General features: G+C 38.9%; 2 protein-coding genes, 1 long non-coding RNA gene and 2 pseudogenes across 3 annotated transcripts; 1 reads left to right on the forward strand and 4 right to left on the reverse strand.

The window, feature by feature from the left end:
• Positions 1 to 3541: 3541 nt before the first annotated feature.
• On the reverse strand, positions 3542 to 4325 carry LOC147368260 (olfactory receptor 7A10-like; annotated as a pseudogene).
• Positions 4326 to 17996: 13671 nt separating this feature from the next.
• LOC147368261 (olfactory receptor 7C2-like) lies at positions 17997 to 18947 on the reverse strand (annotated as a pseudogene).
• Positions 18948 to 28416: 9469 nt separating this feature from the next.
• On the forward strand, positions 28417 to 46947 carry LOC147368262 (uncharacterized). Its single transcript, XR_015166599.1, has 3 exons — positions 28417 to 28514; positions 29204 to 29288; positions 46799 to 46947. It is a non-coding gene; the product is annotated as an uncharacterized LOC147368262 (long non-coding RNA).
• LOC147368263 (olfactory receptor 7A17-like) lies at positions 29706 to 30635 on the reverse strand. Its single transcript, XM_086413439.1, has one exon. It carries the CDS (start codon positions 30633 to 30635, stop codon positions 29706 to 29708), a length of 930 nt encoding a protein of 309 aa, XP_086269565.1.
• A 17994-nt stretch (positions 46948 to 64941) lies between the features above and the next one.
• On the reverse strand, positions 64942 to 65913 carry LOC147368264 (olfactory receptor 7A17-like). The gene has a single exon (XM_086413440.1). The coding sequence runs from the start codon at positions 65908 to 65910 to the stop codon at positions 64942 to 64944; it is 969 nt and encodes a 322-aa protein (XP_086269566.1). The 5' UTR covers positions 65911 to 65913.
• Positions 65914 to 72089: the final 6176 nt, after the last annotated feature.

Raw genomic sequence — 72089 nt, forward strand, 5'->3', positions numbered from 1 at the left:
CAGTCGCTAAGTTGTGTCTGACTCTTTGAGACCCCATGAATCGCAGCACGCCAGGCCTCCCTGTCCATCACCAATTCCCGGAGTCTACCCAAACTCATGTCTGTTGAGTTGGTGATGCCATCCAGCCACCTCATCCTCTGTCGTCCCCTTCTCCTCCTGCCCCCAATCCCTCCCAGGATCAGGGTCTTTTCCAATGAGTCAACTCTTTGGATGAGGTGGCCAAAGTATTAGAGTTTCAGCCTTAGCATCAGTCCTTCGAATGAACACCCAGGAGTGGTCTGCTTTAGAATGGACTGGTTGGAACTCCTTGCAGTCCAAGGGACTCTCAAGAGTCTTCTCTAACACCGCAGTTCAAAACATCAATTCTTCAGTGCTCAGCTTTCTTCACAGTCCAACTCTCACATCCACTGGAAAAACCATAGCCTTGACTTGGTGGGCCTCTGTTGGCAAAGTAATGTCTCTGCTTTTGAATATGCTATCTAGGTTGGTCATAGCTTTCCTTCCAAGGAATAAGCATCTCTAAATTTCATGGCTGTAATCACCATCTGCAGGCATTTTGGAGCCCCCAAAATAAAGTCTGACACTGTTTCCATTGTTTCCCCATCTATTTGCCATGAAGTGATGAGACCAGATGCCATGAACTTTGTTTTCTGAATGTTGAGCTTTAAGCCACCTTTTTCACTCTCTTCTTTCACTTTCATCAAGAGGTTTTTTTGTTCCTCTTCACTTTCAGTCATAAGGGTGGAGTCATCTGCATATCTGAGGTTATTGATATTTCTCCAGGCAATCTTGATTCCAGCTTGTGCTTCTTCCAGCCCAGCATTTCTCATGATGTACTCTGCATATAAGTTAAATAAGCATAGTGACAATATACAGTCTTGTTGCTGCTGCTAAGTCACTTCAGTCGTGTCCAACTCTGTGTGACCACAGAAACGGCAGCTCACCAGGCTCCCCCATCCCTGGGATTCTCCAGGCAAGAACACTGGAGTGGGTTGTCATTTCATTTTCCAGTGTATGAAAGTGAAAAGTGAAAGTGAAGTCGCTCAGTCGTGTCCAACTCTTCGCCACCCCGTGGACTGCAGCCCACCAGGCATGTACCCCTTTTCCTATTTGGAAGCAGTCTGTTGTTCCATGTTCAGTTCTAACTGTTGCTTCCTGACCTGCATATAGGTTTCTCAAGAGGCAGATCAGGTGCTCTGGTATTCCCATCTCTTTCAGAATTTTACACAGTTTACTGTGATCCACACAGTCAAAAGCTTTGGTATAATCAACAAAGCAGAAATAGATGTTTTTCTGGAACTCTCCTGCTTTTTTGATGATCCAGCGGATGTTGGCAATTTGATCTCTGGTTCCTCTGCCTTTCCTAAAACCAGCTTGAACATCTGGAAGTTCACGGTTCATGTATTGCTGAAGCCTAGCTTGGAGAATTTTGAGCGTTACTTTACTAGCATGTGAGATGAGTGCAGTTGTGTGGTAGTTTGAGTATTCTTTGGCAGTACCTTTCTTTGGGATTGGAATGAAAACTGACCTTTTCCAGTCCTGTGGCCACTCCTGAGTTTTCCAAATTTGCTGGCATATTGAGTGCAGCACTTTCACAGCATCATCTTTCAGGATTTGAAATAGGTCAACTGGAATTCTATCACCTGCACTAGCTTTGTTCGTAGTGATGCTTTCTAAGGCCCACTTGACTTCACATTCTAGGATGTCTGGCTCTAGGTCAGTGATCACACCATCGTGATTATCTTGGTCGTGAAGATCTTTTTTGTACAGTTCTTCTGTGTATTCTTGCCACCTCTTCTTAATATCTTTTGCTTCTGTTAGGCCCGTACCATTTCTGTCCTTTATCCAGCCCATCTTTGCATGAAATTTTCCCTTGGTATCTCTAGTTTTCTTAAAGAGATCTCTAGTCTTTCCCATTCTGTTGTTTTCCTCTCTTTCTTTGCATTGATCACTGAGGAAGGCTTTCTTATCGCTCCTTGCTATTCTTTGGAATTCTGCATTCAAATGAGAATATCTATCATTTTCTCCTTTGCTTTTCACTTCTCTTCTTTTCACAGTTATTTGTTAGTCCTCCCCAGACAGCCATTTTGCTTTTTTGCATTTCTTTTCCATGGGGATGGTCTTGGTCCCTGTCTCCTGTAGAATGTCACGAACCTATGTCCATAGTTCATCTATCAGATCTAGTCCCTTAAATCTATTTCTCACTTCCACTGCATAAGGCTTTAATAAATAGATGTACAGCATGAAAAAGAAACATTGTGTACAGTCACCAAATGTATGACTTGACATTTTTCCTCCTAATGGGTCATCTTGATCATACCAGTCCAATTTATTCCAATTTGTCTTTCCATGTAGATTTCAACTGGAAGACACATATTTTTTTTTTTTGGCCAGTGACTGTGATAAGCATTTGGACATCAAGGTGAATAACTGAATAAAACCAGGAGAGCAATTATAAAACACATATTTGTAATGTGAGTGCTAGAAACTTAGCTTTTGATTTCTGAGGCATTCACTTCAAAGACAATTATGGCAAAATATATATTGCCAGCAGCTATGTAACACAGCTACTAGACTTGTATCAGTGACACCCCCCCCCCCACCCCGCCACCCCAACAATGAAGAATCTTTTAGATTTACCCCCTGGATAAAGAGAACTTGTTCATCGCAGCACTGTTTATAATAGCCAAGACATGGAAGCAACCTAGATGTCCATCAGCAGATGAATGGATAAGAAAGCTGTGGTACATATACACAATGGAGTATTACTCAGCCATTAAAAAGAATACATTTGAATCAGTTCTAATGAGGTGGATGAAACTGCAGCCTATTATACAGAGTGAAGTAAGCCAGAAGGAAAAACATAAATACAGTATACTAACGCATATATATGGAATTTAGAACTTGTGAACTTGTTTCCCTTCTGTTCAGTCACTCAATCATGTCCAACTCTTTGTGACCCCATGGACTGTAGCCCACCAGGCTCCTCTGTCCATGGGATTCTCCAGGCAAGAATACTGAAGTGGGTTGCCACTCCCTTTTCCAGGGGATCTTCTTGACCCAGGGGTCAAACCTGGGTCTCCTGCATTGTAGGCAGATTCTTTGCCATCTGAGCCACCAGGGAAGGGTGGATGCTGCTAAGTCACTTCAGTCGTGTCTGACTCTGTGCGATCCCATAGATGGCCTCCTACCAGGCTCCTCTGTCCCTGGGATTCTCCAAGCAAAAACATTGGAGTGGGTTGCCATTTCCTTCTCCAAAGCCTGAAAATGAAAAGTAAAAGTGAAGTCGCTCAGTCGTGTCCGACTCTTAGCGACCTCATGGACTGCAGCCTATCAGGTTCTTCCGTCCATGGGATTTTCCAGGCAAGAGTACTGGAGTGGGGTGCCACTGCCTTCTCCAAAGGGTGGATGAGCACACTTTAACTGTCTGGAAGAGTTGAATTCATATAAATGGAAATTCTAGAAAATAAATAGAAGGAGCAAGTCCTGCTCTTCAACAATCTGATCAAAGAATTTGGCTCTAAGGCTTTGAACCCTACAGTTATGGGCACTTCTTGGGCCCAAGGACAATTGCCCCTTTTATAGCAGCCATCCCAATGCTTCTTTTCAGAGCCCTGTTTATGTCTTTGTTCCTCAGGCTGTAGATGAAGGGATTCAGTATGGATGTAACCACAGTGTACAATTGTACTTGAGTGTGAGCTGTTTGTAGCAGCAGAGCTAAGGTACGCTCCTAAGGCTGTACAATAAAATAAGGAGGCCACTGAGAGATGAGATGCACAGGTGGAAAATGCCTTATACTTCCCCTGAGCTGATGAGATTCCATGTATGGCAGAAACTATCTTAGAGTAAGAGTACAGGATACCAGTGAGGGAAACACCATCAAAAATGGCAGCTGCAAAATACATCACTATGTCATTGAGATACACGTCAGAACAGACAAGTAGGACCACCTGATTGAGTTCACAGAAAAAACGGGGGGTCTCCAGGATTCTACAGAAGGACAGCCACAACATCAGTAAGCTTAGTAGCAAGGAATTCAGTACACTCATCATCCAGGACACCAGGACCAGCAATCCACAGAGCTGAGGGTTCATGATGACTGTGTAGTTCAGGGGGTGACAGATGGCCATGAAGCAGTCATAGGCCATCACTGTCAGGAGAAAGATGTCCAACCCTGCAAAGAGCATGAAAAAATACATCTGGGTGATGCAGCCTTCATAGGCTATAAGTTTGCTCTGGTTCTGGATGTTCTACAGCATCTTTGGGGTGGTGGTGGAAGTGACACAGATGTCTACAAAAGACAGGTTGGAGGGGAAGAAGTACATGAGGGTGTGGAGGTGGAAGTCTGGGCTGACAGCTAGGACGATGAGCAGGTTTCCAAATACAGTGATCAGATCCATGGAGAGGAAATGTCCAAAATAAGAGAGGCTGCCATTCTGGTTCCTTTGAAATTCCCAGAAGAAGAAATTTTGAAATTCGTGTAGCATTCCCTGGTTCCATGTGGAAGAGGTGACTGCCAGGAGACAAAAAGTAACACGATCAGTTTGTCAACTATGTGGTTTGTAAGAATAAGATAAAATAGAATATATAAAACACAAAAGAAAATATCAGTGTGCATCATACATAGCAAGGGTTTTTTGTTGTTGTTGTTGTTGTTCTTTTTGTTCAGATATGTCTGTACGTGTGTGTTCGAATGTGCATGCAATGTGCATGTGTGCGAATTTCTTGCTTGCCTGTGTACATATGCTGGATCACATGTAAAAAGCATGTTGTGCTCTGGGACACAATCTGAAATTTTTTTAATCCCTTGAATTAAATGGAAGAATTGTTTTTGAAGAAGATAAGTTTCTGCTGATGGAAGAAGAATGTGAATAAAGAGTTCAACGAAAGAGGCAAGTTGCAGAGAGAACAGGCAACAGTGTGTTCAGACTCAAGGGACCACACACTGACTGCACTTTTTTCCTCCACTTTCTTAATTATTGTATCTACATCAGACCACTGACTCAATTTTTATGAGTGACTAAGACTGGAGCTTTTCTTACTTTTCTTATGTGGCATCTTTCTTTGTTATTCTTGGCCTTTCAGTTTTGATCTCCTTTTGACAAATCCAGTGGGTCCACACTACTCCTGTTTCAGATTCTCTTCCCACATGCAAAGACCTCCCCATAATATGCTCTATAAAGTCCTACATGCCACAAAACCTACCTTTTCCTTCATTTAATTTATATCTGAGGACACTTGGTCATACATGAATTTATTTTACTGTAATCTTTCTCCACTAAAATATTAGCTCTAAATGGACAGGGACTTCATGCTTTGTTCACTATTAATGGGCTTGTCAGGTAGCACAGTGATAATCTGCCTGCCATGCAGGAGATGCAGGTTTGTTCCCTCAGTCAAGAAGGTCCCCTGGAGTAGGATAGGATATGGCAACCTGATCAAGTATTCTTGCCCGGGAAATGCCATGAACAGAGGAACCTTGTGGGCTATAGTCCATGGGGCTGCAAAGAGTCAAAAATGACTAACTTGCCGGGGTCCAGCTCCGGTGGATCCAGGGAATTCGAAGCGGGGACGGCGTCGGCGAGGATCAGGAAACAACTGCTTAATTAAACTTTAATTAAGGATATAAAGAGTAATAGAATAAGGATAGCTCAGTGAGGAAATTCAGTGGAGAAAAGAGGCTGAATAATTCAGCCAGAAGGTGAGAGAAAGAACGACATGGGGAGACCATGTTTCGGTGAACAAGGTCCGCAGTTTATTTTCCAAAGTAGTTTTTATACCTTAAGTTATGCATAGAGGATAATGGGGGAAGGGGTAGAGTCATGCAGTAAGCCAGGCTTTCTTCCTGCAAACTTATCATATGCAAAAGTTTAGGTGATTTGCATCATCTTCTGGCCCGGAGGCCTGTTAACATTTTAAGAAACTTATTTTTCTCTAAAGGTGATTATTCTAAAGTCAGGCGCCAGCCTCCAAAAAGCATTAGATAAAGTTGCATTCCTACAGAGCAAAGGTGTGGTGGGCTATAACAAGAAAAAGAATTAACTCAAGGGTCCCAGGATACAAACATTAAAGCTACTACTTACACCAATTATATTAATCAATACACTGCCAGGGACACAGCAGGTAAGGGATATGGAAACTTAGCAGCAAACATTGGCCCAACAAGTGAAAATCCCTTCATCAAAACAATTTCTAATCAATCTTTTAACTACTCAAAGGAATCTGTGTTTAGACAGTTTAGAACATCTCCTGCCTCTCACAGTTGGGAGGCTCTGAACAATCACATGTGGCCGGAAAAACCTATTCAGGCAGGCTAGAGGATTTTCAAAGGAGTTTGTAGGTTGAAACACTGTCACACCCAGGAATTATTAACTGGAGCTGTAAGCTAACTCTTTTTTCAGAGAGAGGTAGTGGGGGCCAGCCCCCCATAAAGTCAGAGGTGTAGGTGAAAGCACAAAGCAGAAAGTAGGCAGACTCTGGTTTTGGGGGTAGATGCTCGAGAATTTCCAGGGAGACTCCTGAGGCTTGATCCCGCCTTTGCATATGCCAAGCCTCCTTCCTCAAGACCTTTGCCAGGGGCGGAGCTCGCTCCCCGCACTAACTGACTTTCACTTTTCTTTTTTTTAAAGCATAAATAGATTCAACCATCCTTATGAAAAAGATAGAAGAAATATTTGAGTGCAGAAACACATGTTCCACAAGAGGGCAGAAAATGTTATTTACAAAATTGATCTAGTCACAAAAGGCAATTGTAGTACTAGGTGAAAATGGGAAATAAGATGGCAATTTATAGAAAAGGTGGTTTCTTATTTCTAAGGATGTTGAAGAACTTTGTGTGTGTGAAAAGCAATGAGAGGGAGGACAAAATGTGACCGACTGATAACTTTGATCACTCACAGTTTTTAAACTCTCACATAACACAGCAAACACATTATACACTACACACATATAAGATTTAAATGGCAAATATTAATAGGAAGCTTCTGTAAAAATTGTAATTCTTTGTTTAGAAGAATGCAAACCGTTCCCCCCTCCCGCCCCGCCATGAATATAGAGACTGGAATAGGGAATCCAGATTAGTTGAACTAGTTATAGCTAAGAGCAGTTTGGGTGAAATAGTGCCACAGAAATGGTGGCTGACACACTTGTGTAGGGGAGGGGGAAAATAGGGAGAAAAAAGCTACATATTTCTCTGTTTTCAGCAAGAAGAATTGACAAAGTATTAAAAATACACCTCATTCTCCTGGTCTTCCACATGCTGTAGTGCAATTCCTTTCCTTTCTGAGCTGGAGATGAAATAAATTGTAAAGAAAATGATATAGCAGAACAAAAAAGAATAAAAACATCCAGACACCAGTAGGTAAAGCAAAACATGCATAGACAATTAGCAACAGAGATAGCAAATGGCTAATAAAAACTGCAAATAAATTTAGCTTTTCAGGTAATGAAATAATTGCAAAGATAAACGGTTTATCATATGTCTGTTTGTATTTTAAAAGCATATTTCCCTAATGAATACTCAGTATGAAAGAAGATTCGGTAATATATGTGTCTCAAGAAGTGTAGTTTTCAGGTAGTAGATACTTCTATTGATCTGGATCCTCCTAATGAATACAGAACAAGCTCAAATACACCTCATCTTAAAAATTTCAGAAAAAACAATTACTTCACTGCAAACCTCTCCTGACCAAATAGTTTATTTTCCTACTCCCCTAAACTGCAATAAACTTCTTGGAAATGTTCAAATTTTAATGATACCACTGGGCTCCCCATTTTTTCCTGAGTCTCATCCAACTAGATTTTCATTCCCATTACTTAGTTGTCAACAGCAATCCTTGAATTGCTGAATCCAACAGATATCTGTCATTTAAAAATATTTAATAAATTGATTATGAATTAATAAATCAAACAAGAAAACAAACATGGAGTTTTCTTGGCTCTGGGTCAGCTGTTTGTGTTCTCAGGTGACCTCAGGTACATCTTGGGTTTCATTCTCTCCAGCTTTCTCCTCCAGTGTCTATGGGGCTCTTGGACTCACCTGGATGAAAAGGCAGATTGGAAGGTCTCTGTGTGGAAGTTCAAAGTTCCTCCCTGGATGGTTGATGGTGGAGGCCGAAGCTCTGTCTCCTCACAAGAAAGAAGGAAAGAGTGATGCATTGGTCCCTGAGCCAGACTTAGGAGTCCAAATGCAAAAAGCATCCCTGCTGCAGCTCAAGATTTAACATGCTTAGATCTTGCAGTAGTGGAGATATTTATAGCTCTGTATATGTTCTGTATCTGTTCATTATACCTCTTTATCACATTTTCCATTATTGCTTGAATGTTGACTACATCATTTCCTCAGGTGAACCTGTTTGGAAACAATGGATTCCCCCCCACCCCCCCCCCTCCAACCTCCTGCCCCCTCCACCTGCTGATTCGCTGTTCCCAAGAGTCCAGGTTAAACATCAGGTGTATTCAATACTTGTTACTTCTCTACTAACTCTCCTATCTCCCAGAATTCTAAAATTGAAAGTTTTTACAACCCTCAATATTTCTTCCAAATCTAAGCCTGAGGAATTTGTCTTGACTAGATCCTTTGAGTCTCAAGAGCCATAACATAACTGCCATGCTATGAGAATACAGCACCTGATATATCCAGTAAATTACTATTTCTTCTTCAATAAGGGAGAAAACTGTGTTCTTTTGCTAGAACACCATTGTGGGGAGGGGGACTTTTCCAGGTGGCTTAGTGGTAACAAATCTACCTGCCAAGCAGGAGATGCAAGTTCTATCCCTGGGTTGGGAAGATTCCCTGTAGAAGGAAATGGCAACCTACTTCAGTATTCTTGACTGGGAAATACCATGGACAGAGGAGCATGGTTGGTCACAGTCCATGAGACTGCAAAGAGTTGGGCATGCCTGAGCAACTAACACTTTCACTTTCACCCAAACATCTACAATGTACAGGATAGCACCAAATACAAATAATTATCATGCCACAAATGCCAATAGTGAGAAGATGAGAAAGCCTATTCTAGGCCAACACTTCTACACATTGTACATAAGAATCCCCTAGGATTCTAGTACTAAATCAGATCCTGATTCAACAGGTCCTGGTTGTCCTGAGGTTCTGAATTTTCAACAAGGTTCTGGGTAACATTGCTAATGCATGCATGTCTTGGTCTGTGGATTATTCTTTGACTAGCAAGGCTGTGGTCCTGTATTAGAGTCTGGAGTAGGTAGTTGTAGGTTCCTTTGCACCAAAAATTGTCTTGGCATGTAATTTCAAAAGAATGTTTTTCATCATTAAGAGGCTATAATACATTTTGTGTTTCTTTTATTTACAATCCTTTATTGTTTAGTTGCTAAGTCATGTCTGACTCTTTTGGGACCCTATCGACTGTAGCCTGCCAGGCTCCTCTGTCCATGGGATACTGAAGTGGATTGCCATTTCCTTCTCCAGGGCATCTTTCTGGCCCAGAAATGGCACCCACATCTATTATCTCCTGCATCATAGGTGGATTATTTCCCACTTAGCCACCTGGGAAACACCTTATGGTCCTTAAGTAAATAAGTAAGTAACTGTTACTTGCTCAGTTGTGTCCAGCATTTTGCGACCCCATGGACTGCAGCACGCCAGGCCTCCCTGTCCATAATCAACTCCTGGAGTTTACTCAAACTCATGTTCATTGAGTCAGTGATGCCGTCCAACTATCTTATCCTCTGTCGTCCCCTTCGCCTCCTGCCTTCAATCTTCCTAGCATCAGGGTCTTTTCCAGTGAGTCAACTCTTCACATCAGGTGGCCAAAGTATTGGAGTTGCAGCTTCAACATCAGTTCTTACAATGAATATTCAGGACTGATTTCCTTTAGGATGGACTGGTTGGATTTCCTTGCAGTCCAAGGGACTTGCAAGAGTCTTCTCCAACACCACAGTTCAAAAGCATCAATTCTTCAGTGCTTAGCTTTCTTATAGTCCAACTCTCACATCCATACATGACCACTGGAAAAACCATAGCCTTGACTAGACAGACCTTTGTTGGTAAAGTAATGTCTCTGCTTTTTAATATGCTATATAGGTTGTTCATAACTTTCCTTCCTAGGAGTAAGCGTCTTTTAATTTCATGGCTGCAGTCACCATTTGCTTTGATTTTGGAGCCCAGAAACATAAAGTCTGACACTGTTTCCACTGTTTTCCCATCTATTTGCTATGAAGTGATGGGACCAGATGCCATGATCATAGTTTTCTGAATGTTGAGCTTTAAGCCAACTTTTTCACTCTCCTCTTTCACTTTCATCAAGAGGTTCTTTAGGGCTTCTTCACTTTCTGTCATAAGGGTGGTGTCATCTGCATATCTGAGGTTATTGATAGTTCTCCCGGAAATCTTGATTCCAGCTTGTGCTTTTTCCACCCCAGCGTTTCTCATGATGTATTCTGCATATAAGTTAAATAAGCAGGGTGACAATATACAGACTTGACATACTCCTTTTCCTGTTTGGAACCAGTCTGTTGTTCCATGTCCAGTTCTAACTGTTGCTTCCTGACCTGCATACGGATTTCTCAAGAGGCAGGTCAGGTGGTCTGGTATCCCCATCTCTTTCAGATTTTTCCAGTTTATTGTGATCCACATAGTCAAAGGTTTTGGCATAGTCAATAAAGCAGAAATAGATGTTTTTCTGGAATGCTTTTGCTTTTTCGATGATCCAGCGTATGTTGGTAATTGGATCTCTGGTTCCTCTGCTTTTTCTAAAACCAGCTTGGACCTTAAGTGACAGCAAACAATAGGCCTATGAAAATTACGTTTGATGATCAGAGTAATGGCCTCCAAATGATGACTACATCCTAATCCCCAGAACCTTTGATTATATTATTTTACATAGGAAGAGGGGATTATGGTAGCAGATGGAGGAAGGTTGCTAATCAGTGACTTTAAGATAAGAAGATTGACTATGATTATCTGGAAGAGACTAATGTAATCACAATGAACCTGTTTCTGTAGAAGAAGAAGACAAACAGATTGAAATCAGAGAAAGATTTGAAAATGTTACATTGCTGACTTTGCAGAGAAGGCAATGGCAACCCACTCCAGTATTCTTGTCTGGAGAATCCCAGGGACAGGGGAGCCTGGTGGCTGCCATGCATGGGGTTGCACAGAGTCAGACATGACTGAAGTGACTTAGCAGCAGCAGCTGTCTTTGAAGCTGGAGAAAGGCCTATGAGTCAAGAAATTCTTGTGGCCACTAGAAACTAGAAAAGGAAATGAATCAGATTCTCCTCAGAGACCATGAAGGCATGTTGACTTTAGCTCACTGAGATATTTACTTTCTGATCTTCAATTGTAAGAGCAAAATATTTTTTATTTCAATCCCTATTGTGATAATTTGTTACCATAGCTATGAACGTATTAATATATGTAATACGGACAATTATTCAATATTTTTTTTAGAAATTGAATTTAAGTTTCTCAATTCATTTTTTTGTGATGTCTTATGTTTTGATAGTTTCATTTAATTCATAACATATATAATTACTCCCCCACCCTCTTTTTGGCTGTGCTGGGTCTTCCTGGGGGCACACTGGCTTTTCTGTAGTCACAGTGTGCAGAGATTTCCCTTGTTGCAGAGCATGGGCTCTAGAACACATGGGCTCAGTAGTTGTGGTGTATAGCTCTCTAGTTGTGGTGCATAGGATCTTAGCTTTCAGATCAGGGACTGAATCTGTGTCCCCTGTATTGGAAGGCTGATTCTCAACCACTGAATCACCAGGGAAGTCCCTATATTGTTAATCTGATAGCAAAAAGTAAACATGCTTTAATAGAATTTTTTAAAGTATTAAAAAAAAAAGACAAAATCATTCATCATACCACTACCAATCAGATAATTACTGTGACAAATTATTTCACTGTATTTTTATTTGCATGTTTAAAATTTTTTATTGAACTATAGTTAACTTACAATATCATATTAGCTTCTGGCATATAAACAATGATTCAAAATTTTATAGATTATGCTCCCTTTAAAGTTATTTGATAAAATTGGTTGTGAATTTCCATGACTACTTCACTGTGTACCCCAACCCAAGCTGTGTGAATGCTCTGGCCCCAACTGCTCCATGCTACAGCCTAGCACAGATCTGGGGTGGCTGAAGCAGAGGATGTGACTGTGGCTTGCATCTGAGAGGATCCAAAGATGCCTACACAGGCAGAGTATTGGACCTCCATAAGCACACAAACCCTTATTGTTTCAGCATTCCCCTTTATTGAGACAAAGGCCCCAGTGTGTGAAGAAGGAAAACTTACACTTAAAGAGAACAGAGCCAGCCCTAGCCTGATGAACAGGCCTTCTGCTCCATCAACTTGGGAGCAATGTGACACTAACAGGATGGTGATGGCCACTAAGCAGAGAGGAAGACCCATGTCACACTCTACACCAGGATCTAGCTCTCCCATCACCAAGGTTATAACAGCCAGCACCGCCTATGGAAAGATATGACTGTCATCCATGTCAAATCCAGCCATCCCACCAAAGGTATTGGACGTAAGCAATCTACATAGAGACACTGCTAAATACGAAAAGCCCTTTAAGATTACAATAGGTAACTGTTTCACCGAAATTCATTACAGACAGAGAGAAAGTTAAGTAAAATTAAAATAAGTAGGAACTATTCTCATGAGGGGTTCCCTGGTGCTGCTGCTGCTGCTAAGTCACTTCGGTCATGTCCGACTCTGTGCGACCCCATAGATGGCAGCCCACTGGGCTCCCCCATCTCTGGGATTCTCCAGGCAAGAATACTGGAGTGGGTTGCCATTTCCTTCTCCAATGCATGAAAGTGGAAAGTGAAGTCGCTCTGTCATGTCTGACTCTTAGCGATCCCGTGGACTGCAGTCTACCAGGCTCCTCCGTCCACGGGATTTTCCAGGCAAGAGTACTGGAATGGGGTGCCATTGCCTTCTCCACTTCCCTGGTGGGTCAGTGGTAAAGAATCTGCCTGCAACGCAGGAGATCTGAGTTTGATCCTTGGGTTGGGAAGATCCCCTGGAGAAGGGAATGGAAACCCGTTCTGGTACTCTTTCCTGGAGAATTCCACAGAAAGTCGAGCCTTGTGGGCTACAGTCCATAGGGTCGCACAGAGTTACATGTGACTGAAGCTACTAAATAGCAGCGTTCTCATTTGAAAGAGCAAGAAAAAGCCTCTATATAAATTTAAAAAAATATAAGTGAAACAGAAATAAATATACCAAAGAATTCAAAACATTTGTGATAAAAATATATTGATAGTAAACATGAATGAGGGAAAAGAATTAACCTAAACACAGATCAATTGAATAAGGAACTAAAAGTCCCCAGGTGGCACTAGTGGTAAAGAACCCACCAGCCAATGCAGAAGACATAAGAGATGTGGGTTCAATCCCTTGGAAGATCCTCTAGAGGAGGAAATGGCAACCCACTTCAGTATTCTTATCTGGAGAATGCCATGGCAGAGGAACCTGGTGAGCTACAGTCTGTAGGGTCTCAAAGAGTCAGACATGAATGAAATGACTTAGCATAGACCCAAAGATATAAAGCTCAGTATAGCCAAAGCTATGGTTTTTCCAGTAGTCAGGTACAGATGTGGGAGTGGGACTGTAAAAAGGGCTGAGCACCAAAGAACTGATGCTTTTGAACTGTGGTGCTGGAGAAGAATCTTGAGAGTCCCTTGGACAGCAAGGAGATAAAACCAGTCAATCCTAAAGGAAATCAACCCTAAGTAGTCAATGGAAGGGCAGATACTAAAGCTGAAGCTCCAATACTTTGGCCACTTGATGCAAAGAGCAGCCTTATTGGAAAATACCCTAATGCTGGGAAAGATTTAGGGCAGGAGGGAAAAGGGGCAACAGGGGATGAAATGGTTGGATGGCATCATCAACTCAATGAACATGAGCTTGAGCAAACTCCAGAAGACAGTGAAGGACAGGGAAGTCCGGCATGCTGCAGTCCATGGGGTCACAAAGAGTTGGACATGACTGAGTGATCGAACAACAGCAAAAGTATAAAGAAGACCCGATAAAAACTAGATAATTTAATATCTAAAATAAAAAGCACTCTAGAAGAAATGAAGGGCATACTCAATGACACAGAAGAATGCATAAGTGATTTGGAAGATAAAATAGTGGAGATTATCTAATCATAAGAGCAAACAAAAAGAAATAAAAGAACAGTGCAACATATGAGATCTCTGGGATGATATCAATTGTGTCAACATTTGCATTATAGGGATTGAAAATGAAGAGGGAGAGAAGTGTATTGAAAAGGTATTTGAAGAAATTATGACTAAAACCTTCCCAAACTTCAGAAACAGGTATCCAAGTATAGGAAGCACAGTGGGTATCAAAGCAAGATGAGGCCAAACAGACCTACACTAAGATATATTATAATCAAACTGGGAAAAGATAGATAAAGAGAGAATTTTAAAGGCAGCAAGAGAAAAACAGAGTCATATATAAGGGAATCCCCATATCAACTGATATATCTGTAGAAACTTTGCAGGCCAGAAGAGAGTGACCTGATACATTCAAAATACTGAAAGGCAAAATCCTGCAACCGAGGATATCCTACCCTGGAAGATCATCATTTAAAATAGAAGCAGAGACAAAGAAGTTCTCAGACAAGCAAAAATGGAAATATTTCATCAATAGGAAACCTACCCTAAAAGAAAAGGTGTAGTCTTCTCTAAATATAAAAGAAATATCTATAGGAAAGGGAAAATTCCACTAGGAAAGGCAAATATATAGTAAGGATTAAATATTACTTAAACAATCAGTACATAGATTAAAAGACAAAGATATTTAAAAGTAATTATGATGGCATTGTACAGGAGACAGGGATCAAGACCATCCCCATGGAAAAGAAATGTGAAAAAGTAAAATGGCTGTCTGAGGAGGCCTTACAAATAGGTGTGAAAAGAAGAGAAGTGAAAAGCAAAGGAGAAAAGGAAAGATATAAGCATCTGAATGCAGAGTTCCAAAGAATATCAAGAAGAGATAAGAAAGCCTTCCTCAATGATCAATACAAAGAAATAGAGGAAAACAACAAAAAAGAGCTTCACGACCCAGATAATCATGATGGTGTGATCACTCACCTAGAGCCAGACATCCTGGAATGTGAAGTCAAGTGGGCCTTAGAAAGCATCACTATGAACAGAGCTAGTGGCAGTAATGGCATTCCAGTTGAGCTATTTTAAATCCTGAAAGATGATGCTCTGAAAGTGCTGCACTCAATATGCCAGCAAATTTGGAAAACTCAGCAGTGGCCACAGGACTGGAAAAGGTCAGTTTTCATTCCAATCCCAAAGAAAGGCAATGCCAAAGAATGCTCAAACTACCACACAGTTGCACTCATCTCACATGCTAGTAAAGTAATGCTCAAAATTTTCCAAGCCAGGCTTCAGCAGTACGTGAACTGTGAACTTACAGTTCAAGCTGGTTTTAGAAAAGGCAGCGGAACCAGAGATCAAATTGCCAACATCTGCTGGATCATTGAAAAAGCAAAAGCATTCCAGAAAAACATCTATTTCTGTTTTATTGATTATGACAAAGCCTTTGACTGTGTGGATCACAATAAACTGTGGAAAATTTTGAAAGAGATGGGAATACCAGACCACCTGACCTGCCTCTTGAGAAACCTATATGCAGGTCAGGAAGCAACAGTTAGAACTGGACATGGAACAATAGACTGGTTCCATATAGGAAAAGGAGTACGTCAAGGCTGTATATTGTCACCCTGCTTATTTAACTTATATGCAAAGTACATCATGAGAAATGCTTGGCTGGAACAAGCACAAGCTGGAATCTCGATTGTGAGGAGAAATATCAATAACCTCAGATATGCAGATGACACCACCCTTATGGCAGAAAGTGAAGAGGAACTGAAAAGCCTCTTGATGAAAGTGAAAGAGAAGAGTGAGAAAGTTGGCTTAAAGCTCAACATTCAGAAAATGAAGATCATGGCATCTGATCCCATCACTTCATGGCAGATAGATGGGGAAACATTGGAAACAGTGTCAGACTTTATTTTTTTGGGGGGGCTCCAAAATCACTGCAGATGGTGATTGTAGCCATGAAATTAAAAGACACTTACTCTCTGAAGGAAAGTTATGACCAACCTAGATAGCATATTGAAAGGCATAGACATTACTTTGTCCAAAAAGGTCTGTGTAGTCAAGGTTATGGTTTTTCCATTGGTCATGTATGGATGTGAAAGTTGGACTGTGAAGAAAGCTGAGTGCTGAAGAATTAATGCTTTTGAACTGTGGTGTTGGAGAAGACTCTTGAGAGTCCCTTGGACTGCAAGGAGATCCAACCAGTCCATCCTAAAGGAGATCAGTCCTGGGTGTTCATTGGAAGGACTGATGCTGAAGTTGAAACTCCAATACTTTGGCCACCTCATGCGAAGAGTTGACTCATTGGAAAAGACTCTGATGCTTGGAGGGATTGTGGGCAGGAGGAGAAGGGGATGACAGAGGATGAGATGGCTGGATGGCATCACCAGCTCGATAAACATGAGTTTGAGTGAACTCTTGGAGTTGGTGATGGACAGGGAGGCCTGGCGTGCTGCAATTCATGGGGTCGCAAAGAGTCAGGTACAACTGCATGACTGAACTGAACTGAACTGATGACTATAATAGACAGTAAAGAGATAAGCATGTATATGTAAAATATGACATAAAAACACAACATGTGGGGCATAAAAATGTAAATATTTAAAATATGTTTGAACTTAAATGACTATCAGCTTATTCAAGTAGATATAATTATGAGTGAAGAAATATGAACTCATGGTAAACACAAATCCAAAAACCTGTAGGAGAGAAACAAAAATAAAAAAGGAATATTGTAAAGTAATTAGCCTCTAATTAAAATAAATAAATTTAAATTAAAAAAAAAAGGAAGGAACCCAAGTATACTATTAAATAAACTCATCAAGTCACCACAGGAGAAACAAATAGAAGAAATGAAGAGATAACAAGTATGAAAACAACTTGAAAACAAGGAACAAAATAGCAATAAGTACATAGCTATCAATATTTACATATCAATGGACTAAATGTTCCAATAAAAAACTTAGGGTGGCTGGTTGGAAAAAAATGTCCTTCAGTAAGTTGCCTGCAAAAACTCACTTCAGGGCTAAAGACACAAACAGACTGAAAGTGAGGGGATGGAAAAGATAGTTAATGCAAATGCAAAAAACAAGAATGCAGGGTAGCTCTCCTCATGTGAGACATAATAGAGTTTAAAACAAAGGCTATAACAAAAGACAAAGAAGGGCATTCTATAATGATGAAGGGATTGTTACAAGATGAGGATATTACAGTTTTAGCATACACATACCTAATACAGGAGCACCTATATATTTAAAGCAAACACTAACATACATGAAGGGAGAAACTGGCAATAATACAATAATAGCAGATAATTTTAACACCCTAGTTCCACCAATGGAAAGATCATCCAGATAGAAAATCAGTAAGGTATCAGTGGGCCTAAATGACACAATAGGCCAATTGAACTAAATTGCTGTCTAGAGGAAATTACATCCAATGGAGATGAAATGATCTCCAGGATAGATCACATACAAGGTCACAAAACACCCTCAATCAATTTAAGAGAACAGAAATTACATCAAGCATTTTCCTTGACCACAATTGTATGAAACTAGAAAACTACAGAAAGCAAACTAAAAAAAGCTAGGTATGCAACAGGTTTTTGATCACAGCTTCAGGATGAACGGACCCTGCTTACCCCTTGTTTTCAGAATTTTAGTCTCTAGAACTGTGAGACAATAAATTTCTGTTATTTAAGCCAATTGATTTATGGTACTTTGTCATAAGAGCCCCAGAAAAATAATACACCATCTTTAAATATAGTCAAAGTTAAGGCACAGTAAGATATAGTGATTACAGAACTAGAAAAATTAAACTAATGTTTAGATATTTCCAAGACTGTGAAAAATGCCTACCAATGGTTTGATCCTTGCTACTTATGAGAGTCCTACAACAATCCCATCATTGAGAGATGGTGCCCTGCTGAGGAGTCTCCCTAGGGTCCCCTTCAGTCTCTGTTCCTCAGACTGTAGATGAAGGTGTTCATCATGGGGGTGACCACAGTGTACATCACTGAGGCCACCAGAATTGTCCTAGAGGATGAAGTGACTGCAGAACTGAGGTAGACCCCTAGGCCTGTGCTATAAAACAAAGAAATCACAAAAAGGTGAGATCCACAGGTGGAAAAAGCTTTATACTTGCCCCTGGCTGATGAAATTCTAAGGATGGAGGAGAAAATCTGAGAGTAAGAAAAGAGGATTCAAAAGAGAGGAAAAACACCTAGAATAATAGCCACAAAACACACCACTACGTTATTGATGAGGGTGTCAGAACATGTGAACTTCAGGACTTTAAGAAGATTGCAAAAAAAGTGTGGGATCTTCATGTTCATGCAGAAGGACAGCCTCAAAACAGTCAGTCTCAAGCAGGGAGCTTGTGACACTGAGGCACCAGGAACCCACAGTCAGTGTCCCACAGACCCAAGGGTTAATGATGACCATATAGTGCAGAGGGTGACAGATGGCCACAAAGCGGTCATAGGCCATCACACTCAGGATTAAAATGTCCAAGCATCCAAATACAAAGAACAAAAATATCTGGATGATGCAGCCTTCATAAGTGATAACTTTGCTCTATGTCTGGATGTTCCACAGCATCTTTGGGATGGTGGTGGAGGTGAAATTGATATTTGCAAATGACAGGTTGGAGAGAAAGAAGTACATGGGGGTGTGGAGGTGGGGGTCTGAGATGATGGCCAGGATGATGGCCAGGTTCCCAGCAAATGTGACCAGGTACAAGAACAGAAACAGCCCAAAGAAGAGAGGCTGCAGGTCTGGGTCCTCTGTGAATCCCAGGAGGAGAAAGCTTCTTGTTTGGTTTATTTCCATGTGGCTGCTGGGTTTGTCAGAATCAGCTGAAAAGAAACACAGAATTCACTCCAGATAATAATTACTTTGAATGACAGAAATATCCTTAATCCAAACCCAGGGAGATGTCATTCATTTGGGGCTAAAAATTTGATCTATTTGGTAACAAATTGTGGTTGCCATTGCTACTTGGAAAATCTGTTCCTAGGTTCAATAGCTCTCTCTGAATAAAAAGTATTTGGTAGAAATAAGGGGAGAAAAGATCAATAATTGTACCATAAGTTGAAAAATTATAAATAAGAATATACTATGGAAAGAATTAGGATATAAAAAATAATCTTTTTGACTGATAAAAATTAATGTATTTAATCTATAAAGTCCTAAGTGTAAATCATAGAAAGATTAATGCATGAATTTAGAAAAAGACATAGGATATTAAAGGTTCATAAAAGAAAGTGTAAAAAGGCAATAAATGTTAGACAAAAATTCTTTCCACTATTGCTTTATGAGGGATACCGTCTTCATTGCTAGAATTTATGCCTCTTCAAAAAAGATTAAGAAGGAAAAATTCCATCATGTGGAAAGAAAAATAAAATTTCAAACACTTGCTATGAGAGGATAGTTGACTTGCTTTTCTGGCCTTGAGAAATTAAATCAGCATACAGATCTTTATAATTAGACACATACTTGTACAAACCCAAGGGGAAATGACCTGTAACAAGATACACTAAATTGTGGACAGGAATCACCTTTGATTGGCAACAAAAGTCTAGATTCATTTTATCCTACTATTTCTTTCAAAAATAAACAAACAGGTACTCTATCTCAAGAGTGAAAAACATTTTAAAATTTGAAGATGCAGTTAAGTTTTACAAAACAAAACTAAATAAAGCAGAAAATTAAGTTAAAAGCAGAGCTAATAAATGAAGAAGAAGAAAAATGTTACAACCAAGAAATAAATTCCAGTGCTAATTCTTTGACAAAAGTCAAATAGAGAAAATCAGATGCTTAATGAAAGCAATAAAAAGAAAGAGAAAGAACAGAAATCCCTAAAATTAGGAAAGAGAAAAACGGACACATATAGAAGAAAATACCTAACTTTGCAAGATGATATTACTTGTAAATCCTCATTAAAAATGGAAAATCTCTAAGAAATAAATTTATTGATTGGTAAATTCAGCATGTAGGATAACAGATCAATAATTAGAACATCAAAACTTACCTTCAAAATTACCATGGAAATGTGTGAGAGAAACATTAAAAGAATTCCCCTTTAAGTATTGAAGAAAAAAAGAAAGTTTACAATCACAAATACTATTTACTAACACCCTTGAGATCTGAAATTGTTGTTTGAAGATTATAGATTGGTTTCTGATAATGAATTGAAAGCTGAAAACCTCTTTCACTGAATATAATTTTAACAAGGTAGTGGATATAACACAAATTTGTAAATACCAATAGCTATGTTAAGGTGACATTCAATTGCAGATGCTGATATATTGTAATGTTTTACAAAAATCATTTCTATCTAGTTCCAAAACATTATCATCATTATGGAAATCTCTGTACTTCCTACCTGTGTAACTTTTCTGTAAATCTCAAATTATTCAAAAATGAAAATAGGCAGAAAAAATGAGTATGAGAGAAAAAAATAGCATTCATAATTATAGTTAAATCTCTTAAAAACAGATTACAATCATTTCAAATAGTAACAAAAATAGAAATCTGGAACAGGAACTGGAAACCACAAATATAAAATAAATGAGAATGATAAATTTATTATATAAGCTAAAAATTGAGGATTACCAAATGTCGAGCACCTGTGCTATGTTTAATAGCCTTAGCCCTTTTTATTATCATGACAATTCCTGTGTGTCTGCTAAGTCACTTCCGTCATGTCTGATTCTTTGTGACCCTATGGACTGTAGGCCGCCAGGCTTCTCAGTCCATGGGATTATCCCTGTAGGAATAATGGAACTGGTTGGCTTTTCCTCCCCTAGTGGATCTTCTCAACCCAGGGATTAAAACCACCGACTCCTGTGGCTCCTGCACTGCTAGCGGATTCTTTACTGCTGAGTCACCGGGGATGCCCTGTATTGAGGTATGCTGCTGCTAAGTCACTTCAGTCATGTCCGACTCTGTGCAACCCCATAGGCGGCAGCCCACCAGGCTCTGCCATCCCTGGGATTCTCCAGGCAAGAACACTTGAGTGGCTTGCCATTCCCTTCTCCAATGCATGAAAGTGAAAAGTGAAAGTGAAGTTACTCAGCCCTGTCCGACTCTTAGCGACCCAATGGACTGCAGCCTACCAGGCTCCTCCGCCCATGGGGTTCTCCAGGCAAGAGTACTGGAGTGGGTGCCATTGCCTTCTCCGGTATTGAGGTATAGTTAGCAAATAACATTATATTAGTTTCAGGTGTATGGCATAATGATTGATATGTGTATATACTGCAAACTGATGACCATAATAGGTATAATTAACAACTATTTCCATACATAATTATGACATTTTTTTCTTGTGATAAGAACTTCTAAGATCTAGTCTCATCAGATCAGATCAGTTGCTCAGTCGTGTCCGACTCTTTTGCGACCCCATGAATCGCCAGCACGCCAGGCCTCCCTGTCCATCACCATCTCCTGGAGTTCACTGAGACTCACGTCCATCGAGTCAGTGATGCCATTCAGCCATCTCATCCTCTGTCATCCCCTTCTCCTCTTGCCCACAATCCCTCCCAGCATCAGAGTCTTTTCCAATGAGTCAACTCCTCGCATGAGGTAGCCAAAGTACTGGAGTTTCAGCTTTAGCATCATTCCTTCCAAAGAAATCCCAGGGCTGATCTCCTTCAGAATGGACTAGTTGGATCTCCTTGCAGTCCAAGGGACTCTCAAGAGTCTTCTCCAACACCACAGTTCAAAGGCATCAATTCTTCGGCGCTCAGCCTTCTTCACAGTCCAACTCTCACATCCAATCATGACCACAGGAAAAACCATAGCCTTGAGTAGACGAACCTTTGTTGGCAAAGTAATGTCTGTGGTTTTGAATATGCTATCTAGGTTGGTCATAACTTTCCTTCCAAGGAGTAAGCGTCTTTTAATTTCATGGCTGCAGTCACCATCTGTAGTGATTTTGGAGCCCAGAAAAATAAAGTCTGACACTGTTCCACTGTTTCCCCATCATTTCCCATGAAGTGGTGGGACCGGATGCCATGATCTTTGTTTTCTGAATGTTGAGCTTTAAGCCAACTTTTTCACTCTCCACTTTCACTTTCATCAAGAGGCTTTTTAGTTCCTCTTCACTTTCTGCCATAAGGGTGGTGTCATCTGCATATATGAGGTTATTGATATTTCTCCCGACAATCTTGATTCCAGCTTGTGTTTCTTCCAGTCCAGCGTTTCTCATGATGTACTCTGCATATAAATTAAATAAACAGGGTGACAATATACAGCCTTGACCAACTCCTTTTCCTATTTGGAACCAGTCTGTTGTTCCACGTCCAGTTCTAACTGTTGCTTCCTGATCTGCATACAAATTTCTCAAGAGGCAGATCAGGTGTTCTGGTATTCCCATCTCTTTCAGAATTTTCCACAGTTTATTGTGATCCACACAGTCAAAGACTTTGGCATAGTCAATAAAGCAGAAATAGACGCTTTTCTGGAACTCTTGCTTTTTCCATGATCCAGCAGATGTTGGCAATTGGATCTCTGGTTCCTCTGCCTTTTCTAAAACCAGCTTGAACATCAGGAAGTTCACGGTTCACATATTGCTGAAGCCTGGCTTGGAGAATTTTGAGCATTACTTTACTAGCATAGGAACTTCCAAATATACTATTCAGTGTTATTAACTATAGTCACCATGCTGTACATTATATTCCCATGATTTATTTTACAACTGGAAATCTGTATCTTTTGACCTCCTTAACCCATTCTACCCACTGTCTCAGGCAGACACTGAACTTCACTACTTTTTTAAAAGGATGAATATGTGTTTACAGTAATGCAGTGATAACGATTAATATGTATAGATGATCACAGAGTGTTAGGGACAATTTAGGAACTTAAAAGGCATTATCTCCTGGGCTTTCCTGGTGGCTCTGTAGTAAAGAATCTGCCTGCCAGTGGAGCAGACATGTGTTCGATCTCTGATTGGGGAAGATCCCACATGCTAAGGAGCAATTAAGCCCCTGTGCCACAATTCCTGAGCCTGTGCTCTAGAGCCCTGGAGCCACAGGCACTGAAGCCAGAGTGCCCTAAAGCCTGTGCTCCATAACAAGAGAAGTCACAGCAGTGAGAAGCTGTGCACCATGCCTAGACAGTAGCCCACACAAGCTGTAGCTAGAGAAAAGCCCTTGCAGCAGTGGACCTAACACAGCCAAAAATAAATACAAATTAAAAAAATACATTTTATCCTTGAACTTAATCATCTTAATGTTATGAAGTGGATAGTACCATGATCCCCATTTTACAAAATTTAAAACTGAGAGCCAGAATCATTAACTAACTTAATGTGAGAAGATGTATAAACTGATTTGCAAGTGTTAACTATATGGAACCCAAGGGAATGTTTCTTTTTTGAATGAATTAATGAAATTTGATAGATGAAAGAATAAAGGTGCATCTTTGATAGAGGAGAATATAGGAACCTGTAACGGCTCCTTAAAAATGTCTAAGATAGTTGGATAAGAACCTCTGGAGACATTTTGGCAGCCAAAGCATCAGTTCCCATTAGAATGGTGAGATGTTCTCAGAATTGGGTTTCAAAAGAGAGGAGGAAGCTGAAAGAGATTGAAAGAGACTCAGGATGTGAATTGTGTAGAATGTTTTAGCAAATGGACTCTTACCATTGTGTTATCCTCATTTGTGCCACCCATGTTAATACTCTGAGAATTCTGCCTGTCTCCGTACCTGTTTCCCATGGCACACCCTCAGTGGGTCTCTAGTTTCCTTGGTCCTTTCTTTCCTGGGTGATGGATGGTCAACTCAGCTCCAAGGAAGTGCAGGGAGGTGACATCAGGCATACATTCTCTGAAAGGGCACTGCTGAACTTCCTCCTTCCTGGGACTGTGGAGCTGTAGTGAGAGGAGAAAGGGACATATTTACCATTTCTGGGGCTTCAGAGGTTGAATTCTCACAACTTCTCATTAAGTTAATTGTTCCATGTCACTCTATTCTAGGAGAAATTTGGTTCCCATGAGTGAGGAAGCTAAAATAGAAAGGAGCTTTTTTTCTGCTAGGGTTGTACCCATGGGAGCACATTGGCTTTGAGATATGCATACTCCTTCCCATCACCTTAGTCATGATGCTCTTTTCTCCATATGTCTTGTCTCTAGTGTCCTTTCTCATGAGTATTTCCTCAACATTTTAGTTGAAATCTGTTTGACTATCAAAGACATGGTGGCAAATGGTTCAGGACCACATGAGTCCCAAGCATCTGGACTTGGAGTTGTCAACAAAGAACTGGCACATACCCAACTCCCAACAAAACCATTTCTAATGACTTCTATTCACACTATTCAAGGTGCGATCTACAGAAGTTTCCAGGCATGCAATGAGAGAAATTTGGTAAGGTAAGAGGTGGATGTCTGGCTATATAGGCAGGACTCTGCAGATATCCATAGCTTTACAAGGTCAAAACAAGTCCATTAGACCCTCGTTGATATTACAATCCAGAGGATAACACCATCTTTATTAATTCATAAGGTACTGTTTTTAAAGTCATAACAATATCAAAACATTTTCAGAAAATAGGAACAGGCCATCACTTAGGGTGCTTAGATATGATCTTGCATGTCTGTTAGATTTTACTTCCTTTTCTCCATTCATGAGGGAAGTGCTGTTTTCTATTCTGCTCATGGTGGATCTGAATTCCCAAGTTTTAGAACCATTGGGTACTTCCTATAGTTGAAACATTTTTTTCATCTATTTTCTCCCATAATCTGGCTTCCCATTTTAATATCAACTAACTTGTGCCTGTTAATATCACTAATAATCTACTAGCAGCCTCATCTGATGATCATCCATTTAATTATCTTCTGATGTTTGACATGTCAACATTTCTTCCTTGAAACTCGTTATACTTTTGATTTCAATTCCTATTCTCTCTGTCCTCTCCTTTCCAAACTTTTCTGCTTTTACAGGAAACTCTAATGTCTTAACACTCCACAAAAACACGTAAAATACTGGGGAAAATGGTCAGTATCAACTTCATGAATATGAAAAACTACTGACGGTTCAGAGCAAAGAAGTGAACACTTAAGAAAAAGGCAACTGGAATCAGATTAGAAAACTTTTTGATAATTGAACTTATTATTTCCCCAACATCCCCTTCTTGGGTCAGTAGCAGTGTTACAGATGGCACCACAGTCCCTGTGTGGATTCTTAGTGATGGAAAACCAAAAGATGTGGCTTTCTGTTTCGACCTTTCTTTTGACTTCTCAAAGGATTCGCAGAATTTACTTCGAAGAGAGATTCCAAGTTACTTTGCCTCCTGGTGTCTGGGGCAGAAGATATAAAATGGGGCAAATAGTAGGCACGCTGAAATTTCTGGGAGGAAAGACTGGAGAGGGAGATGCTTTGGAAGTATGACTATGAAAGTATTCACATATCATTTAGAATTTAAAAGACTAGGCAGAAAGCCTGATCAGGAAAAAAAAAAAAAACAACCCTAATTTCTCACCTCTGACTAATAGTCAAGGCTCTGGGCAAGTAGCATGTGAAGACAAAGGTAAATAATTATTAAATGTTCAGCAGAGGATTAAAAGAAGTCCAATTGTACACAGGCATGTGCATGTGCTTGCGTGCACACACACACACACACACACACACACAGCCAAACAATAAAGTTTGAGAAAGTTTATTTGGATCCAGAGTTTAGGAAATCTATCATTAGTTGATCATTAAGATAACAGAACAGAGACTTTAGTGATCCCATATAGTAAAAAATATAGTCTATAAAATTTAGTTTATAAAAATCATTAAGCAAACAAACAAATACAGTCTACAATACAACAGCAATATATCTCAATTTCTGAAATTGTGACAATTTAATATTCACAATATTTAATTTTCAACAATAAGGAGGATAAATATGATACATGCATAGAAATGAGAAAGTTTGACTCTTTCACAAGAACAAATCAAATAGTAGAATCTGAATTTGAGACTCTGGGCTTGTCAGAAAAAGACTTAAATATAAACTGTCTTAAATATACTCTGAGAGCTAAAGAGAGCCATGTACAAAGAATTAAAAGAAACCAGGAGGATGCAACAATTTATGTATAAAGGGAGTCCCAGAAGAGTAGTTGAGGGAAAGTGGCAGAACAAATGTTTAAAAAAATAATGACTGAAAAGTTCCCAAAGTTGATGAAAGAAATGAATCTGTGTGTTCAGGAAGATCAAAATATTCTAAGCAGGATAAACTTAAAGAGATCTATCCTGAGACATATTGTAATCAAACTGACAAAAGAGAAAGACAGAGAGGACCTTGAAAGCAGCAAAAGAGAAGTGACTTCTCACAGAAGAAGTATATTAGTAAGATTAAGAGTTGATTTCTAGTGGGAAGTGTGAGACTTAGAAGGTAATGGGATGCTATATTTAAAGTTCTAGGGGAAAAGCTCTTAATCAGCAAAACTATATCCAGCAAAACTATCCTTCAAAAATGAAGGATATTATCTATTAACAAATTAAGCCATGATACAACTTGCATGAAAAGGCAAAATATTATGAAAGTGAAGGATAATCAACACAAAGACTGTGTATTGTATGATTCCTTGTATATAAACTGCATATAATTTGTAGAAACATAGAGCCATACATGGGGCACTTTTTCAGGGGTTAGAAAAGGAAGTAATGGGGAGCAACAGTTCTTATAATGTATAAATGATTTTATGTTGATGAAATGATGAAAATGTTTTAGAATTAGATTGAGACGGTAGTTGTACAATACTCTGAATGCTCTAAATGATACTGAACTGTTTGTCTTAAAATGGTTAATTTTATGTTATGTGAATTTCAACTCAAATTACTTTTTAAAGAAGGAGGAATTAACACATTCTCAGATAAACAAGTTGAAGTTTGTTTTTGGTAGATATACCCTCTACATAATGCTTTGTGATCAACACAGTCAAAGGCTTTAGCATAGTCAATGAAGCAGAAGTAGATGTTTTTCTGGAATTCCATTGATTTTTCTATGATCTAACAGATGTTGGTAATTTCATCTCTGGTTCCTCTGCCTTTTCTAAATCCAGCTTGTATATCTGGAAGTTCTTGGTTCAGGTACTGTTGAAGCCTAGCTTGAAGGATTTTGAGCATTACCTTGCTAACATGTGAAATGAGTTTAACTGTGCCATAGTTTGAACATTGGAGAAGGCAATGGCAACCCACTCCATTACTCTTGCCTGGCAAATCCCATGAACAGAGGAGCCTGGTAGGCTGCAGCCCATGGGGTCACTAGGAGTCAGACACGACTGAGTGACTTCACTTTCACTTTTCACTTTCATGCGTTGGACAAGGTAATGGAAACCCACTCCATTGTTCTTGCCTGGAGAATCCCAGGGACGGGGGAGCCTGGTGGGGGGCCGTCTATGGGGTCGCACAGAGTCAGACACGACTGAAGCAATTTAGCAGCAGCAGTTTGAACATTCTTTGGCATTGCCCTTCTTTGGGATCAGAATGCAAACTGACCTTTTCCAATCCTGTGGACACTGCTGCGTTTTCCAAATTTGCTGGCATATTTAGTGCAGTACTTTGACAGCATCATATGTTAGGATTGAATCAGATATACAGTGCTTAGCTGCTCAGTTGTGTCTGACTCTTTCTGACCCCATCATCTGTAGCCCACCAGCCTCCTCTGTCAATGGGGATTCTTCAGGCAAGAATACTGGAGTGGGTTGCCATGTCCTTCTCCAGGGGATCTTCCCAGCCCAAAGATTAAACCCTGGCCTCCCACACTGCAGGTGGATTCTTTACTGTCTGAGCCACCAGGAAAGCCCCCAATCAGATGCATATGTGTTAGCTGGAGCCACTAAATTAATGTTAATAAAGGAAATTGTTCTCTAAGGCAGTGCACTACGTGTTTACTCAGGATTCTGAAAGCTCTTGTCACTGAGATGGGATATGCCCTTTCACTCTCGTCAAGGTTGGCTGCTGAATTTTCCCCCCAAAACCTCAATACCCAAGCAATTGTACAACATCATTGACTCAGTTTTACCAGTGTGTGGATTACCATGTGCCATGTCTCTAGCCTGTGTTAAGAAATATTCAAAAACCTTACAATGTTTTTCAGTCCCTTGAAGGAATTGGCTGGAGACAGTGCTTTCTTCATCACACAATGTGACTGTTTTATAAGGATTAGGAAGATCAATGTCTTTTTGGACAAGATCTTCCTGCTTCTATCAAGCAACTGTTTGTTTTAATGTTCTGGATACTGTCAATCTTGTGATTGCTCATTATATATTGGTTATGTGACTTTTCCATTCCCCTCTTCCCTCTTGACAGAGCCTGATTATATCTGGAAGTGGTCAGATGCCCAGCAAAGATACCATATTTTCCACATCCTTTTCAATCATGGACAGTCATGGACAATACGTTAAGGTATTGGGTGGGAATATTGAAATGCTCTGTAGCAGCCTTTTCCCTTTCTATTTGGAATTTGCACAAGACGATGAGACTCTTGGAGCTGACATATCTTGGAAAACTATACATTACAGATGCAGGAACAGAGAGGTAGAATGAACCCTGAGACATTGTTCATGTTCTTCTTTTATAAGGGAGATAAATTAACCCTTCAGTTCAGTTCAGTCACTCAGTCGTATCCGACTCTTTGCGACCCCATGAATCGCAGCAGGCCAGGCCACCCATCTATCACCAACTTCTGGAATTCACCCAGACTCACGTCCATTGAGTCAGTGATGCCATCTCATCCTCTGTTGTCCCCTTCTCCTCCTGCCCCCAATCCCTCCCAGCATCAGAGTCTTTTCCAATGAGTCAACTCTTCGCATGAGGTGGCCAAAGTACTGGAGCTTCACCTTTAGCATCATTCCTTCCAAAGAAATCCTAGGGCGGATCTCCTTCAGAATGGACTGGTTGCATCTCCTTGCAGTCCAAGGGACTCTCAAGAGTCTTCTCCAACACCACAGTTCAAAGGCATCAATTCTTCGGCACTCAGCCTTCTTCACAGTCCAACTCTCACATCCATACATGACCTCAGGAAAAACCATAGCCTTGACCAGACGAACCTTTGTTGGCAAAGTAATGTCTCTGTTTTTGAATATGCTATCTAGGTTGGTCACAACCTTCCTTCCAAGGAGCAAGCATCTTTTAATTTCATGGCTACAGTCACCATCTGCAGTAAATTAACCCTTAATTGTAAGTAAACAATTTACTTTTTTTCTTTTATGTAACATGACTATCCTTTCAGGAAAATAAGATGAAAGTTACTTGGGATAGTATATATTATTTGAGAAGAAATTATTCTTAAGAAATCCTTGTTGTTCTACGAATGAAATAAAAATGTCCAAATATTTCAGATAAAAACTTGGGAAAAATTTTGTGTCGTCGGACAAAGGATAAATGGGAAAACTTTATCAGACTCAGGAAGTGAATTGCAAAGTGAGTTACTTAAATTGTATAAAGAGGTGGAGACAAAGAAATGGACACTCATGGAAATCAATAGAAGGAAGAAGGTTTACTTCCACAATGGATCAAGGAAAAGCAGTTCCTGGCTCAGTTGCTCTTTGTCCTGCAATCAAGGGCACTTCTTGAGATGCAGGAAAGCCATCCTGGTTAGAGCTGCTGTCCCATAAATGCTTTCAGAGCTCTCTTTATGTCTTTATTCCGCAGACTGTAGATGAAAGGGTTCATCATGGGTGTGACCACAGTGTACATCACTGAGGCTGTTGCACTTGAGTGGGAGCTGTGGGTACCAGCAGAGCCAAGGTACACTCTGAGGCTTGTACAATAAAATAAGGAAACAACCAAGAGGTGAGATGCACAGGTAGAAAATGCTTTATACTTCTCCTGAGTTGATGCTATTCTATATATGGAGGAAATTATCTTAGAGTAAGAGTAGAGGATTCCAGCCAGGGGACCAATGGCCAGAAGCAGTGATGTAAAACATATCATCATGTTGTTAAGAAAGGTGTCAGAACACGCAAGTTGGATGACCTGATTGAGTTCACAGAAAAATTGGGGGATTTCTAAGTCTTCACAGAAGGTCAGATCCAAAACTATTAAACTTTGTAGCAAAGAGTTCAGGACACCCATGATCCAGGACATCAGCACCAGCACTCCACAGAGCCAGGGATTCATGATGACCGTGTGGTGCAGGGGGTGACATATGGCCACGAAGCGATCATAGGCCATCACAGTCAGGAGTAAGTCATCCAACACTGCAAAGAGTACAAAAAAATACATCTGTGTGATGCAGCCTTCATAAGTTATAACTTTGCTCTGTGTCTGGATGTTCCACAGCATCTTTGGGATGGTGGTGGAGGTGAAACAGATGTCTACAAAGGACAGGTTGGAGAGGAAGAAGTACATGGGGGTGTGGAGGTGGGAGTCTGAGTTGACAGCCAGGATGATGAGCAGGTTCTCAAATACAGAGATCAAGTACATGGAGAGGAAAAGCCCAAATATGAGGGGCTGAAGTGCTGGTGCATCTGAGAATCCCAGAAGAAAAAATTCTGAAATTCGTGTATCATTCTGTGGTTTCATGTGCTGGAGGTGACTACCAGAAAAATTTAAAAAGATTTATTTTCACATAAGCAACTTAATAACTTAGAATCAATAACCGACTTAAGAACCTAGAATTAATGCTATGTTTATATTGTAGAGCCAATATATTAATTTCTGTATTTGGTGGCTTGCCTGGTCCTCATTAAGGGGATCCTTATTCCATTTTTATAGAATTCCTTTCCCACTGTCAGCCTGATATTCAAGCATAGTGTATACTACTGTTTTTGAGAATATCTTTCATGCATTTGAGGAATATATATTGACTACAGACAATTCTTCAGGCATAGCCAGAGCATAGGGATGTTTAAAAATAAGTGATATTTGGCAAAACTAATACAATTATGTAAAGTTTAAAAAAAAAAAAAGTCTTTACAATCTAAAGACTTATGGCAGTGAGAAAATATAATCAAAACAAAAATAATAACAATGTAACATGTCTAATAGCCCAGATGCAATGACGAAAAGGAAAGCATATATAAAGGAAAGAGTGGATAGAATGTGTTATTTTTATTGGGACTTCAACCAAGACATGCAAATAAGGTAGCACTTTAACAGACACTTTAAAGAAGAACGAGAGAGAGAGAGACAAGGTTATCTGAGGAATATGTGCCTGGCAGAAGGAACAGCCAGTGCAAAGGCCCTGGGGAAGAAGTGTGCTTCAGAAGCTCAAGGCCCAGAATGAGCCAGTGTGTGGTGGGAAATGAATAAGCCATAGAGTGATGAGAGATGATGTTAGAAGATGTTGAGGAGGGAGGAAACCTGTCTGCTGCTGCTCAGGCTTTAAGATACAGGAAGCCCATTGTCCACACTATGTATGTAAATCTTGCACTTTATTAATCTCATTGTAAATGCATCTGATGAATTGAAAATGTTCCCTTCCTTAGCACTTTATTGAATGAGTTATGGCCTCTGTATTATGAGTTACTTTGGAATACACCATTCCAGGTACCCTTACTCTGAGCACTGCTCTCAGTTTACAAAGCATGCACACACACACACAGACACACACACTCACACAACATTCCCAGGCCTCCTAATCAAGTTATTTCCATGTTCCTTCACTCCCTTTCACACTGTTTCACTGTTTAGGCTCTGAGTAGATACAACTCTAGCTTTCCAAATCAAATGTCCTTTCTCTAGAGAATTTAGGAATGGTACCCAGAAATTCTTAAGTCTCCCACGGACAAACAGACTTGGGCTCCATATTGATATATCCATTTTTCTGCTTTGTAATTAAATAAATATAAACAATCTGCCTATAAACATAGAGAGGACGAAATGGACTCGAGAAAGAAAATATCTAATAAACTCAGGTGGTCCCTGAGAGACTTTGAAACAGAAAAAGCTTCTTTGGTTTTTGGCAGCCTAATTAACCCCATTTGATGCCAAGCAAAAATAATAATAATAAAATTGCTTAAAAGATAAAAGTGGTAATAAATGTATGATGTGAAACACTTTAAAGATTGAATGCCCCAAAATAAATTTAAAAAATAAAATTAAAAAAAAAAAAAAAAACAAAACAGAAACAAAAGATTGAATGCCCCTAGTGAAAACTGATCAGAGAAAATAAAATAATAATTCACAAAAGGAAATATACAAAATAAAATATGCTTTGACTGTTGTTAATATCAAAAAGAAGGAGACTTGTTTTTCCTGTGACTGTCCTATATTTGACCAGTCGGTTTCTATGTGATTGAATAGAAGATTAGGGAAGTCCCTTTCTAGTTTTCTTATGTGGCATCTTTCCTTTGTTTTTCTTCTGTGGGTTTTGATCTCATCCTGATAAGTCCAGTGGGCATACTTTAATATCAGTCTTTATCCAACCTGCAAAGACATGCAAAGACCTCCCAGACAACAGCCTTTAAAATTCTATACATACCATGACAATCTCATCCTTTCTTTTTTTTTTAATTTTATTTTATTTTTAAACTTTACAATATTGTAATAATTTTGCCAAATATCAAAATGAATCCACCACAGGTATACCCGCATTCCCCATCCTGAACCCTCCACCCTCCTCCCTCCCCTCCCCTCCCTCTGGGTCTTCCCAGTGCACCAGCCCCAAGTATCCAGTACCGTGCATCGAACCTGGACTGGCGACTCGTTTCATACATGATATTATACACGTTTCAATGCTATTTTCCCAAATCTCCCCACCCTCTCCCTCTCCCACAGAGTCCATAAGACTGATCTATACATCGGTGTCTCTTTTGCTGTCTCATACACAGGGTTATTGTTTCTATCTTTCTAAATTCCATATATATGCGTTAGTATACTGTATTGGTCTTTTTCTTTCTGGCTTACTTCACTCTGTATAATAGGTTCCAGTTTCATCCACCTCATTAGAACTGATTCAAATGTATTCTTTTTAATGGCTGAGTAATACTCCATTGTGTATATGTACCATTGCTTTCTTATCCATTCATCTGCTGATGGGCATCTAGGTTGCTTCCATGTCCTGGCCATTATAAACAGTGCTACGATGAACATTGGGGTATACGGGTCTCTTCCCCTTCTGGTTTCCTCAGTGTGTATGCCCAGCAGTGGGATTGCTGGATCATAAGGCAGTTCTATTTCCAGTTTTTAAGGAATCTCCACACTGTTCTCCATAGTGGCTGTACTAGTTTGCATTCCCACCAACAGTGCAAGAGAATTCATTTTCTCCACACCCTGTCCAGCATTTATTGCTTGTAGACTTTTGGATCGCAGCCATTCTGACTGGCGTGAAATGGTACCTCATAGTGGTTTTGATTTGCATTTCTCTGATAATGAGTGATGTTGAGCATCTTTTCATGTGTTTGTTAGCCATCTGTATGTCTTCTTTGGAGAAATGTCTATTTAGTTCTTTGGCCCATTTTTTGATTGGGTCATTTATTTTTCTGGAGTTGAGTGTAGGAGTTGCTTGTATATTTTTGAGATTAGTTGTTTGTCTGTTGCTTCATTTGCTATTATTTTCTCCCATTCTGAAGGCTGTGTTTTCACCTTGCTAATAGTTTCCTTTGTTGTGCAGAAGCTTTTAAGTTTAATTAGGTCCCATTTGTTTATTTTTGCTTTTATTTCCAATATTCTGGGAGGTGGGTCATAGAGGATCCTGCTGTGATGTATATGGGAGAGTGTTTTGCCTATGTTCTCCTCTAGGACTTTTATAGTTTCTGGTCTTACATTGAGATCTTTAATCCATTTTGAGTTTATTTTTGTGTATGGTGTTAGAAAGTGGTCTAGTTTCATTCTTTTACAAGTAGTTGACCAGTTTGCCCAGCACCACTTGTTAAAGAGGTTGTCTTTAATCCATTGTATATTCTTGCCTCCTTTGTCAAAGATAAGGTGTCCATATGTACGTGGATTTTTCTCTGGGCTTTCTATTTTATTCCATTGATCAATATTTCTGTCTTTGTGCCAGTACCATACTGTTTTGATAACTGTGGCTTTGTAATAGAGCCTGAAGTCAGGCAGGTTGATTTCTCCAGTTCCATTCTTCTTTCTCAAGATAGCTTTGGCTATTCGAGGTTTTTTGTATTTCCATACAAATTGTGAAATTATTTGTTCTAGCTCTGTGAAGAATACCGTTGGTAGCTTAATAGGGATTGCATTGAATCTATAAATTGCTTTGGTAGTATACTCATTTTCACTATATTGATTCTTCCAATCCATGAACATGGTATATTTCTCCATCTATAAGTGTCCTCTTTGATTTCTTTCACCAGTGTTTTATAGTTTTCTATATATAGGTCTTTGGTTTCTTTAGGTAGATATATTCCTAAGTATTTTATTCTTTCCGTTGCAATGGTGAATGGAATTGTTTCCTTAATTTCTCTTTCAGTTTTCTCATTATTAGTGTATAGGAATGCAAGGCATTTCTGTGTGTTGATTTTATATCCTGCAACTTTATTATAATCATTGATTAGTTCTAGTAATTTTCTGGTGGAGTCTTTAGGGTTTTCTATGTAGAGGATCATGTCATCTGCAAACAGTGAGAGTTTTACTTCTTCTTTTCCAATTTGGATTCCTTTGATTTCTTTTTCTGCTCTGATTGCTGTGGCCAAAACTTCCAAAACTATGTTGAATAGTAGTGGTGAAAGTGGGCACCCTTGTCTTGTTTCTGACTTTAGAGGAAATGCTTTCAATTTTTCACCATTGAGGATAATGTTTGCTGTGGGTTTGTCATATATAGCTTTTATTATGTTGAGGTATGTTCCTTCTATTCCTGCTTTCTGGAGAGTTCTTATCATAAATGGATGTTGAATTTTGTCAAAGGCTTTCTCTGCATCTATTGAGATAATCATATGGTTTTTGTTTTTCAATTTGTTAATGTGGTGTATTACATTGATTTATTTGCGGATATTGAAGAATCCTTGCATCCCTGTGATAAGGTCATGGTGTATGATCTTTTTAATGTGTTGTTGGATTCTGATTGCTAGAATTTTGTTAAGGATTTTTGCATCTATGTTCATCAGTGATATTGGCCTGTAGTTTTCTTTTTTTGTGAGATCCTTGGCAGGTTTTGGTATTAGGGTGATGGTGGCCTCATAGAATGAGTTTGGAAGTTTACCTTCCTCTGCAGTGTTCTGGAAGAGTTTGAGCAGGATAGGTGTTAGCTCTTCTCTAAATTTTTGGTAGAATTCAGCTGTGAAGCCGTCTGGACCTGGGCTTTTGTTTGCTGGAAGATTTTTGATTACAGTTTCAATTTCCGTGCTTGTGATGGGTCTGTTAAGATTTTCTATTTCTTCCTGGTCCAGTTTTGGAAAGTTGTACTTTCCTAAGAATTTGTCATTTCTTCCACATTGTCCATTTTATTGGCATATAATTGTTGATAGTAGTCTCTTATGATCCTTTGTATTTCTGTGTTGTCTGTTGTGATCTCTCCATTTTCATTTCTAATTTTATTGATTTGATTTTTCTCCCTTTGTTTCTTGATGAGTCTGGCTAATGGTTTGTCAATTTTATTTATCCTTTCAAAGAACCAGCTTTTGGCTTTGTTGATTTTTGCTATGGCCTCTTTTGTTTCTTTTGCATTTATTTCTGCCCTAATTTTTACGATTTCTTTCCTTCTACTAACCCTGGGGGTCTTCATTTCTTCCTTTTCTAGTTGGTTTAGGTGTAGAGTTAGGTTATTTATTTGAGTTTTTTCTTGTTTCTTGAGGTATGCCTGTATTGCTATGAACTTTCCCCTTAGGACTGCTTTTAAAGTGTCCCACAGGTTTTGGGTTGTTGTGTTTTCATTTTCATTAGTTTCTATGTAAATTTTGATTTCTTTTTTGATTTCTTCTGTGATTTGTTGGTTATTCAGCAGGGTGTTGTTCATCCTCCATATGTTGGAATTTTTATAGTTTTTCTCCTGTAATTGAGATCTAATCTTACTGCACTGTGGTCAGAAAAGATGCTTGGAATGATTTCTATTTTTTTGAATTTACCAAGGCTAGATTTATGGCCCAGGATGTGATCTATCCTGGAGAAGGTTCCATGTGCGCTTGAGAAGAAGGTGAAATTCATTGTTTTGGGATGAAATGTCCTATAGATATCAATTAGGTCTAACTGGTCTATTGTATCATTTAACATTTGTGTTTCCTTGTTAATTTTCTGTTTAGTTGATCTATCCATAGATGTGAGTGGGGTATTAAAGTCTCCCACTATTTTTATGTTATTGTTAATTTCCCCTTTCATACTTGTTAGCATTTGTCTTACATATTGTGGCGCTCCTGTGTTGGGTGCATATATATTTATAATTGTTATATCTTCTTCTTGGATTGATCCTTTGATGATTATGTAGTTACCATCTTTGTCTCTTTTCACAGTCTTTGTTTTAAAGTCTATTTTATCTGATATAAATATTGCTACTCCTGCTTTCTTTTGGTCCCTATTTGCATGAAAAATCTTTTTCCAGCCCTTCACTTTCAGTCTGTATGTGTCCCCTGTTTTGAGGTGGGTCTCTTGTAGACAACATATGTAGGGGTCTTGTTTTTGTATCCATTCAGCCAGTCTTTGTCTTTTGGTTGGGGCCTTCAACCCATTTACATTTAAGGTAATTACTGATAAGTATGATCCCATTGCCATTTACTTTATTGTTTTGGGTTAGAGTTTATACACTGTTTTTGTGTTTTCTGTCTAGAGAAAATCCTTTAGTATTTGTTGGAGAGCTGGTTTGGTGGTGCTGAATTCTCTCAGCTTTTGCTTGTCTGTAAAGCTTTTGATTTCTCCTTCGTATTTGAATGAGATCCTTGCTGGGTACAGTAATCTGGGCTGTAGGTTATTTTCTTTCATCACTTTAAGTATGCCTTGCCATTCCCTCCTGGCATGAAGAGTTTCTATTGAAAGATCAGCTGTTATCCTAATGGGAATTCCCTTGTGTGTTATTTGTTGTTTTTCCCTTGCTGCTTTTAATATTTGTTCTTTGTGTTTGATCTCTGTTAATTTGATTAATATGTGTCTTGGGGTGTTTCACCTTGGGTTTATCCTGTTTGGGACTCTCTGGGTTTCTTGAACTTGAGTGATTATTTCCTTCCCCATTTTAGGGAAGTTTTCAACTATTATCTCCTCAAGTATTTTCTTTTCTTTTTTTTTTTTCTTCTAATTTTATTTTATTTTTAAACTTTACATAATTGTATTAGTTTTGCCAAATATCAAAATGAATCCACCACAGGTATACATGTGTTCCCCATCCTGAACCCTCCTCCCTCCTCCCTCCCCATACCATCCCTCTGGGCCGTCCCAGTGCACCAGCCCCAAGCATCCAGCATCGTGCATCGAACCTGGACTGGCAACTCGTTTCCTACATGATATTTTACATGTTTCATTGCCATTCTCCCAAATCTTCCCACCCTCTCCCTCTCCCACAGAGTCCATAAGACTGTTCTATACATCAGTGTCTCTTTTGCTGTCTCGTACACTGGGTTATTGTTACCATCTTTCTAAATTCCATATACATGCGTTAGTATACTGTATTTATGTTTTTCCTTCTGGCTTACTTCACTCTGTATAATAGGCTCCAGTTTCATCCACCTCATTAGAACTGATTCAAATGTATTCTTTTTAATGGCTGAGTAATACTCCATTGTGTATATGTACCACAGCTTTCTTATCCATTCATCTGCTGATGGACATCTAGGTTGCTTCCATGTCTTGGCTATTATAAACAGTGCTGCAATGAACATTGGGGTACACGTGTCTCTTTCCCTTCTGGTTCCTCAGTGTGTATGCCCAGCAGTGGGGTTGCTGGATCATAAGGCAGTTCTATTTCCAGTTTTTTAAGGAATCTCCACACTATTCTCCATAGTGGCTGTACTAGTTTGCATTCCCACCAACAGTGTAAGAGGGTTCCCTTATCTCCACACCCTCTCCAGCATTTATTATTTGTAGACTTTTGGATCGCAGCCATTCTGACTGGTGTGAAATGGTACCTCATAGTGGTCTTGATTTGCATTTCTCTGATAATGAGTGATGTTGAGCATCTTTTCATGTGTTTGTTAGCCATCTGTATGTCTTTTTTGGAGAAATGTCTATTTAGTTCTTTGGCCCATTTTTTGATTGGGTCGTTTATTTTTCTGGAATTGAGCTGTAGGAGTTGCTTGTATATTTTTGAGATTAGTTGTTTGTCGGTTGCTTCATTTGCTATTATTTTCTCCCATTCTGAAGGCTGTCTTTTCACCTTGCTAATAGTTTCCTTTGATGTGCAGAAGCTTTTAAGGTTAATTAGGTCCCATTTGTTTATTTTTGCTTTTATTTCCAATATTCTGGGAGGTGGGTCATAGAGGATCCTGCTGTGATGTATGTCGGAGAGTGTTTTGCCTATGTTCTCCTCTAGGAGTTTTATAGTTTCTGGTCTTACGTTTAGATCTTTAATCCATTTTGAGTTTATTTTTGTGTATGGTGTTAGAAAGTGGTCCAGTTTCATTCTTTTACAAGTCGTTGACCAGATTTCCCAGCACCACTTGTTGAAGAGATTGTCTTTAATTCATTGTATATTCTTGCCTCCTTTGTCAAAGATAAGGTGTCCATATGTGCATGGCCTCAAGTATTTTCTCATGGTCTTTCTTTTTGTCTTCTTCTTCTGGGACCCCTATGATTCGAATGTTGTAGCGTTTAACATTGTCCTGGAGTTCTCTGAGATTGTCCTCATTTCTTTTAATTCGTTTTTCTTTTATCCTCTCTGATTCATTTATTTCTACCATTCTATCTTCTAATTCACTAATCCTATGTTCTGCCTCTGTTAGTCTACTATTTGTTGCCTCCAGAGTGTTTTTAATTTCATTTATTGCATTATTCATTTTATATTGACTCTCTTTTATTTCTTCTAGGTCCTTGTTAAACCTTTCTTGTGTCTTCTTAATCTTTGTCTCCAAGCTATTTATCTGTGATTCCATTTTGATTTCAAGATTTTGGATCAATTTCACTATCATTATTCGGAATTCTTTATCAGGTAGATTCCCTATCTCTTCCTCTTTTGTTTGGTTTGGTGGGCATTTATCCTGTTCCTTTATCTGCTGGGTATTCCTCTGTCTCTTCATCTTGTTTAAATTGCTGAGTTTGGGGTGTCCTTTCTGTATTCTGGCAGTTTGTGGAGTTCTCTTTATTGTGGCGTTTCCTCGCTCTGTGTGGGTTTGTACAGGTGGCTGTCAAGGTTTCTTGGTTAGGGAAGCTTGTGTCGGTGTTCTGGTGAGTGGAGCTGTATTTCTTCTCTCTGGAGTGCAATAAAATGTCCAGTAATGAGTTATGGGATGTCTATGGTTTTGGGGTGACTTTGGGCTGCCTGTATCTTGGAGCTCAGGGCTGTGTTCCTTGCTGCTGGAGAATTTGCTTGGTATGTCTTGCCCTCTAACTTGTTTCACCCAGAAAGGTTTACAGCGTTATATGGAGAAGAGAAGAGTGAGGAGAGAGTTAGAGGTGACCCGAATGAGATGAGGTGGAATCAATAGAGGAGAGAGTGGGCTATTCAGTAATCTCTTCCTTATGTGCACTCCACAACTCGACTGCTCAGAGTTGTTCACAGAGTTATACAGAGAAGAGAAGAAGGAAGAAGGTGGCAGAGGTGGCCAGGAGGATAAATGGGGGGAATGAAAAGGAGGGAGACAGATCCGCCAGTAATCAGTTCCCTAAGCATTCTCCAATGTCGGGAACACACAGAAATTCACAGAGTTGGGTAGAGTAGAGAGGGGTTAAGGAGGAGACACAGGCGACCTAGTGGAGAAAAAGGAGAGTCCAAAGGGAGAGAGAGCAGTTAAGACAGTAATCTCGCTCCCTAGTGAAAAATGGGTACTGAAGATTGGGTTCTTAAGGTACAAAATTGGTAACAAATACATAAAAACAAAAATTTAAAATCTAGAGTAGAATTTGGAATTTCAAAAATACGATGTTAAAGAAAAGAAGAAGGAAAAGAAAGAGAGAAAAAATGAACAAACAAAAACAAACAAGGTCGCAAAAATTATAAAGAAAATATAGGTACAAAATTGATAACTAATACCAAAAAGCAAAAGTTAAAAATCTAGAGTAGAGTTTGGAATTTCAAAAATACAATGTTAAAAAAAAAGAAGAAGAAAAAGAAAGAGAGAGAAAAAAGACAAACAAGAACAAACAAGGTCGCATAAATTATTAAAAAAAAAAAAATACAGGTACAAAATTGATAACAAATACCAAAAAGCATAAATTAAGAATCTAGAATAGAGTTTGGAATTTCAGATATTCAATGTTATTTAAAAGAAGAAGAGAAAGAAACAGAGAAAAAGAAAAAGAAAAAATAAAAAAGGGTCCCAGAAATTATATAAAAACAAAAACAAAAAAAAACTATAGGTACAAAATTGATAACAAATACTAAAAAGCTAAAATTAAAAATCTAGAGTAGAGTTTGGAATTTCAAAAATACAATGTTAAAGAAAAGAAGGAAAAAGAAAAAAAAAGGTCAAAAAATTATTAAAAAAATTATATATATATGAAGTTTGCTTTAAAAAATAGGGTCTTTTTTTTTTTTTTTTGCAAAGTAATCGGTTATAAATGTGGAAATTAAAGGAATAATAGAGGACTTAATTTTTTTTTTTTTTTTTTTATAGGCTCACTTGTTCAGTCGCACTGAGGGGAGGTAGGGAGGGATGCTGCAAACAAATAACACTGGCGTGTGCTCACAGTGCCTCAGCCACACTGGGTCTGCCCCCTGTTCACGGCACGTGTAGCCTCTCTGCCCACGCTGCTCAGGCTCTAGGTTGCTCCGCCGTGAACCATCCGCAGCCGGCCCTGGGCTGCCTGTACTTCCCAGGTCCAAGCCGCTCAGGTTCAGGTACTCGAGTAGTCCTCAGAGGTGCAGACTCTCATTTGGGCCTGCGTTTTGTGCCCTTCCCAGATCCGAGCAGCTCAGGTGATGAGGTATTTTGCGCGTGTGATTGCTGCGATTTATCACCTTCCCACCGCTCGGTTATCTAGTTGCGCACCGGCACACCTTCTCAGGCAGCTGTTGACCGTCCAGACCCCCAAGAAGTTTTAGTTAGCAAAGAAGCCTGCTTACAGTTTCATAGATAATGTCTCTCTGGGGCTGCGATTGTCCCCTTCCGGCTCTGGCTGCCTATCACCGGAGGGGGATGGTCTGCCGCCGGCTATCTCTGTTCAGTTCTTTGTTCCGTGCGCGGGCCTGGCGGTGTCATAGGTTAGGGCTGGCTTTTCGCGTGGTAGATATCCCACAGTCTGGTTTGCTAGCCCAAATTATTTCGCTCAGATAGTGCTCGGGGTAATTAGGCCAGATCCTTGCGATGCAGCCCGCGTCGCGCCTCCCTGCCCAGCCCCGCTTGCTAATGGCGTATGCAGGCATCTGCGCTGCTTCTCCGCTGGGGGAGTTACTGTAGGGCTCACAATGTGTGGGTTTTAATTATTTTTCCTCCCTGTTATGTTGCCCTCTGTGCTTCCAAGGCTGGGCACAGATTCGGCAGTGAGAAGGTTTCCTGGTGTTTGGAAACTTCTCTGTTTTTAAGACTCCCTTCCCGGGATGGAACTCCATCCCTCCCTCTTTTGTCCCTTTTTTTGTCTTTTGTGTTTTTCCCTACCTCCTTTTGAAGACTTGGGTTGCTTTTCTGGGTGCCTGATGTCCTCTGCCGGCATTCAGAAGTTGTTTTGTGGAATTTACTTGGCGTTTAAATGTTCTTTTGATGAATTTGTGGGGGAGAAAGTGTTCTCCCCGTCCTACTCGTCCGCCATCTTCCCCCCTTCCCAATCTCATCCTTTCGAAGCTGAATAACTTTATATGATTTAAGCCTGAGGACACTGTGATACATACATTTATTCCATTGTACTCTGACTTCTCATTATAATGCAAGATCCAAGCAAGCAGGATTTCACCTGTTTTGTTCACTTCCCTATTTTCAAACGTATGCAAATATATGTGCTGTGTTCATTTGCTCAGTCTGACTCTTTGCAACCCTATGGACTGAAGCCTGCTGGGCTCTTCTGTCCATGGGATTTTTCTGGCAAGTTTACTGAAGTGGGTTGCCATTTCCTTCCCCAGGGGATCTCTCGACCCAGGATTGAACCCGTGTCTCTCGTGTCTCCTAAACTGCAAACAGATTCTTTACCACTGGGCCACTGGGGAAGCCATGCAAAAATATGTGCACCTTCAAATTTAAATAAATGTGAAGTTATATAAAGTAAAAAGAATGACAGAGAGGATGAACCAGGTTATACACAGTAGTTTCAAAGGAACTATATTCAACATAATTGAAAGATGCATCAAAAGCTAACTGCAATGAGATATAAAATAATTTGATGACTTCAACATGGACTGATAATTAAGTTGAAAATCACATAGACATAAAAGAATATGATATGTAATATTCCTAGAAATTTTGGCACTTAGCAGGTGCTTAGTTATTATTTGTTGAATGAATCAATAAATTAGGTCTCAGTATGTAAGTGTATTTAGTATGTCAAGGTCGTATTTCAATAGGTTTGAAAAGGTTGGATTGTTGAATGAAATCTGGCAGAATAGATATCTAATTGGAAGAAAATTAAGTTGATTCCCAGCTTTGGTCCTACTGCAATGAATCAGAGGGATTATATATTCACTGTAAGAGTAAGCAATACCCTCAGGTGAACATTTAGAAAACCACACACAAAATCTACAGGAAGGCCAACTATCTTATTTTTTTCCTTTTGAACTTTGTATTTTATATTAGCGTAAATCCTATTAAAATGTTGTGAGAGTTTCAGGTGGACAGCAAAGGAACTCAGCCATATGTACACAGGTATGCATTCTCTCCCAAATGTCACTCCCATCGAGGCTGCCACATAACGCTGAGCAGAGTTCCCTGGGCTATACAGTAGGCCCTTGTTGGTTATCCATTTTAAATATAGCAAGAGAGCCAACTATCTTAACTAAGGAAAGGAACTCAGAAGTAAGAAAAGATACATTTAACTGAATACAATGTAAAACATTTTAATAGCCAAATCACTGTTCAAAAGTCAGTTGAGAAACTATAATTAGAAAATACATCACAGCAGGATCCTCTATGACCCACCTCCCAGAATATTGGAAATAAAAGCAAAAATAAACAAATGGGACCTAATTAACCTTAAAAGCTTCTGCACATCAAAGGAAACTATTAGCAAGGTGAAAAGACAGCCTTCAGAATGGGAGAAAATAATAGCAAATGAAGCAACCGACAAACAACTAATCTCAAAAATATACAAGCAACTCCTACAGCTCAACTCCAGAAAAATAAATGACCCAATCAAAAAATGGGCCAAAGATCTAAATAGACATTTCTCCAAAGAAGACATACAGATGGCTAACAAACACTTGAAAAGATGTTCAACATCACTCTTTATCAGAGAAATGCAAATCAAAACCACTATGAGGTACCATTTCACACCAGTCAGAATGGCTGCGATCCAAAAGTCTACAAATAATAAATGCTGGAGAGGGTGTGGAGAAAAGGGAACCCTCTTACACTGTTGGTGGGAATGCAAACTAGTACAGCCACTATGGAGAACAGTGTGGAGATTCCTTAAAAAACTGGAAATAGAACTGCCTTATGATCCAGCAATCCCACTGCTGGGCATACACATTGAGGAAACCAGAAGGGAAAGAGACACGTGTATCCCAATGTTCATCGCAGCACTGTTTATAATAGCCAGGACATGGAAGCAACCTAGATGTCCATCAGCAGATGAATGGATAAGAAAGCTGTAGTACATATACACAATGGAGTATTACTCAGCCATTAAAAAGAATACATTTGAATCAGTTCTAATGAGGTGGATGAAACTGGAGACTATTATACAGAGTGAAGTAAGCCAGAAGGAAAAACATAAATACAGTATACTAACGCATGTATATGGAATTTAGAAAGATGGTAACGATAACCCTGTGTACGAGACAGCAAAAGAGACACTGATGTATAGAACAGTCTTATGGACTCTGTGGGAGAGGGTGGGAAGATTTGGGAGAATGTCATTGAAACATGTGAAATGTCATGTATGAAACGAGATGCCAGTCCAGGTTCAGTGCACGATGCTGGATGCTTGGGGCTGGTGCGCTGGGAAGGCCCAGGGGGATGGTATGGGGAGGTTGGGAGGGAGGAGGGTTCAGGATGGGGAGCATGTGATTTTTAAAAAAAAAAAAAAAAGAAATCATTTGAAAAGTTGACAGTGGTAGAATAATAGGCATATGGCATATGGGTATAAAATAATATAGGAGTGTCAAAATGGTGATCAAATGTACGAGTCTTTGACCAAAGTCAAGAATAGTTTGGAAAACAATAAATACCTCTTTCACAAAAAAAAAAAAAAAAAAAAAGTTAAAGAGCTGTCACATTGATTGGGATTGGGACTTTTAAACAGGTAGCAAAGAAGTTCACTAATGCTTCTGACAAATGTAAAATGTTCCAAGTTTTGGGAAGCAGGCTGAAGAAAGGTATAGCTATTAATAATACAGAAGTTCTTTAACTGGGGGTTTCTCAGTCTCAGCACTATTGACCTTCTAGGGAAGGTTGGTCTCTGTGGTGTGGTCTGTCCTGTGCCTTGTAGGATGTCTAGAGCTTCCCTGGTTTCCATCCACTCCTTTTCTGTGTGACAGACAGACATTTTCCCACACATTGCTCAATGTCTCCTGGGAGAAAAATCACTCCTGGTTAGAACTACAGTTTGAACTTCACAATCTCACAATATTTTTATAGTCTTGTTATAACAGCAGCAGAATAACAAAGAATATGAAAGATCTTCAAAATTATGAGCAGCAGAGTCCCATCATACCATTTTTTTAAAAACAATGAGAGACTTTTATATAGTTTGTGGTTCTACTTATCTACTGATAACACAAAACAATGGTTCTCAAAGAGTCTGAGAATTTTACAAAGGAATTCTGTGGCATCAAAACTGTTTTCATAGCCATACTAAGATTGTTTTCACTCTGGTTCCATCATGAAGGTCCAACAGAGGGTTCTACAGGCAGATGACATGGGGCATCACAATAACTGAATGTAGAAGCAGATATGAGATCTAGTTGCCTTTCCCTCCCACCCAGGGATATTTTAAAATTTATTTTTAATTGAAGGATAATTGCTTTATAATGTCGTGTTGGTTTCTGCCACCATTGTGGCACATTATACAGCCACTGAAAGAATGAAATAAACAAAAAGAGTATCTATGATGTACATAGGATTCTATTCATGCATTTTTAAAAAAGCGTATGAATAGGCATGTGTGCATGATATAGAAACAAATTTTACATGAAAGTAATAACCCTCAGCAGTAAAGAATCTGCCTGTCATTCAGGAGAACTGAGGGAGATACAGGTTAAATCCCTGGGTCAGAAAGATCCCCTGGAGGAGGGCATGGCATCCCACTCCAGTGTTCTTGCCTGGAGAAACCTATGGACAGAGGAGCATTGCAGGCTACAGTCCATGGGGTTGCAAAGAGTCAGACATGACTTAGCAATGACACAATCACAACTTATGAAAAAACTGTCAGTAAGAATGAATTAGGTTAAATACAGTGGTTTCAAAACAACTGTTTATAACAAAATTTAATGAAAATCTACCTCCAACATATAAAAATATAAAACAGTAATAATTTAAAGACATCAGTATAGATCACTAATCGAAGACTAAATTATCAAAGACTTGGACATAAAATAATATAACAAAACCTTTTGAAGTGGGAGGTAGTATCTGTGTTATAATTTCATCTTATCTGAAGATATATGAGTTTAAACATGTTTATTGAGATATAGGTTGTTTCTAGTCTTATGGTAAAAAAAAAATAGGTCTTTTTTTTGTTGAATATCTTCAAATGCCTAAGGGGATGTGAGTTTTAGAAATACATCTAATCCCAAAATGCCAAACAGAACAGTAAGGAATAAAGGAATGTGAAAAATAGTCAGCAATATGTATAAAGAGTGATTTATTTTCCTTAAGGGATGCAGGAGAACTTTCACTTTTCATTGTCATTTTCATTTAAAACAAAGATTCACAAGTGAAAGTTACTGGAATGAAAGCCATTTTAGTAAAAAAAAGAAAAGAAAAGAAAAGAAAAAAGCAATAGAGAGAAACAATAAAGCTAGTAGGCTCAACTCCACAATTTATAAATTATCATACATTCACTACATGTATGTCTACACATACATAAAAGAACTAAGTGTCATTGTCTGCTGCTGCTGCTGCTAAGTCGCTTCAGTCGTGTCCGACTCCGTACGACCCCATAGACGGCAGCCCACCAGGCTCCCCCGTCCCTGGGATTCTCCAGGCAAGAACACTGGAGTGGGTTGCCATTTCCTTCTCCAATGCATGAAAGTGAAAAGTGAAAGTGAAGTCGCTCAGTCGTGTCCGACTCTTCGCGACCCCATGGACTGCAACCCACCAGGCTCCTCTGTCCATGGGATTTTCCAGGCAAGAGTACTGGAGTGGGGTGCCATTGCCTTCTCTGAGTGTCATTGTCTAGTTGGTAACAAAAATAGCAATTTCTCTTTTGAAAGAAAGCAGTCAAAATGAGGAATAAAAATGCTCTGACCCACTTTGTTAAAACAAAGGACTCAGACTATTTGCAATAGAGAATGTAAGTGGTTAACTAACCCATGAAAATATAGTATCTCATAGGGAATGAAATAATTATAAAGTAATGTTTATTTGCATATAATTTTTAACCTATTAATTTTTTTTTTCTATGTGAATACCCAGAATGAGGGAAGATACTGTGAAATGTATGTCTCATTTACAGCTACTGCAAGTATGTATTTGCAAACTTTCCCTGGTCTGGATCTTTCTCATCAATGTGGAAACAAAGTCAATTATGCTCCATTTTAAAAATAAAAGAAATGCCATCATTTCACTGTGTATCTTGCCAGATCAATATTTTACTATTCAATATATTACTATTTACTATTTACCCCTTATTAAAAAGATCCTTGGGCTTATACTCTACTATCATTTAAGTATCACAAATGACAATTGCTTTGCTGAGATCAAGTTCCCTTCTCCTTTGGCATTATAAATAAATACATTAATTTATTAAGCAAGCTAGCAAATAGCTACAGTGATCTTTGGGCTCAGAATTAGGCTGCAATGGCCCTTGGGTGACCTCAGGTCACTTTCTAGGCTTCTATTCTCTTTGATCTTTTCCTGCAGTATCTACTGAAATCTCAGGCTCACCTTGATGGGAACTCTGAGAAGAAGATCACTGGGTCAGATGGGGCGCTGACCTGAGGTCAGGGCCGCGGCCGGGACAGTTGGCTCGGCGGCAGCGGAGCGGCAGGAGCAGCGGCGCGAGCGGGGCTGCGCGGCGGGGCGCGCAAAAAAAAAAAAAAAAAAAAAAAAAGAAGAAGATCACTGGGTGGAAGTCTAAATTCCTCCCTGGATGACTGATGATGGAGACTGAAGCTCTATATCCAGACAAAGCAGCAGGAAGGGGGCAAGCCCTGGTCTCCAAGGAAGATTTAAGAGTCTAAACAACTGTGTTCTGTGCAGACTAATGTTGCACATGCCCAAGGACTGCTGCTCCCTTTATCTGCTCATTAAGAATGTTTCCTTTTTGTTACTCTAGACTGGAAGAACATGATTTCCCTCTGGGACACTGCTCTGACAAAAAGGAAAGTTTCCAGCTGATTTCCTGCTCCTAGGAGACTATGTAGATAAGCCAGGTAATTCAGGTCTTGTTACTCCTCCTGCATTAACACTCCTGTCTTCAAGAGCTTCTAGCACTTCATCACAATACTGATTTCGAATTTTCTCAAAAGTCTAATACTGAAGAATTTGCCTTAACTAACACTTTGGATCCTCAAAGCATTGACTTGTGGGGTCAAATCAGTATCTCAAGACAATAATTATTCTCCTCCTAAGAAAAGAGGGTAATACTGTGTCTTTAAATAAAAAACAAAACAAACTGGGGCACCAAATTCATTGGCTTCAGGATAATATTTTAAAAAACAATTAAGAATTTCAAACTTATGCCACAAGTTCACAGATATCATTAGTTCTTATTATAAAATACTTAGTAGTTACAGTAGGAGGTACACTTAGATTCTAAGTACCGTAACCTAGTTTAGCATAACAAAGAGATTCGACTTATTTTTTTAATGAAATTTCAATCTATGAAGTAATACTTTTATAAACTCTATTTTCCATTGTAGAAATGTATCTTCAGATCAGATCAGATCAGTCGCTCAGTTGTGTCCAGCTCTTTGTGACCCCGTGAATCGCAGCATGCCAGGCCTCCCTGTCCATCACCAACTCCCAGAGTTCACTCAGACTCATGTCCATTGAGTCGGTGATGCCATCCAGCCATCTCATCCTCTGTCATCCCCTTCTCCTCCTGTCCCCAATCCCTCCCAGCATCAGAGTTTTTTCCCATGAGTCAACTCTTTGCATGAGGTAGCCAAAGTACTGGAGTTTCAGCTTTAGCATCATTCCTTCCAAAGAAATCCCAGGGCTGATCTCCTTCAGAATGGACTGGTTGGATCTCCTTGCAGTCCAAGGGAGTCTCAAGAGTCTTCTCCAACACCACAGTTCAAATGTATCTTAGAGGGATTTAATACTCTGTCCAGTATAAACCAAGTAAGGAGTGGAGTCTTGATTGAAAATGCCATCAGGATGCTTCTAACTCTCAAACTCTGAGGCACTGGTCATCAACCAGAAATGATTTGTCCTCTGGGGATATTGGCAATGTCTGAATTGTTTTTCAGTGGCTCAGTCATGTCTGACTCTCTGCAACACCATGGACTGCAGCATTCCAGGCTTCCCTGCCTTTCACTATCTCCTGGAACTTGCTCAAACTCATGTCCATTGAGTCGATAATGCCACCCAACCATCTCATCCTCTGTCATCCCCTTCTCCTCTTGCCCTCAATCTTTCCCAACATCAGGATCTTTTTCAATGAGTCAGTTCTTCACATCAGGTGGCCACAATATTGGAGCTTCAGCACCAGTCCTTCCAGTGAATATTCAGGGTTGATTTCCTTTAGGGTTGACTGGTTTGATCTCCAGTGGCTCTAAAATAACTGTAAGAAACAAAGTATATAGAAAAATATTAAACTAATTTATATAAATATTAAATGTTTGTCATTAAGTGACCGTGATATAAGTGATTAATTCACGATTATGTTGCCAAAGCCTTGGGAATAAATGAACGTAACAAGAGCCTTCTGAAAGTGGATATAATGTATCTAAAAGCTATAATTTTATCTTATATAAAGATATATGGATTTAAAGATGTTTTGGAAGATAATCTTCAATCAAGTGTAAAAGAGAATGCCTTGCAGCTGATGGACAAAGGTGACACAAGTTTCAGAAACAGATCTGTTCATAAAGTACAAAAGAAAGAAAGAAGAGTAAGCAAGATTTGAAATCTAGTTGTACGTAGGCATAAAGGGTGATATATTAGAACAAAACATGCAGAAGAACCTCCACTTTGTATTTTGTTTGAAGTACAGATTCTCAAGTGAATAACAATAAAGTGACAGCTCTTTTCTTTCTGTCAAAAAAGGGGAAACACATTATGAATGACTAGATAGAAGTAACCACACAAAATGTATACATTTTTACTTTCTCCCTAGTAAATTTATATGTATATAAATGAACACATGGAAAACAGCTAGCTGGTGAAAACAAAATCTCCAATTTGTTTGAATAAGTACAAACAAAAAGGGAATAGAAACACTGAGCCCTCAAAAAGTAAAGAACTCCCACAGATAATTATGATACAGATGGTATATGTCTAACAAACCTGAAGACACATTCAGCTTCATAAGTGAATTGCAAAGTAAAACTTGTTAACACATCTCTTTTCACATATAATTTTATTTCATGTGAATACACATTCTAGATGATACCATGAGAGGTATATCTCATAAATTTCTTTTCAAGAAAATATTTTCAAGCATTCTTTGCTCTGGATTTTTTTCATTAGTATAAAAAGTCAAATAAGCCCCATTTTAAAAAGAAGTGTCTTCACTTCATTGTATATCTATCTTCAGCTAATGCCCTGTTCCTCTACTTCAGTTAATTCCAAAGATCCAGGATCAGATGGTAGTTGTATGTTTAATTTTTTCAGGAACTTCATACTATTTCACATAGTGGCTGTGACAATTTACATCTTCATCAATCGTGCACAAGGGTTCACTTTTCCACACATCTTCAGCAACATTATTTATCTCATCTTTTCTGTAATAGCAACTCTAAATGATGTAAGACAATATTTCTTTGTGATTTACATGTTGACTTCCCTAATGGTTAGACATGTTGAACATCTTTTCATGTACTTGTTGGCTGTTTGTATGTCTTTTTTTAAAGAATAAATTTCTATCAAGTTTTTTGCCTGTTTTCTAATTGGATTATTTGAGTTTTGCTACTGAGTTGTAGGAGTTCCTTATATATTTAGAACATATTTAGATATAGGGTTTGAAATATTTTCTTTCATTCCATCAGTTTCCTCCAACACTTTGGCCACCTGATGAGAAGAGCTGACTCATCAGAAAAGACCTTGATGCTGGGAAAGATTAAGGCAAGGGGAGAAGGGGATGACAGAGGACGAGATGGTTGGATGGTATCACCAGTTCAGTGGACATGAGTTTGAGCAAGCTCTGGGAGATGGTGAAGGACAGGGAAGCCTGGTGTGCTACAGTCCATGGGGTTGCAAAGAGTCAGACACGACTGAGCGACTGAACAACAACAACAATCAGTTGCCTCCTCATTTTGTTGACTATTTTACTGCAAAGATTTTTAGTTTAGTATTTTCCCATTTTAAAATTTTTATTTTGGTTCCTTGTATTTTTGGTGTCACGTCCAAAGAAATCATTGACAATACCAATGTCAGGGAGGTGTTCCTTGTAGTTTATTCTAGGAATTTTACAATTTTAGTTTTTATGTTTAAGTTTTTAATCCATTTCAAGTTAAATTTTTATTTGTGCAGGATAGGGATCCATTTTGTTCTCTTTATTATCCAGTTTTACTAGCACATTTTTTGAAGACACTGTTCTTTCTTAATTGAATTTTCTGGGCTCTGTTAAATAATAGTAGATGGCGTATAAAAGGGTTTATTTTCAGGCTCTCAATTCTATTCAGTTATGGCCATTTTTATGCTAGTAGTATACAGGTTTATTTTTATTTATTTATTTTAATTTTATTTTATTTTTAAACTTTACATAATTGTATTAGTTTTGCCATTACTATAGTTTTATAATGAAATTTGAAGTCATGAAGTATGATGCCTCCAACTTTCTTCTTTTATGAGATTGTTTTGGCTATTTGGGATCTTTTATGATTCCATAAAAGCTTTAGGATTTTAAAATATATTTCTTCAGTTAATGCCATTAGAATTTTGTTAGTGATTTCATAGAAACTTTAGATGGATTTGAGAAGTAAGGACAGTCTGAAAATACTAAATCTTTGGATCCACAAATAAAGAAAATCTTTCAATTTATTTGTGTCTTGGTTCAATTTCTCTCAACAGTATCTCATAGTTTTGTGTGTCTTTCACTTCCTTGGTTAAGTTTACTCTTAGGCATTTGTAATTTTGATGCTATTATAATGTTGTTTTAACTTCTTTTTTGATGGCTTACTATTAGTGTATAAAGGAACATTTTTGTATGTTGATTTTATATTAATGTATATTGATGTGGTATACTGAAACAGCTATTTTGTCCATTGTTTCTAACAACTTTTGGTGAAGTCTTTAGGGATTTATATTCAAACGGAGACAATTTACTTCCTTTTGATTTTAGATGATTTTTATTTCTTTTTTGTGTCTAACTGATTTAGGTAAAACTTTTAGTGCTATGTTGAATTGCAATCGTGAGAGTGACACCCTTGTCTTGTCCCTTATCATAGAGAGAAAACTTTGAAACTGTCGCTGTTGAGTATGATAACTGTGACTTGTCACATCATTTTGAGGAATGATCCATCTGTTCTAAATTTGTTGAGACTGTATCATAAAAGGAAGTTGAATACAAAGTTGAATTTTTATTTACTTTATCTTTAGTTCTATCAGTGTTGTGTGTGTATCATGTTTATTTCTTTGCACATAGGGAACCACCCTTATATTCTAGAAATAAATCTCACTTGATCACGATGTATATTTCTCTCTTATTGATAGTTTATGCATCTATGTTAATTAGGAGTATCAGTTTGTCGTTTTCTTTTCTTGTAAGGTCTTTTCTGGTTTTGACAGCAAGGTAAGAGTGTCCTCGGAAAATGAATTTGGGAGTGTTCCCACCTCTTAAATCATTTGGTGGACTTTGAGAAAAATTTTTAATTCTTTAAATTTTGGTAGGATTCACAGTAAAATCATCAGTTCTTTGCTTTTGTCTGCTTTTTGTGCTGCTATTCTTGGGAAGTTCATGGTTACTGATTTATTTGCCTTATGCTTTATTTGTTGGTTCAGACTTTCTATTTCTTCACAGTTTTGTCTTGGCAGTCAAAGCCCTTCAGCAATCAGCCTGTCAAGTGTATTCTGACAGTATTCACAGATGGAGGTGCTCAAGGCAAGGAGTAGAGTGTATTTTAATTGGAGGCTAAGAACTTTACAATACTGTTGTGTTTTGCCACATATGAATCAGCCATGGGTGTACATGTGTTCCCCATTCAGACCCTGCCTCCCACCTCCCTCCGCATCCCATCTCTCAGTATCATCCCAGTGCACCAGCCCTGAGCACCTTGCCTCATGCATTGAACCTGGACTGGTGATCTATTTTACATATGATACTATACATGTTTAAGTGCTATTCTCTCAAATCATCTCACCCTCACCTTCTCCCACAGAGTCCAACAGTCTGTTCTTTACATCTGTGTCTCTTTTGCTGTCTCACATATAGGGTCATCATTACCATCTTCTAAATTCCATATATATGCATTAACATATTGTATTGGTGTTTTTCTTTCTGACTAACTTCACTCTGTATAATAGGCTCCAGTTTCATCCACCTCATTAGAATTGATACAAATGCATTCTTTTTAATAGCTGAGTAATATTCTATTGTGTATATGTATCATAACTTTCTTATCCATTTGTCTACATGGACATGTAGGTTGCTTCCATGTCATGGCTATTGTAAACAGTGCTACAGTGAACATTGGGATACATGTGTCTCTTTCAATTCTGATTTCCTCAGTGTGTAGGCCCAGCAGTGGGATTGCTGGGTCATATGGCAGTTCTATTTCCAGTTATTTAAGGAATCTCCACAATGTTCTCCATAGTGGTTGTACCTGTTTGCATTCCCACCAACAGTGTAAGTGGGTTCCTTTTTTTCCGCAACCTCTACAGCATTTATTGTTTGTAGACTTTTGGATAGCAACAATTCTGACTGGTGTAAAATGGTACCTCATTGTGGTTTTGATTTGTATTTCTCTGATAATGAGTGGTGTTGAGCATCTTTTCATGTGTTTGTTAGCCATCTGTGTATCTTCTTTGGAGAAATGTGTGTTTAGTTCTTTGGCCCATTTTTTGATTGGGTCACTTAGTTTTCTGGAATTGAGCTGCAGGAGCTGCTTCTATATTTTTGAGATTAGCTGTTTGTCAGTTGCTTCATTTGCTATTATTTTCTCCCATTCTGAAGGCTGTCTTTTCACCTTGTTTATAGTTTCCTTTGTTGTGCAAAAGCTTTTACGTTTAATTAGGTCCCATTTGTTTATTTTTGCTTTTATTTCGATTAATCTGGGTGGTGGGTGATAGAGGATCCTCCTGTGATTTATGTTACAGAGAGTGTTTTACCTATGTTTTCCTCTAGGAGTTGTGCGGTTTCTGGTCTTACATTTAGATCTTTAATCCATTTTGAGTTTATTTTTGTGTATGGTGTTAGAAAGTGTTCCGCTGCTGCTGCTGCTAAGTCACTTCAATTGTGTCCGACTCTGTGCAACCCCACAGAAGGCAGCCCACCAGGCTCCTCTGTCCATGGGATTTTCCAGGCAAGAGTCTGGAGTGGGATGCCATTGCCTTCTCCAAGAAAGTGGTCTAGTTTCATTCATTCACAAGTGGTTGACCACTTTTCCCAGCACCACTTGTTAAAGAGATTGTCTTTTCTCCATTCTATATTCTTGCCTCATTTGTCAAAGATAAGGTGTCCATAGCTGCGTGGATTTATCTCTGGGCTTTCTATTTTGTTCCATTGATCTGTGTTTCTGTCTTTGTGCCAGTACCACACTGCCTTGATGACTGTTGCTATGTAGTATAGCCTGAAGTCAGGCAGGTTGATTTCTCCAGTTCCATTCTTCTTTCTCAAGATTGCTTTGGCTATTGGAGGTTTTTTGTATTTACATACAAATTGTGAAATTATTTGTTCTAGCACTGTGAAGAATATCATTGGTAGCTTGATAGAGATTGCATTGAATCTATAGATTGCTTTGGGTAGTATACCAATTTTCACTATATTGATTCTTCCAATCCATGAACATGGTATATTTCTCCGTCTATTTGTGTCATCTTTGATTTCTTTCATCAGTGTTTTATAGTTTTCTATATATAGGTCTTTTGTTTCTTTAGGTAGATTTGTTCCTAAGTATTTTATTCTTTTCATTGCAATGGTGAATGGAAATGATTCCTTAATTTCTCTTTCTGTTTTTCCATTGTTAGTGTACAGGAATGCAAGGGATTTCTGCGTGTTAATTTTATATCCTGCAACTTTATTGTATTCATTAATTAGCTTTAGTAATTTTCTGTTGGAGTCCTTAGGGTTTTCTATGTAGAAGATCATATCATCTGCAAAGAGTGAGAGTTTTACTTCTTCTTTTCCAATCTGGATTCCTTTTATTTCTTCTTGTGCTCTGATTGCTGTGGCCAAAACTTCCAAAACTATGTTGAGTAGTAGTGGTGAGAGTGGGGATCCTTATCTTGTTCCTGACTTTAGTGGAAATGCTTTCAATTTTTCACCATTGAGGATAATGTTTGCTGTGCATTTATCATATATGGATTTTATTATGTTGAGGTTTGCTCCTTCTATGCCTGCTTTCTGGAGGGTTTTTTTTTTTTTTATCATAAATGGATGTTGAATTTTGTCAAAGGCTTTCTTTGCATCTATTGAGATAATTGTATGGTTTTATCTTTCAATTTGTTAATGTGGTGTATTACACTGATTGACTTACGAATATTGAAGAATACTTGCATCCCTGTGATAAAGCCCACTTGGTCATGATGTATGATCTTTTTAATATGTTGTTGGATTCTGTTTGATATAATTTTGTTAAGGATTTTTGCATCTATGTTCATCGGTGATATTGGCCTGAAGTTTTCTTTTTTTATGGCATCTTTGTCAGGTTTTGGTATTAGGGTGATGGTGGCCTCATAGAATGAGTTTGGAAGTTTACCTTCCTCTGCAATTTTCTGGAAGAGTTTGAGTAGGATAGGTGTTAGCTCTTCTCAAAATTTTTGATAGAATTCAGCTGTGAAGCCATCTGGTCCTGGGCTTTTATTTGTGGAAGATTTCTGATTATGGTTTCGATTTCTGTGCTTCTAATGGGTCTGTTAAGATTTTCTATTTCTTCCTGGTTCAGTTTTGGAAAGTTTTACTATTCTAAGAATTTGTCCATTTCTTCCAAGTTGTCAATTTTATTGGCATATAGTTGCTGATAGTAGTATCTTATGATCTTTTGTGTTTCTGTGTTGTCTGTTGTGATTTCTCCATTTTCATTTCTAATTTTATTGATTTGATTCTTCTCACTTTGTTTCTTGATGAGTCTGGCTAATGGTTTGTCTATTTTATTTATCTTCTCAAAGAACAAGCTTTTAGCTTTTTTGATTTTTGCTATGGTCTCTTTTGCTTCTTTTGCATTTATTTCTGCCTTAATTTTTGTGATTTCTTTCCTTCTACTAACACTGGGGTTTTTCATTTCTTCCTTTTCTAGGTGCTTTTGGTGTGGAGTTAGGTTATTTATTTGATTTCTCTTCTGTTTCTTGAGGTAGGCTTGTATTGCTATGAACATTCCCCTTCAGTTCAGTTCAGTTCAGTCATTCAGTCGTGTCCAACTCTTTGAGACCCCAGGAACTGAAGCACACCAGGCCACACTGTCCATCACCAACTCCTGTAATACACCCAAACCCATGTCCATTGAGTAAGTGATGCCATCCAACCACCTCATCCTCTGTCATCATGTTCTCCTCCTGGCCTCAATCTTTCCCATCATCAGGGTCTTTTCCAATGAGTCAGCTCTTCTCATCACGTGGCCAAAGTATTGGAGTTTCAGCTTCAACATCAGTCTTTCCAACGAACACCTAGGACTGATCTCCTTTAGAATGGACCAGTTGGATCTCCTTGAAGTCCAAGGGACTCTCAAGAGTCTTCTCCAACACCAAATTTCAAAAGCATCAATTATTCGGGGCTCAGATTTCTTTATAGTCCAACTCTCACATCCATACATGACCACTGAAAAAACCATAGCCTTGACTAGACGGACCTTTGTTGGTAAAGTAATATCCCTGCTTTTTAATATGCTGTCTAGGTTGGTTATAACTTTCTTTCCAAGGAGTAAGTGTCTTTTAATTTCATGGCTGTGATCACCATCTGCAATGATTTTGGAGCCCCCCAAAATAAAATCAGCTATTGTTTCCACTGTTTCCCCATCTATTTGCCATGAAGTGATGGGACCAGATGCCATGATCTTCATTTTCTGAATGTTGAGCTTTAAGTCAACTTTTTCACTCTCATCTTTCACTTTCATCAAGAGGCTCTTTAGTTCTTTTTCACTTTCTGCCATAAGGGTGTTGTCATCTGCATATCTGAGGTTATTGATATTTCTCCCGGCAATCTTGATTCCAGCTTGTGCTTCTTCCAGCCCAGTGTTTCTCATGATGTACTCTGCATATAAATTAAACAAGCAGGGTGACAATATACAGCCTTGACATACCCCGTTTCCTATTTGGAACCACTCTGTTGTTCCATGTCCAGTTCTAACTGTTGCTTCCTGATCTGCATATAGGTTTCTCAAGAGGCAGGTCAGGTTGTCTGGTATTCCCGTCTCTTAAAGCATTTTCCACAGTTTTTTGTGATCCGCACAAGCAAAGGCTTTGTCATAGTCAATAAAGCAGAAATAGATGTTTTTCTGGAACTCTCTTGCTTTTTCCATGATCCAGTGGATGCTGGCAATGTGATCTCTGGTTCCTCTGCCTTTTCTAAAACCAGCTTGAACATCTGGAAGTTCACAGTTCACGTATTGCTGAAGCCTGGCTTGCAGAATTTTGAGCATTACTTTACTAGCGTGTGAGATGAGTGCAATTGTGCGGTAGTTTGAGCATTCTTTGGCATTGCCTTTCTTTGGGATAGGAATGAAAACTGATCTTTTCCAGTCCTGTGGCCACTGCTGAGTTTTCCAAATTTGCTGGCATATTGAGTGCAGCACTTTCACACCATCATCTTTCAGGATTTGAAATAGTTCAACTGGAATTCCATCACTTCCACGAGCTTTGTTCATAGTATTGCTTTTTAAGGCCCACTTGACTTCACATTCCAGGATGTCTGGCTCTAGGGGAATGATCACACCATCGTGATTATCTGGGTCATGAAGATCTTTTTTGTACAGTTCTTCTGTGTATTCTTGCCACCTCTTCTTACTATCTTCTGCTTCTATTAGGCCCATAACATTTCTGTCCTTTATTGAGCCCATCTTTGCATGAAATGTTCCCTTTGTATCTCTAATTTTCTTGAAGAGATCTCTAGTCTTTCCATTCTGTTGTTTTCCTCTATTTCTTTACATTGATTGCTGAAGAAGCCTATTCTCTTCTTGCTATTCTTTGGAACTCTGCATTTAGACGGTTATATCTTTCCTTTTCTCCTTTGTTTTTCACTTCTGTTCTTTTCACAGCTATTTTAAGGCCTCCCAGACAGCCATTTTGCTTTTTTGCATTTCTTTTCCATGGGGATGGTCTTGTTCCCTGTCTCCTGTACAATGTCACGAACCTCACTCCATAGTTCATCCAGCACTCTATCAGATCTAGGCCCTTAAATCTATTTCTCACTTCCACTGTATAATCATAAGGGGTTTGATTTAGGTCATACCTGAATCGTCTAGTGGTTTTCCCTACTTTTTTCAATTTAAGTCCTAATTTGGCAACAAGGAGTTCACAATCTGAGCCACAGTCAGCTCCTGGTCTTGTTTTTGCTGACTGTATAGAGCTTCTCCATCTTTGGCTGCAACGAATATAATCAACCTGATTTCTGTGTTGACCATCTGGTGATGTCCATGTGTAGAGTCTTCTCTTGTGTTGGAAGAGGATGTTTGCTATGATCAGTGCGTTCTCTTGGCAAAACTCTATTAGCCTTTGCCCTGCTTCATTCCGTATTCCAAGGCCAAATTTGCCTGTTACTCCAGGTGTTTCTTGACTTCCTACTTTTGCATTCCAGTCCCCTATAATGAAAAGGACACCTTTTTTGGGTTTTAGTTCTAAAAGGTCTTGTAGGTCTTCATAGAACTGTTCAACTTCAGCTTCTTCAGCGTTACTGGTTGGGGCATAGACTTGGATTACTGTGATATTGAATGGTTTGCCTTGGAAACAAACAGAGATCATTGTGTCGTTTTTGAGATTGCATCTAAGTACTGCATTTTGGACTCTTTTGTTGACCATGATGGCTACTCCATTTCTTCTGAGGGATTCCTGCCCTCAGTAGTAGATATAATGGTCATCTGAGTTAAATTCACCCATTGCAGTCCATTGTAGTTTGCTGATTCCTAGAATGTCGACATTCACTCTTGCCATCTCTTGTTTGACCACTTCCAATTTGCCTTTATTCATGGACTTAATATTCCAGGTTCCTATGCAATATTGCTCTTTACAGCATCGGACCTTGCTTCTATCACCAGTCACATTCACAGCTGGCTCCATCCCTTCATTCTTTCTGGAGTTATTTCTCCACTGATCTCCAATAGCATATTGGGCACTTACCGACCTGGGGAGTTCCTTGCAACCCCCATTCAATGCTTAAATTAAATATGAATCTACTTTATGTATATTCTAGGTACTTTTTAACCTCCTGCTTTGGTGTTAGGTCCTGGGGTAAGCGAATCTACACATGAATTCTATGAGAGCAGATTTTTCCCTCTCCACTGACTTTTAGGTCTCCTGCACATAATCTCATTTGTTTTCAAAGCCACATATTCTGGATACTTGTCTCTCTGGTGCAGATAGGCCCCAAGGGTTGGCCTGTTTAGTCTGATGTGAGGCATACACCTCTTGTCCCTCAGGGAACATCTCTGTTAAGTGTAAGATCCCGCCTATTTGTGGGTCACCAATGCCAGGGGTAGGGTTGTTAGAGAGACCACTTTTCTTCTACCATCCTGATGTGTTCCTATTATTATTTATTGTGAAGGAAAAGTTCATCTAGTTTCCATACCTTTTTCAGAGGAAGTTGATGCATAGGTAGCTGTAGATTAGGTGTGTCCATGGATGGAGGTGAGTGTAGGATATTACTATGTTGCCACATTGAACTGTGTCTCCAGACATTTGATATAAGCCCAATGAGACTCATTTATTTTAAGTTCCTTACACCCAGAACTGTAAGAGCATATATTTGTTTATTTTAAGCAACTAGTTTGGGAGTATTTTACAACAATAGAAATCTAATATAGACATTTATTCAATAAAGTTTGTTTGCAAGGATTGAGTTTAAACTTCTCAGTTCATTCATTGCTGCTGCTGCTGCTGCTGCTAAGTCGCTTCAGTCGTGTGTGACTCTGTGTGACCCCATAGATGGCAGCCTACCAGGCTCCTCCATCCATGGGATTCTCCAGGCAAGAGTACTGGAGTGGAGAGCCATTGCCTTCTCTGCAGCTCATTCATTAGCTTACCTTAACTAGGTTATTTGTTGTTGAAAATCCACATTAAGTAAAAAAAAAAAAAAAAAAAAAAAAGTTTCAGTCTGTTTGAAGGTCTTCCATCCCATTAGCTGATACAATGAATTCCTCACTGCCTTACTTTGTTGTACACATGCCTCACTGTGATGCCTTTTGACATGAAGACAGGAAATGTGATCTATTATGAAAACTGAGATCACGCACTGTACTTAAATTTTTATGTCTATATTTCTACATTCTTTTATTTCATTTTACTTGAAATGTTCATTCTTTTCATTTCTATTCTCTCCAATTTTCTCTCAGTTTTCCCTTTAATATAAAGATGGATACTAATCTTGTCTGTATGTGTGTACATATATGTGTAGGATTATGCTTATTTGAAACAAAAATGCAGCCAAACACACACACACACAGAAATAGATGCAACATTTACTCTTGAGTGTTTTCTTTGGGCTAAAAGTTGAATTTCCATATTCATTTCATTTATTTCTTATTGTGTCCCTATTAAGTTATGTTTATTATTCCACATAACCTTCAGAAATAAGGAAACAGAGGCTCAAATAGTTGAAAATTTTCATAATTACATAAATACTTTAGAATTATTACACTGTCATGGTTCGATGCACAATACTAGATGCTTGGGGCTGGTGCACTGGGACAACCCAGAGGGATGGTACGGGGAGGGAGGAGGGAGGAAGTAGGCGGGTTCAGGATGGGGAGCATGTGTATACCTGTGGTGGATTCATGTTGATATATGGCAAAATCAATACAATATTATAAAGTTAAAAAATAAAAAACAGAAAAAAAGTAAAAAAGTAAAACTATTACACTGTCAAATTATCCACAAATGAAAATATTTAGTAGATTATCTTATTTTTGTATAATTCTTTTAATTCATTAATTTCTACACTTTATGAAGTTTTGTCTGTATAATTATACTCCAATAATTTAATTAAATGGGAAAAATCTGATGGTGCATGGCTAAGGGTTGAATCTATAAGCATAGACAGCAGGTTCTCACTTAACAGGGCTGTGAGATACATGTTCTAATTGGGATATATGTTCTAGATATATAATCTGTGTTATTAAATTTAAGTAGCTCATGTGATAAGCTAATTTTTTATGTAAGTAGAAGTTAAATCTTAAGATAAAATTATGATAAACTGAGAGAAGAAATTGATTCAAGACAAACAAGCACTACGGTCATACTAACATCATGAGTTCAGTTCAGTCACTCAGTTGTGTCCGAATCTTTGCAGCCCCATGGGCTTCCCTGTCCAGCAGCCAGGCTTCCTTGTCCAGCAGCAACTCAATGAATGAGTCTTAAAAACACAGTGTGACAGCTGACTACATGCTTATGAGGAGCACAAAGAAATTAGTATGACTCCACAGCTTAAAAATTTGTCTAATGATAAAGATACTAGATATTATTATTTAATCCCATTGACACAGAATGATTTGTTATGCATCGATAACTAATGATGCAATAATGAGCATGAACAGAATGAGTGCAATTATAATAATCTGGAGATTTTAATTTTTGGCATATATTCTGATATTTGAAGAAAAGACACCTGGTCATTGTGTTATTTCAGTTTATTTCAGATAACTGTAGGAACAAGTGACTATCTTGAGGCTCCCTTCTAGGTAACTAGGACACACATAGGAACATGCATGTTTGTGCAGAAAAATGGATGACCCTGAATCATATGACTGAGAAGGATATGAAACTCCCCTATGGATGATCCTCTGATCATTAAGAATGAAGAGACTCCTGAGCATGAAGGAGATGAGAAATGAATGAACTGACATTATTCATTCATCATTCCTTATTTTTTTAAATTTTATTTTATTTTTAAACTTTACATAATTGTATTAGTTTTGCCAAATATCAAAATGAATCCTTATTTTTAGCAAAAGTCAGGAAAAGGGAGAGATTTTATAGAACAAGAGAAAGAGTCCTAATAGTTAGCAGGATTAGAAGTTTCCAAGCAGAAACAGGATAACAATGATGTAATAAAACATAAAATACAGTAACCAATCATTCATCTCAATGAATATAATCCCTGACTTATGATAAAACACCTTCTATGCATTAATAAATAGATGTACAACATGAAAAATATTGTGCACAGTAACAGAATGTATGACTTGACATTTTGCTTCCTCATATTTATGGCCATCTGTGATACTAAAATCATACTGTAAAAAATAAAAAATTGAAGTGGTCCATTTTCAAGGACAACTAGCCTACAGTGACAGCCTGCTGATGTAATAAGCATCAGGATACTTGTACAGGAAAATCCAGACAAAGGGAGAGTTAACAAATCCAGGTGACTTCCTTGGGAAGATTATTGACCCTGTAGTTACTCATGCCAGTGAGGAACTGTGAGAGTTCCTTGCACGAGGAGGGGATAAAAACCCCATTGTAACAGTTCTGGGTTTGCCTGCCCACCAGACACCAAATCTTGCAAGACTGTCATTAAAGCCTCGCTTCTCCCTGAACCTTGTGTCTTCATGTTCTTTCCTGGGGTTTGGGCCAGTGGCTTTATTTCCTGAAGTATCACTCAAATTTTTCTTTCCATGTAAACTTCCATATGAGATATGTATTTGATAATCAATTTTTGCAAGTGACTGCGGTAGGCATTCTGGACACCAAGGTGGATAATTGAATAAGACAGAAGAGCAGTTATAAAACACAGTAGCAGGCTTGTAGCTTTAATATCTGATACCAAGATTTTGATTACAATGTAAGAGCCAGACATTCAACTTTTGATTTCCGAGGCATTCATTTCAAAGACAGTCATGTAGAATAACCATATTGCTAACTGCTGCTATTGTTCAATCACTAAGTCGTGTCTGACTCTTTGCAACCCCATGGCCTACAGCATGCCAGGCTTCCCTGTCCTTCTCTATCCCTAGGAGCTTGCTTAAACTCATGTCCATTGAGTCAGTGATGCCATCCAACAATCCCATCCTCTGTCATCCCCTTCTCTTCCTGCCCTCAATCTTTTCAAGAATTAGGGTCTTTTCCAATTAATTGGCTCTTTGCCTCAGATGGCCAAAGTATTGAAGCTTCAGTTTCAGCATCAGTCCTTCCAATGAATATTCAGGGTTGATTTCCTTTAGGATTTATTGATTTTATCTGTTTGCAGTTGGAGGGACTCCCAAGAGTCTTATCCAATACCACAGCTCGAAAGCATCAATTCATCAGTGGCTTCCCTTGTGGCTTAGCTGGTAAAAAATCCACCTGCAATGGTGGAGACCTGGGTTCTATCCCTCGGTTGGGAAAAGCCCCTGGAGAAGGAAAGGGATACCCACTCCAATATTCTGGCCTGGAGAATTCCAGGGACTGTATAGTCATTGAAGTCACAAAGAGTTGGACACAACTAAGTGACTTTCACTTTCACACTTTTCAGCCTTTTTAATGGTCCAACACACATCTGTATGTGACTATTGGAAAAAGCTATGTCAGCTTTGACTATGCAGAACTTTGTTGGCAAAATGATGTCTCTGCTTTTCAATGTGCTGCCAAGTTTTATCATAGCTTTTCTTCCAAGGAGCAAGTGTATTTTAATTTCATGTCTGCAGTCAACATCGTCAGTGATTTTGGAGCCCAAGAAAATAAAATCTGCCACTGTGTCCATTTTTTCCCCATCTATTTGCCATGAAGTGATGGAACCGGATGCCATGATCTTAGTTTTTTTTTTTTTTTTTTTGATGTTGAGTTTTAAGTCAACTTTTCCACTCTCCTCTTTCACCTTCATCAAGAGACTCTTTTGCTCCTCTTCACTTTCTGCCATTAGGGTGGTGCATATTGTCAGCTGTACGACACAGCTACTACAGAAGCATTCAAGTCACCCCCACCAATGAAGTTGCCCTTTTAGAAAGCCTGAGTAAATAGATGACTGAGCACGTGAGTGAACCTGCTTTTTCCTGATCATGCCCTTATTCCACTATTTGTTTTAAATTCACCAATAATGAGTGAACTAGAAGACTCTTAGCCACCCCACCCACAAAACCCAATACAGGCAGAGCCCCCCAGTCAGTGCTCTCTTTTTCTCTCTACCTAAGACCTAAGTGATGGCATGCTATTACCCTCCAGTATTGGTGATTACAAACTTTGTAGGTTTTTTAAATTTTCCTAATAGATATTGCCAAGAGGCATCTTTCAATCATAATAAACACCAGAAGGACCTCTCCAGTAACAGCATAGACTTGATCAGGAAGATGTCTGTGTTTTCTTGAAATAATTAATACAAGCCAGGTGAGCGCCTCAGATACTCCTAGCCAATAGTATCACTATCAGTAGGCTGGGACTTAAATGGATTAATGTTCAAATCTACAAGGTGAAGAACAAAAGTTAAAGTGGCAGTAGAAAAATAATGGATTAAAGTAAAATCCGTAGCTTCATATTTTCCTCTACAATGAAATAACATAAATGGCTTTAGTTGCCAAATCTAGTTTGTTTTCCCCATGTAAGTAATACACTCATACAGAAAACAAAAGTAAAATCACTTGGTATGATATGTATCATTGAGAAGAAATAATTTTTAAGGAATGGACTTCCCTGGTGGATCAGTGATAAATAATCCATCAGTCAACACAAAGATGCATGTTCAATTCCTAGTCTGGGAAGATGCCCTGGGAAAGGAAATGACAATCCATTTCTCAGTATTCTTGCCTGGGAAACCTCATGGACAGAGGAGGCTGGCAAGCTACATACAGTCCATGAGGTTGCAGAGTCAGACACAACTGAGTGACTAAACAATAACAATTTTTAAATAATCCAATTTACCCAAGGTAAGATACTGAAATCTTCAAATGTTCTTGGTCTAAAACTAAGAGAAAACTTTGTGAATGCATGAATATGAAAAAAGGGAAAACTGTCTATGTATCAGACAGATCTGAAACTTAATAAAGTGAGTGACAAATTGTGTAGAGGAGTTAAATTCAAATAAATGAAAACTCCAGGTTATAAATAGGAGTAGCAAGTTCTACTTTAGCAATCTGATTAAGGAAAAGCAATTTCTGCCTCTGTGGCTTTGAATCCTATAGTCATGGGTACTTCTTTAGCCCCAGGACAATTGGCCCATATAGAACTGCCATCCCAATGATTCTTCTCAGAGCTCTCCTTATGTCTTTGTTCCTCAGACTGTAGATGAAGGGGTTCAGCATGGGTGTGACCACAGTGTACATCACCGAGGCTGTTGCACTTGACTGTGAGCTGTGGGTAGTACCAGAGCTAAGATACACTCCTAAGGCTGTACAGTAAAATAAGGAGACAACTGAGAGGTGAGATGCACAGGAAGAAAATGCTTTATACTTCCCCTGAGCAGATGAGATTCTTCGTATGGAGGAAGCTATCTTAGAGTAAGAATAGAGGATACCAGTGAGGGAAACACTGCCTAACAGCGTAGTTGCAAAGTACAGCACAATGTCATTAAGAAAGGTGTCAGAACAGGCAAGTTGGACCACCTGAGTAATCTCACAGAAAAAGTGGGGGATTTCCAAGTCTGTACAGAAGGACAGCCACAACACCATTAAGCTTTGTAACAAGGAATTCAGGACACTCATCATCCAGGACATCAGAGCCAGGAGTCCACAGACCCGGGGATTCATGATGATTGTGTAGTGCAGAGGATGACAGATGGCCACGAAGCGGTCATAGGCCATCACGGTCAGGAGGAAGATTTCCATTGTGGCAAAGAGCAGGAAAAAGTGTATCTGGGTGATGCAGCCTTCATAGGTTATTGCTTGGTTCTCGGTCTGTATATTCTTCAGCATCTTTGGGATGGTGGTGGAAGTGAAGCAGAGGTCTACAAAGGAGAGGTTGGAGAGGAAGAAGTACATGGGGGTGTGGAGGTGGGGGTCTGAGCCGATGGCCAGGATGATGAGCAGGTTTCCAATCACAGTGATCAGGTACATGGAGAGGAAAAGTCCAAATATGAGGGGCTGAAGTTCTATTTTCTTTGATAATCCCAGAAGAAGAAATTCTGAAATTTGTGTCTCATTCCCTGGTTCCATGTGGTGAATTTGACAGGCACAAAAGACAAAATACTATGGCTAATTTTCTCAAAGATTGGCACTGCAGACAAAGTTGAAATTCTACAATTTACATTTTGCACTCAAAAATCCATATCCATAATTTTTGTATGGAATTTCCATTTTGAAGGATCCCCGGTGCCATCTCAGAATAGGAATGCCTATTCCACATTGTTTTTCCTTTAGTAGTCATGTACTCTACACTGTTACTGAGAAATTCAGAATGCCTCGAATATGGTAAACGTATTTTGGTTTACTTTGTTCAGCTCTGTGTGTGTTTGTTGGCATATGAAACATGTGTATTTTTTTGCTTAAATGTGCATACATGCTGGATCACATGTAAAAGGTATGCCATCGCACAGAGTAGGACATGACTGAAGCTACTTAGCAGCAGCTCTAGGATATAGTCCAAAATGTTTCTAATCAATTGCAGTAATTGAGGAATAGTTTATTTTTTGTTTGTTTATTTTTTAAAAGACAAGTTCCTGCTGAGGGAAAAGCAATATGAATAAAGAGTTCAGCAGAAGAGACAGGTCGCAGGGAGAACAGCAGCAAGGTGTTCAGACTCAAGGGACCACAGCTTCTTCCTCCATTAAAATGTGAGAAACAGATGGGCGGGACCTCACCTGCTTTGTTCACTCTGTGGTTTCATCAGTGTATGCATATACAAAGAAACACATTTTTAGAAAATGAAATTTGTAGAATAAAAAGAATAGAACTAGAAATAAAACCTGTTTAAATTATAGTGCATTGGAAACAAGTTGGCTAAACAAAATTGAACTAAAAATTAAGATGAAATTATGAAAGAAAAATATAAAATAACCATGGTCACACTGATACTGGTTTTGTATATAATTGAAATGGACAAGTGAATGAAATATAATTTAAAAAAATAGTATGGGAAACAGTGGGCTTTCCTATGGCTCAGACGGTAAAGATTCTGCCTGCATTGCACAAGACTCAGGTTTGATCCCTGGCTTGGAAGATCCCCTGGAGAAGGAAATGGCAACCCACTCCAGTATTCTTGCCTGGAGAATTTCATAGACAGAGGAGCCTGGTGGGGTACAGTCCATGGGGTTGCAAAGAATTGGACATGGCTGAGTGACTAACACACACACACAGGGGAAACAGTAACTAAAATTATAATTTCAGTCAGTATAAATAAATAAATATATATATATATATATATGTATTTAAAGATCCTTATGAGAAAGATATGTGATCTTTGTTGAATGCAAAAGAATACGTTCCACAAGATGGCAGCACTTGATTAATACTTTAAAAATAGATCTGCTGAAGACAAAAGGTAGCAGTAAGGAAAAATAAGTGAATAACAAGCAACGGAAACATATACATTACCGTATGTAAAATAGATCACCAGTGGGTATTTCCTATATGGTGCAGGGAACCCACAGCTGGTGCTTTGTGACAACCTAGAGGGTTGTGATGGGGTGGGAGGTGGGAGGCAGGTTCAAGAGAAGGAAGACATATGTATACCTATGGCTGATCTGTGTTGATGTGTGGCAGAACCCAATGCAATATTGTAAAGGAATTATCCTTCAACTAAAACTAAAAAAGAGAATAAAAGTAAAAAAAAGAAGCAATTAATCTAAAGGTGTTTTTTTTTTTTTTTTAACCACTGCAAATGTAGAACTTTCTGTGTTTAAAGAGCAGTGGGAGGAAAGACAAAATATGACTAACTGATAGATTTGACGACTCACAATTTATGAACATGCACACAACCCAACAAATACATTACACATACATACAAGGATTAAATGGAAATTAGCAAAGTCTTTCAAAAATTATAATTGTTTGAAAGAATGCATAAAACATAAAAAAGAGAGACTGGAATAGGAAATTCAGACCGGGGAACTGGTTGCAGCTTACAGCAGTTTTGGGTGAAATGGTGTCTGACACATCTGTGATGGGGAGGGAAAGAGTGGGGAGAGAGAAGTTGCATGCATTTCTATTTTAGCAAGAAGATTCCTCAAGGTATTTAAAATACATTTCATTCTCCCCTTCTTCTGCAGGCTGGAATACAGTTCTTGGGCTTTTATCTCACAGCTTGAGATGAAATAAATTATAAAGGAAATTATACAGCAAAAAAAGAAGGAAAAAAAAAAAACAGAAAAAATAACAGCACTCAAGTACCAGTATGTAAAACAAAGAACATGCAGAAACAGTTTTCAGTACAGAAAATAAAATAAACAAAAATCCCCAAATATATTCAGCCTCCCAAGTACTGAAATAATTGTGAAGTAAGGCCCTTTACCATATGACTGTTTGCATATTAAATGTAGTATTTCATTCTTTTTAATGGCTGAAGAATATGTCACTGTATATACGTACTATATCTTCTTTATCTATTCATCTGTTATTGGACATCTAGGTTGCTTCCATGTCCTGCCTATTGTAAATAGTGCTGTTATGAACACTGGAGTACATGTGTCTTTTTCCATTATGGTTTTCTCCGGGTATATGTCCAATTGGGATTGCTGGGTCAAATGGGAGGCTTGGGAGGGAGGGGATGTATGGATAATTATGGCTGATTTGCATTGTTGCATGGCAGAAAACACAACATTGTAAAAATTTCACAAAAAACTGCCAAAACATAAAAGAGATACAGTTAAATGCAATATATTCAGGTGAATACTCTGTGAGAGAAGATTCTATGAGAAGTATATTTCAAGAACTGTAGTTACAAGGCAGGAGATAAGTCCATTGATCTGGATCTTCCTAATGAATATAGAGCCTTCTCAAACATACCTTATCTTAAATATTAAAAGTAAATTAATAAAATGTCGTCACTTCACTGCAGATCTCTCTATGTCTGCTGGTCTATTTTCCTACTTCCCTAAACTGCAAATCTCTTGGAAATTATAAAATTTTACTGACAACACTATGCCTCCCTTCTTGAGTCTCATTCAACTAAATTTTCATTCCCAAACTTAACTGGCAACAATAAATCTTGAATTGATGAATCCAATAGATATTTCTCTATTTAACATTATAAATAAATTGATTATAAATTAGTTAATCAAGCAAATAAACATGGAGATCTCTCAGCTCTGGGTCAGCTGTTTGGGTTTTCAGGTGACTTCAGGTAAATGTTCTTGGGTTTCATTCCCTCTGACTTTCTCCAGCAGTGTCTATGGAGCTCTTAGACTCACCTGGAGGGGAAGTCTGAGATGAAGGTCTCTGTGTGGAAGCCGGTGCCTCCCTGGATGGTGGGGACTGAAGCTCTGTCTTCAGACGAGAAAGAAGAAAGGAGTGAAGCATGGGTTCCTGAGACAGACTTAGGAATTCAAGTGCAAAAATCATACCTTCTCCAGCTTAAGGCTGAACATGCTCAGATACTGTAGCTGTGGTGATATTTACAGCTCTGTATGTTAACTGTATCGGCTCACTACATCTGCTCATTAATACATTTTCCACTATTACTCCAAGCTCTGAGCGTATTTCCCCAAGGGAACTTGTTTGAATAAAACTGGAAAGTTTTCCTGCTGATTTGTGTTCTCAAGAGACCAAGTTAAAAGTGAGGTAAATCCAGTTCTTTTTACTACTCCATGAGCTCTTCTGGCTTTCAGAGGTCTAACGTTTTAACTTTCCACAACCCTGAGTCCAAGTTTTCTCCAAATCTAAGGCTGAGAGCCTGTCTGGACTAGTTAACTTGGGTCTCAAAAATATTGACTTGTGATGGGAACACAGTTCCTGATATCACCAGAAACTTACTATTTATTCTTCAATAATTTAGCGAGCTGTGTTCCTTTGCTTTAAAACCATGGGTAAAATAAACTTTGGCTTCATAATGCTTTTGACCCATCAATTAGGAGTTTCATGCTTATATTTTTAAAACTTTTGGTAATTATATGAGATAAATTTAGATCATTTAATACACTGTGGACTGGGGTTAGAATCTTATATTGTCTCATTTATTTCTTGCAAAATTCCACCCTATGAAGACTCTGCAGTTATGATCCTCCTTCTTAATTTTTGGCATTAGGTGATTGATCCAAAGTTATGAACTGAGTAAGGTGTGTGCTTTGATTAGAACACAAGATATTTCTAGTTCTCTTGTTCTCCTCTTCTCCAGGTCCTGTTGGTAAATTAAAAAGACTCTCCAGATTCTGTCTTACTAATCTATTATGATCCAGGACATGTTTTCCTTTGTAATGGCAACCCACTCCAATACTCTTGCCAGGAAAATCCCATCGACGGAGGGGCCTGGTGGGCTGCAGTCCATGGGTCGCTAGGAGTCGGACACGACTGAGCGACTTCACTTTCACTTTTCACTTTTCACTTTCATACATTGAAGAAGGAAATGGCAACCCACTCCAGTGTTCTTGCCTGGAGAATCCCAGGGACGGGGGAGCCTGGTGGGCTGCCGTCTCTGGGGTCGCACAGAGTCGGACACGACTGAAGCAACTTAGCAGCAGCAGCAGCAGCAGCAGCAGCAGCAGAGTTGCACTATTACAATCATTGATTGAACACAAAACTATGTATCTGATCAACTGCTTCAAGTCACCTGCTTTGTTTAGTCGTTAAATCGCATCTAACTCTTTGTGACCCCGTGGACTGTAACCCATCAGGCTCTTCTGTCAGTGGGATTCTCCAGGCAAGAATACTGGAGTGGGTTGCCATTTCCTTCTCCAGGGGACCTTCCCAAGCCGAGTCAGTGATTGATCCCATATCTCCTGCATTTCCGGGTGGATTCTTTAACCACTGAGCCACCTGGGAAGCCACTTCCCTGATAGCTCAGTGGTTAAATAATCCACCTGCAATGCAGGAGACCCCAGTTTGATTCCTGGGTCGGGACAATCCACTGGAGAAGGGATAGGCTAACCACTCCTGTGTTCTTGGGCTTCCCTTGTGGCTCACCTTGTAAAGAATCCACCTGCAATGTGGGAGACCTGAGTTTGATCCTTGAGTTGGGAAGAGCCCGTGGAGTAGGAAAAGGCTACCCATTCCAGTATTCTGGCCTTGAGAACTGCATGAACTATATAGTCCATGGGGTAAACTTACTAGTTTACAAACAATTGGAAGACAAATTAAAATTGCTTGCTTAGATGACTAAGGCTTTACTGTTTGTGAGGTTTGGCTGAGGGAGTATTCCTAGCAGTTTCAATTCTAAAACTGCCCCCTTTTCCATAGGTTTCAGGTCTTGCTGAATGAGCTAATTAGGCTCAGTGTCAGGTCCTTGTGGAGTGTACCTATGTTATTGAGTCCAATCTCACTCTACTTGCTGCCAATAAATCTGAGAGAGGAGGTGTTGAGATCAAGATGACAGATTAATGTCTCAAAATAACCGTTTTATGGGAGCTGGATGCCAGGTTTTGTTTTTATAGAATAAAGATGGTGGGGGGAGGTGAGGAAGCAAAGTAAAAAGTCCAATAATCTTGAAAATATCTCCTAAAATGGCAAGCCTTAGAGGGGATAAGTTAATTTCTTCTTTCCTCTAGCCATCCACAGGTGAACAGAGTCCTGAAGGCACTTTGAGTTAATATTCAGGCAGAGGAGCAGGGTTCCTCAAGGCAGGCCATTGTGTATAAACAGTACCCTTTTAGTGAACAAAAGCAAAGGGAAGCAAATGTTAAAGTAAAGGATCTGACCTGAAGTCAGAATTGGCTCTTCCCTGCAATATTTACATTCTGGTTTGTAGAGATTTGCAAGAGAAAGGAAAGTGGTTTTTAGTTCCTCAAAGAACATGTCTGTCAGCTAAAAGATTATTTTTCAGTGACAAGATTTTGAACTGAACAGAATTTTATGTGTTGCATGTTCTGGAACTTTAGAGTTTAATTTATCATGTAACATTTATCACGTTAGGTAGTTAGAATAGGAAAAAGGAGTCCAATATGGTGGTGGCTATAATACAAAGAAGGGAAAAGCCCATGAAAATAGAACAAAGGAAGGTCCGAGGACCAGAGTGAAGACCTCAGGTAAAATAAACAGCCCTCCTGGCTAGCCCAGTTTACACAGGGCAGGGCAGGCTCAGTGGGGAGGAGACAAATGTATAAAAGGAGGAAGCCTAGAAAGATTGGGACCTCTCTTCTCTTAGTCTTTTGGGTCTGCCCGCCCTCACTCCTCGATGGTGTACTATCCTTTGTTTTTCCTAATAAAACTAAGCTATAACACTGGTCCGTCTGTTGCTTCAAATTTTT

The sequence above is a fragment of the Bos grunniens genome, chromosome 7 (genome assembly GCF_055505025.1).
Source record: "Bos grunniens cultivar Pamir isolate PY7600 chromosome 7, Bosgru_T2T1.0, whole genome shotgun sequence".
NCBI lineage: Eukaryota > Metazoa > Chordata > Mammalia > Artiodactyla > Bovidae > Bos > Bos grunniens.

Excerpts from the sequence above, each read along its gene's own strand:
- LOC147368263 (XM_086413439.1), bottom strand. The coding sequence starts at position 30,635 with ATGAAACCACAGAATGATACACGAATTTCAGAATTTTTTCTTCTGGGA.
- LOC147368264 (XM_086413440.1), bottom strand. The coding sequence starts at position 65,910 with ATGGAACCAGGGAATGAGACACAAATTTCAGAATTTCTTCTTCTGGGA.